At 41.2% G+C, this 72,089-nt stretch overlaps 1 protein-coding gene across 1 annotated transcript; it reads left to right on the top strand.

The window, feature by feature from the left end:
• Positions 1 to 12,475: 12,475 nt before the first annotated feature.
• Positions 12,476 to 60,321, top strand: LOC126458508 (mitochondrial fission 1 protein). Its single transcript, XM_050095602.1, has 4 exons — positions 12,476 to 12,630; positions 13,009 to 13,215; positions 44,488 to 44,593; positions 59,659 to 60,321. The coding sequence occupies exons 1-4, from the start codon at positions 12,586 to 12,588 to the stop codon at positions 59,751 to 59,753; spliced, it is 453 nt and encodes a 150-aa protein (XP_049951559.1). The 5' UTR covers positions 12,476 to 12,585; the 3' UTR covers positions 59,754 to 60,321.
• Positions 60,322 to 72,089: the final 11,768 nt, after the last annotated feature.

Below are 72,089 nucleotides of genomic sequence, written 5' to 3' on the forward strand. Positions count from 1 at the left end.
CTTATCTTTTTGCAAACAATTACAGCTTTAGAGAGACAAGAACAATAACTAGGAGCAATACAATATTAGAATTACAAGACTACAACACTGAACAAACAAACTATACAAAATTTCTGGTGGTATCAACAGGTAAATGAGCATCTCATTTCAAAACAAACTACTGAACTGTTTAAAATAGAGTGAGTAAAAGTTGTAATATTTCATGAATGTTTTGTGGCTACTGTAATATGGTACTAAAATAGTGTAATGTGCTTTTTGCTAAATCATGCATAGTCTAATTAGGTCTGCTACGTCATGCTAATGCAATGCAACTTTAGGAACGCCATAAGAAGTACCTATAATCTGCTAGATATGTACGTGAAGGAAGTACTATAGCTGTGGAAGTGTGTTTATTATACAACAAACAAAATTATTCTTAAATAATCTAATATGGATTAAAAATATGTTTATTCAACAAAGAATTGAAAAAAGGCAAGTCTCTAATAGTTTCTGCAGAATTGAGGAGCGATTTCATTATTTACATGAGACAGTCACCCCATTTCGTTGAACATATATACTCACATACAGGATCACAGCTGGTGTCATCAGGCCATCAAATACTAACGGCTGCCAGTAGGTGTCAACCTCAGTGAATCATTCTTATCAAGACTTGGTCCCAAGGCCTAGTATACTCACACTAGGTTGAGCAAGTTATTTATCTAGACAGTGTTTGTAAGCAATAGAGGACTTTTATATATGGACAACTGATAGACATTTCTCGTCTATAGGTGTGCTTTTGAAACAAAATTGCAGAACTTTCGACTCCTATTTGAAATAGGAGATATGAGAGAATTTTTAGACAACATTATTCGACATTTTGTAGTGTGGACCATAATGATAGACATAGCCTTCAGTTATTTTCTTTGTTCTGTGCGAAATGTTTCTTCAGTTTTTTATTTGTTTTATTTTCCTCATATTTAAATGCAGCTTATGAAGATGTGGCCAATGAAGAAGATTTTGCAGATGATTGAGTGTTTTCATGCTGAATCACGTTTGTGGGAAGTCAATAGTTCTGAACACAAAAATCGCAACAGGAAGAAGCTAGTTATTGAAAAGCTGGCCAAAAAATATAAAGTATCAAGGAGTGATATTGAAGACAAATGCACAATTTGAAAACAGATTTTCATCAGGAGCATAAAAACATTAGCCGAGTGAAGAAGAGTAGGATACCTCCTGTAAACAATGTTTGGTTTGCATCTGACCGCTTTTTATTTCTAATGCAAGTTTCACAAGAAGCAGCTGAAACACTGACTGCAATGAGGGGGAAAAAAACCAGTGAATCAGGGCAATATATGTACTTTATGTATATGTTTTTTTTAAATTTTTATACATGAATATATAGCACAAAACAATACTAATAAAAGGCAGAAATTAAAATTATTAACAATAGCTATTACTTGCAGCTGCACTCTCATATCAGTAGTTTTATCACGACTATGAGTAAATATTTTTCCCTAATTTGCATAATATCCTTCAATCCAATAATTATATTTTACTGGACACCTTCTAAAGCCGCCTATGTTCTTCCTTAGTGTTCAACCTATCTCCATACCAAATTTCATGGAAATTGGGTAGATGAGTAAAACCTTTAATTACAATTTTTTATGAAATGGAGCCTATACAGTTCCCCAAGCTACGCTCAAGTTACCTGTGAAAACTCCACAAAAAATTGTATAGCAATTTCAGAGATTAGCAAGTTCAAACAAAGAAACAGGCAGATATTGCGATTTTAGATAAAACTTTGCATCATGATATCTTTTTTCCGTGATCCAGTTTTGATGAAGTAAAGCCAATACAGTGCCTGAAGACATATTCAAGTTACTTGCAAAAACTTAATATAAAGGCATTTAGTAGTTTTGGAGAAATGTTTTCAGACAGACAGAGACGCCAGTTATGTATAATATCTTATAATTAGAAAATATTTATTGAGGGATTTTTAAAGACATTTTCAAAATGATTGTTTTAAATATTGGAAGCTATATGAACTCTTAATTTAGTAAACATCTTATTGCCCTAGAACCTCTTCCCCCATCATATTATATTCGTTGGTGGAGAGTTTAATCATCCAACAATCAATAGAGAAAATTACAGTTTTGTTAGTGGTGGGTGTGATAAGACATTCTGTGAAACATTACCAAATGCTTTCTCTGAATACTACCTAGAACAGACGGTTAGGAGCCATACCCATGATGGAAATATGTTGGATCTAATCCTCAACCAACAGAGCTGACCTCTTTGAGGGTGTCCACACAGAAACTGGTATCAGTGACCATGACACAGCTGTGGCAACAATGATTACCAAAGTACAAAGCACAACTAAAACAAGCAGAAAGACATATGTTCAGTAAACCATATAAAAAATCAGTAGTGTCATATCTCACTGAGAATCTTGAAACTTTCAGCACAGGACAGGAGCATAAAGAGGAACTACGGCTCACTTTTAAAAGAATAACTAACAATGGAAAAACTGGTAGAAGCTGACCTCAGGGAAGATCAGTTTGGATTCCATAGAAATATTCGAACACGTGAGGCAATACTGACCTTACGACTTATCTTAGAAGAAAGATAAAGGAAAGGCAAACCAACGTTTCTAGCATTTGTAAACTTAGAGAAAGCTTTTGTCAATGTTTACTGGAATACTCTCTTTCAAATTATAAAGGTGGCAGGGGTAAAATACAGGGAGCCAAAGGCTATTTACAATTTTTACAGAAACCAGATGGCACTTATAAGAGTCGAGGGGTATGAAAGGAAAAAAATTGGTTCGGAAGGGAGTGAGACAGTGTTGTAGCCTCTTCCTGACGTTATTCAATCTGTATATTGAGCAAGCAGTAAAGGAAACAAAACAAAAATTCGGAGTAGTTATTAAAATCCATGGAGAAGAAATAAAAAATTGTAATTCTTTCAGAGACAGCAAAGGACTTGGAAGAGCAGTTGAACGAAATGGACAGTGTCTTGAAAGGAAGATACAAGATGAACATCAACAAAAGCAAAACGAGGATAACGGAATGCAGTCGAATTAAGTTGGGCGATGATGAGGGAATTAGATTAGGAAATGGGACAATTGAAGTAGTAAAGGAGTTTTGCTATTTGGGGAGCAAAATAACTGATGATGGTCGAAGTAGAGAGGATATAAAATGTACACTGGCAATTGCAAGGAAAGCGTTTCTGAAGAAGAGAAATTTGTTAACATTGAATATAGACTTAAGTGTCAGGAAGTCGTTTCTGAGAGTATTTGTATGGAGGGTAGCCATGTATGGAAGTGAAACATTTACGATAAATAGTTTGGACAAGAAGAGAATAGAAGCTTTCGAAATGTGGTGCTACAGAAGAATGCTGAAGATTAGATGGGTAGATCACATAACTAATGAGGAGGTATTGAATAGAATTGGGGAGAAGAGGAGTTTGTGGCACAACTTGACAAGAAGAAGGGGTCGGTTGGTAGGACATGTTCTGAGGCATCAAGGGATCACCAATTTAGTACTGGAGGGCAGTGTGGAGGGTAAAAATCGTAGAGGGAGACCCAGAGATGAATACACAAAGCAGATTCAGAAGGATGTAGGTTGCAGTAGGTACAGGGTGATGAAGAAGCTTCCACAGGATAGAGTAGCATGGAGAGCTGCCTCAAACCAGTCTCAGGACTGAAGACCACAACAAGTACAACAACAACAACAACAACTGGCGATACACCATATAGGTATTTACTCAGGAGAACAGTTCATAATGGATGGTAACCACCATGGTTCACAGTTACTGTAAAGAAACTTCTAAGAAAACAGAGATTGCTGCTTAATAGGTGCAAAACAAAGTGTAGGACTATAGGCAGAGAAATGTCGATTGAAATGTGTTTTACTGTCAAGGGAGCAATGCATGATACCTTCAATGACTATCACAGCAAAATATTGTCAAATGATATTTCACAAAGCACAAAGAAATTGCGGTCATGTGTAAAGGCTGTTGGTGGCACCAAATGTAGTATGCAGTTACTAACGAACGATATGGGAAATGAAATTGAGGGTAGTAAAGCAAAAACTGAAATGCTGAACTCAGTTTTAAAAAATTCCTTCACAAAGGAAAACCCAGGAAATTGTCTCAATCCTTGTACCACTGAAAAGATGAATGAAATATGTATTAGTTTTAGTGGTGCTGATAAACAGTGGAAATCGTTAAAACTGAACAAAGCTCCAGGGCTTCATGAAATCTCTATCAGATTCTACATTGAATTTGTGGCTGAGTTAGCCCCTCTTCCAATTACAATCTATTGTAGATTCCTGGAACAAAAAACAGTGCCCATTTCTTGGAAAAAAGCAGAGGTCACACCTGTCTACAAGAGTGGTAGTAGAAGTGATTCAAAAAACACCCATCCAATAACCTTCACATCAATTTCTTGTAGAATTTTTTTTGGAACATCTTCTGTACTCAGTCATAATGAGCTATCTTGAAAAGTATGACCTCCTCAGTGCCAACCAGCATGGATTCCGGAAACATTGCTCATGTGAAACCCAACTCACACTTTTCTCTCATGACATACTGAAAACTTTAAGCCAAGGCAGTCGGGTAATGCAGTATTGCAGTATTTCTTGATTTTCGAAAAGCATTTGTCTGAGTACCACACCTACGCTTTTGGCCAAAAGTATGACCGTATGGGGGTATCAAATGAAGTGCTTATTTCAATACTGGTACAAGTCCATTACCTCCACTTTTCTGTCTATAATTCTTCTGGAATTAATGATCCAAACAACACAAAGAAAGGTTCATCTCTAGCAAAAAGCCATCTGCTTGAACATTTCTGGTATCTCAACTGCAGATTTTTCAGCCCTCAACTTTAGGACTCTGTATCTCAAAATGAACAAAAATGGACGTGTACCACTATTGAAATAAGCCCTTCAAATGAAATTTGCAACTTTATTGAGTACTTTCTGGTCAGGAGGATGCAGCATGTTATCTTGGATGGAGAGTCATTGTGAGATGTAGGAGCAACTTCAGGTGGCCCTAGTATAGTACATTGGGACCCTTGCTGTGCATGTTGTGTATTAATGATCTTGCAGATAATATTAATAGTAGTCCATTAAATATCGGCCATGCAGTTGTGCAAATAAAATTTCTTCTACTGATATTTCAGCTGTGTATTCAGTCTTGTGATTCAGTCTGTGGATGGCTGGACGATACCCGGCCGAAATATCAGTGGACGAAATTTTATTTGCTCGTCTGCATGCCCAAAGTGTAATGGACTACTCATTATGCAGCGAAAAGCTGAAATTGCACAATATTAATAGTAATTTCAGACTTTACGAATGATGCAGTTATCTGTGATTAAGTATTCTGAAAGAAGCTGCTTAAATATTCTGTCAGATCCTGATGACATTTCAAAGTGTGGAAATATTGGCAAGTTGCTTTAAATGTTCAGAAATGTAAAATTATACACATCAGAAAACAAAAAAAGACATAGTGTCCTATGACTAAAATATCAGTGAGTCACTGTTGGAATTGGCCAACTCATAAAAATACCTTTGCAGAGATGTGACTGGGATTATCACATACGTTCAGTTGTAGGTGAAGGAGGGGGTAGACTCTGGTTTATTAGTAGAATATTGGGGAAGTGCAATCAGTCTACAAAGGAGATTGTTACAAATTACTCTTATGACCTGTTCTAGAATATTGCTCAAGTGTGTGGGACCATACCACATAGGACTAACAGGAGATATTGAATGTATACAGAGAAGGGCAGTAGGAATAGTCACAGGTGTGTTTGATTCATAGGAGGGTGTTACAAAGATACTGAAGGAAGTTAACTGAAAGATTCTTGAAGATAGGTGTAAAGTACCCTGAGAAAGCCTATTAACAAAGTTTCAAGAACTGGCTTTAAATGACGACTCTGGGAATATACTACAGCCCCCTACGTGTCTCTTACATAGGAATAGTGATATAAGATTAGCATAATTACTGCATGCACACAGGCAGTCAAACAATTATTCTTCCTGCACTCCATACGTGAATGGAATGAGAAGACACCCTACTAACTGCTGCAATGGGATGCAGCCTCTGCTACGCACCTCACAGCGATTTGTAGAGAACAGATAGAGATGTAGAAATGATCTCTCAGTTCATTTCGAATTTGATGCCAGTTTGTTGCTGACTTTCGAAGCAGATTTTGGAGATTGATCACAGTGTTATTCTTGTCCAGTTCTGTCCTCCAGGGCCCCTCAATCAAGCTTCCATCAGTATCATACGAATCAAAAATACGAGCTGGAGTATTGAATACACTGTTTATGTACAAAAATTTGAGCAGATAAATGCAGGATAAAACAATGGCATCTGCTTTTTGTCGATCTAGAGCTATCCATAAAACATAAGATGAAATTGTGGAAACTGCTAGCAAACACGTTTTGAGCTATTGTGTGCTTACAGAGACAATAATATGTCTCTCTAGAGCTATTTACACTATCATTACATGGAGTTTAACACAGAGAATGTAAAAAATATTTATGCAGACATTGCAAAAGATAAGTCAGTCTCTTAATTTAGCTAGCAAACCTGCATATGTGCTGTATCTTAAGATTACAGACCTTATAGTGTAAAGTATTGTCAAGGCGATTTGCTAAGCAGAATATCTTCAGGTGGATGCATACAGCAACCACCCAGAAACACACACAAAAAAGTGCCCAAAATTTACCCATACCAGCAGTCAGCGGCAATACTGAAACAAACCCTGGTGTTCTGGACCTTGATAGAGTGAAACTGAAACTTTACATTTCCAGCAAGGATTAGGAGATAAAACCTTCATAAAGTCTGGTGTTCATATGCACGCAATTTTTGTGGAAATGCAGTCCATCAAATGGTCAGTACTTTCATACATGAATCGATCATTTTAGAAACAGCACAATTCCATAAATTCATGTTTTTCAGGAAACACAAAAAACTACATTTAAAAGAAAGTTCACCATGTATCAAAAGTTGCTTTGTCTTTTTAAAGAGTGTAGTCAGGTGAGTAATTTAACATACGATATAATCTCCAGCTCCTTGTAGAACCAGCCAAAATAGTGATGAAAGTGATTGGAGTTCTATTTTTTCTAAAAATGCTTGTGAAAATTTATCACTGAAATGTGCTATTGTAATCAACCTAATAATAATTTTAATTTCAAAAGTTATGAAATGTATAAAAATTGATTTGTACAGCAAATTTACACAGATGTATGAAGCTAGTAATATAATGCCTTTAACACTAACATTAATTTGAGGCATCTAACATGTTTTTAAATTATACAACAAAAATAATCTTATAACACTATGACTTGGCGCTGCAAATGCAAGATTGAAAATAAGTACTTCAAATTATCAATGACTGTCCAGAATTTCAAGGGAAAATTGCTGATATTCTTCACAAACATACTGCAAGATGCTCTTCAGGTCAGCAAGTTTAGTTTCAGTGATTGACAACTGTCAGTTGTATGCCCTCGTTCACATTAAACACACATTTCGCAAGCCAGTACCCTGCAGGATGAATGTTCCACTGCTATGTTGATGAATGGTGTGACCTTGGATGCTGAGATGAGTGCTTGAAATGCCTTAATGCTGATATCTGGAATGCAGTACGCTTGTGTCTCGAAAGATGTTAGCTTTCCAATGAATTTAGTATCTTCTTATGTAGAGGTGGCCACCAGTCAGTGAAGTCAATTACATCTTCAATGCTTGTGGTAGTAACCATGAAGTTTGTAGGGAATCTTGACTGTTCTATTACCTCAAATACTTCTTTAGGAAGATAAATACGATCGTTATTTGACAAAAGCCTCTTCACAACACCAAAATCATGGACAATGGGAAGAAGAGAGCATCCTCTCAGGGGAAAGAAGTGCTGGATTTTATCAAAATGCTCTGCTTCTGCAAGAGCCATTTAAAATCTTACTATGGTGTGATCCCTGTTTTGACCACCACAGCTATCACCAAGGACATGTAGTTCCTTCACATCCATCACAGTGCAATTATCTATATAATGCAGAAGAAAAGAAGCTACTTCATTTGATCTTTCTTACCTTGGGTTTCATCATAGATGTGAAAATGACCTTCTCCTGATGTTTCATTGTGAATTTCAGAAACGTTAAAGGTTAACTGTCAAAGATTAAATAACTCTTACTCCAGTATTTTAGGCAGCAAAATATCCTACATGTAGTTAAATGTTTTAACAGCCAGATCCTCTCCGGCTGGGATGGCCGAGCGGTTCTAGGCGCTACTGTCTGGAACCGCGCGACCACTATGGTCGCAGGTTCGAATCCTGCATCGGGCATGGATGTGTGTGTTGTCCTTAGGTTGGTTAGGTTTAAGTAGTTCTAAGTTCTAGGGGACTGATGACCACAGAAGTTATGTCCATAGTGCTCAGGGCTATTTGAACCATTTGAACCAGATCCTCCCTTTCTTTGCACAGATTTGTTGAAGCTGGAAGAGTATTGTAAAATTTATTAGTTCTTCTTTTGTGGATCATTCATTCTGCTTCACCAACCTTCTTTGCATTCTCGTTAAGAAATTGGTACTTCAATTTCTGTTTCATAACTTCTCATGTACAGGAGATATATACCTGAGACCTCCAAAAATCGAGGTAAAAATGGTATTTGCACAATTTTACATAGCACTAAATTTAATGTCTATGTCAGGTTGTTTTTCCTTAAACATCTGATTTTCACATTTAACTTTGCATCAAGGTAATTTTCCACCTTGGAGGAACAGTGTGTCTGTTATCTTGGCAAATACTCAATATGTTGATGAATGGGCATTTTAATTTTGGCAGATTTTGAATTTGCTGTGGGTTTTTTTCTTGTTAAATTAACTCTAGATTTACTGGCTAACAACAATTCACATAGACAGTGGAGCCTACTGTCACCCTTAAGATCATGGAAAGCTATAAATGCCTTCTGGCAGACCTTCTTCCTTTTGTCATTGAGCATGCGCTTAAATTTGTGACTATTGGATGACACATTATTCGGTGGATGAGGTCTTTGTACATTGACTTTGCTCTTCAAATTATTAAGTATATCTTACAAAGATGTGTGATGAAATATATCAATATTAGCATAACACACTTTCTTACATTTGCATTTCTCACTTGTTTTCATTTATGAAATTGTTTTTCCTGGATAATTAATGAATCCACTTCCTTGAACATGTGCTCTTTTAATTACCTCACTCTTGTATTCAGCTTCATTTCTCACACCTCTATTTCGTTTTGCAGAATTTAGCAATAAATCTTCTGTCAACCTGCACCATGTAATCTCAGAAGATATCCAGGGCCAAGAATGCTCTGTTCTGTCTAAAAGACAATCAACTCTGCAACAATGACAAATCTTATTATTAGAATAAGCAGAACGCACAGCACTGCCAATAGAATCAACAGTACTACAACGTTAAGATTCGAAACACCAGAACTCCAGAACTTGATACAAATCTTCTAGGCACAAAAGACATACACAGTTAGATGGAAATTACCTCTTTTCTATATGGATTGCAGTGGCTACCCTTAAAGAAGGCCTGCACATAAGTAATGTATTTTGCATAAAATGTGGAATTACATTGTTTCTAAAATGACTGATTCACAATTGAAACAAACTAACATAGTTATATAAAACTTTGAGAATCACTGTGAGTAAGTATCATGACAAACATCCCTCACTGTACTCATCTAATAAATTCCAGTACATAAAAGTAATTCATAAGGGTGAACATTGTCTACAGAAAAATCTACTTGTCAACTGCAAATACATTTTCCTAGGTATTTTATATCTCCTCTGTTTACTGATAATGACCATAAGCTTATGCTTTCTTTGTTCTGTGGAGAAACATGTATACGAAATGCACCAATATTACTGATAAATTTTCCTGGGAGTTTAATCTGGTTTTAATCTATCAGGAAGCTTCACTTCGATGCACACTATGTTGCAGAGCATAAATTCATTCTGGGGTCTTACTGATATATATAATTCATTTCAGATGTTTGTGTTATATTTTAATTTGTTTCATATGACCCATAATTGAAAATAAAATGACGTTATTTTCATTAGAAAATTATGATTCACTATTTGGTTATTATAATTTCAGCTCAACAGAAAATGTAAAAATTAAGGAAAAGTAAACTCAATTACAATAGATGAGACTTGAAACAGAGACTCTTCTATCACCAGAATTCGACACTATGCATTCACTCCAGGAACATACATTTTGCTCTTATCAGTGCTTAGGAATCTTCTTATTTTGAGAGGCAATTTTTCCGAATTTTTCTTTTTAAAAATTATTTTTTATATTTTCTTTATTTTTAAAAAAAATTATTACTGCTTTAGGAAATTGATGTCTGAAGATAGAATCAAAAAACCGATAAATATAAAGAAAATCGATTTCGGAAGTCTATAAGGTCTCCTTGTCAGATTTACACTCATGGGTGTGAAATCTATGCAATCACCAGCCTGAGTAAAGTGCAAACATACGGAGTTCATAACAAATCTGACAATAACCTAGATATGTTGAAGTCATTTCCTCAAGTCTTGAAGAGGACAGCTCGTTGAGTGTGCCATCTACTGGCAACATTAGGTACCTGCTTGGGCTCACCATGTCTTTTTTTGTTTGTTTTGTTTCCAACCCAGGATACATTATCATATTTAATTGGGTCCAAACCAGGAATTATTTCTGAAAGTACTTAAAAGTCTTAAGAGTTTATTGCCACACTAGACTTTATTTATTCAATTGCGTTTCTCACTACCCATTACTTTCTTCAGAAATAGTCTGTGTACAGTGTCTGGTGAACTACCACTTCCTAAAATAGACCAATCTAAATCACTCAGAACATTTCTGTACTTAGTTTCATTCCGTTTTCTCTTCACACCACCAGAATTACTGTTAGTGTCATCAGCAGTGTAACAAACTAACATTTCTTCACATTTGTAGTTTTTCACAAACTGCAGAAGTACTGAGTAAAAATCGGAGCAGTTGCACCTGACACTTCATCGAAATTTATAACTTGAATTCCCTCCTGCAGGTCAAAATATCTTACAAGGATAGGAACAAATTTCACTTTATATTTGTTTCGGCTATCCATTGTAACTGTCAAATAATTAATTTTGCCAAAGAAACTAACACATCATCAAATATAAAGAGCGAAATAACGTTCATAACTACCTCTGTTTCGGTTTTGGTTGTAATAAATGAAAATTTTGTATCATACAAGTTTTTCACCGGTTCGGATCTGCATCTGATGTTTTGCAACTGAATTCATGTCTAGCACTGTGTTGTGAATATGTGACACATTCCAGATCACGATTTCCTAAAGAAATCTCTTGTACTTCACACATTACAATAAAATAAACACATTGCCCTTGTCGAGTTGTCAAATGAATAATAGTAAGAGAAAAGCTGTGACGGGAATAGTAGGCACGTTTCCTCACTGATGTCAAGTCCATGGTTGACTGTGGGAGACATGACCATAAGGGAATGTCTAAAAACGTTATGTCGAACTTATGTATCTGAATAAATCCTCACCAGTCGTAAAATCCTCAAACGCTCGACATTTTCGTAGCCTCAGACATTACCCTGGACAGCACTAAAAAACCAGGATTGTCTGAGCTAATCCCTGACCCATGGTAACCCTATACTTGCTGGCCTAATATTACGAGGCGCGGTCCCAGAAAGCTCGGGATTTAACGTCGAGTGTATGATTATTTTCGATACACACCAATCCCCTTAGGTGATCCCTGCAGAATGAACAACACTGAGGAAATGTCAATGCAATTGCGCGAAATTGATATGTGACTAGATAATTAATGAGATTAAGATACCAGCTTTTATTAATACTTATCGTCGATAATTGCTGTTTGCTTTTAGATGCAGACAGTCATATTTTGTGCAATATCCCATCCTTATGTATTCTCAGTACTTGCATCCCTGTGTATGTTGCTCACAAGAGATAGCAAATTTTTAATTGATGATCTCACAAACAATTTGTTGTGAATTAAGTGAAAAATTTCATTCTTGGCGTTACAATATCCACAGAAATCAAAATTCCATCTGTTGACAAAGAGCACGTTTTTGGTTCACTTAAGATGACACCTCGTATTAAAAGCAGAAACATTACTCCAATCCTAGGTCGCGGGTAGCTCAGAAAAGATGATTTTGTGGGGCTTTCTGTTTATTTTGATTATGAAAAAGTTGTTCCAAGCTTTTTGTATGAAAATCTACGAGCAGTGATTATATCTTGAACAAATAAATGAAATATTAATTTAACACGCTATTCATTTATGGATTTGTGAAAAGGAATTATTTTAACTACAGCGTAAACATACAATAAGTTCTTATTATATATTATTCTTCCATGATTATTATGCCGTTTTACTGTGATGCAAACATTAATTTTTCTACGCAGAAGGTCGCTCTACTCTGCCATTGACAGACAACTCGTGACATATCCTGCATAATATCTCTGAATTAGTCAGAAGTGAATGACGTAAACTTAAACTCTGTGGAGTAATGTACATCACCGAAATATATAGTAGATGAAGTTCTGCTATAGGAATAGCCATGGAAGACATTTTCGAAGAAGTTGTTTCTTCGGATGATATAAAGGTTGGGATAATGACTCTCAGTTTATTCTGAAATCTGTTGACAATAGTAAAGTTTTGTTACTATGAGCCGGTTATGTGATGAATGTTATTTGTTCATGATTGTTTTTGTTTTGCAGTTTTCACACAAGATAGTAATGTTTATATCGTAATGTTGACGTGGTATTTGATTAACAGTCGTTGCAAGTCACAAAGCCCAAAAACGTACAACTGAAACTTAACACAGGCCCTTTCACTCTTCATGGCCTCATTTTTGCTGTGTTTGCCTGATGTGCTTAATCGCGTACCAATATACTAAACGTTCTCGTGTGTTAGAATTTTTGCTGAGAGTTTTTGTGCGACGACGGAAGTACATTGTTTCTAATTGTTGATATGGTTTCAGAAATTTGAGACGGTTTACAATCAGCAATTGGCCAATGGAAAGGTAACGGATAAAGCGCAGTTTGAGTATGCCTGGTGTCTGGTGCGAAGTAAATATTCTGCAGATATTCGCAAAGGAATAATTCTCCTAGAAGACCTGTTCGAACGAGAGAAGGAACAAAGGAGGGATTGTTTATACTATTTAGCATTTGGTTCTGCAAGGATAAAGGTGAGTGTAATTGTGTATCTTAGGTTCAAATTGTTGTTTGAAGTGGCTTTTCAAGATTCTGTCTTGCACGAATATTTCCATCTGTGCATAACAATAATCCACATGAACCGGCTTACTGTGATAATTGGTAACCATTTGCAGTTGCTTTCCCTCCCTCCTTTACTCAAACTGCCAGCTGTTGCAAATTGTCAATTCCCTTAATGCTTATGGCCATCCCCTCTCAACTTGTCCCTTCTTTTAGTCAACTTCTCATAAATTACTTCCCAGTTTAATTAAGCACCTCATTTTTAGTTACCCTTGCTACACACGTTATGTTCAGCATTATTACGTAATATCGCGTTTCAAAAGCTGGCTAATGCTGTACATTGGACACTGCCTCCCCTCCTTGAGAGCTTGGTTGTGGTGACACTGACTTGTAGTGCGGCCCTAGGTGTTGGTTAGGTTGGAAGGTAACTTGGTTGACAGTTCATGAAGACAATATGTGTGACTGTGAAACATTGTGGTAACAGATTGATCTGGACCTTAGCATAATGATTATGATCACACTATATTTAACGAAATTGTTGACATAGGCAAACACTAAGGCAAAGTAAAAAAGCTTCATATTATTTGCATGCATATTAAATACTTCCATCATACATAAATTTAAAAAAATTGGATAACATGTACCCTAAAGCATCTTCTTTCTTCTTGTCTGAACTGTTGATTGTCTGCGTTCCACTTCAGTCGAAGGCTGCTCTCAAGACTGTTAGAACTAGCACAGTGAATAAGTAACTATAAATATTGAACTTACAGAAATAACTATATTTTTATAGTGACGAAATTTATGGTGGAATGTGTTGTAAATTCGTTGGGAGTAAAGACCACTCCCTGCATAGCAGAAGCGTTGAGTTTTTCACAGGTCACCACAAAAGAGAATGAAAACTTCGCTAGTTCATAGATACACATATAGGTCTAAGTTACTATTTGTGTCTCATTTCTTAATCTAATTCCCTCGGTGTTGCTAGATATGGTGTACATTTTATTGTCATCATTTTAGTTTTCGTTGTTACTCCACTTATAACCTCTTCAAGACAATTTCTCTTCAACTAGTCTCTTTGATGCCTCTGATAGAATTGTCCTTGGCAAAGCGTGAAGTACTTTTCTTCTCTTTGAACTTTAATCCACTTCATAAATTTTTTTGGGGTTTTCTTTACTGCTTGATAAGTGTTCAGATTGACTGACATGGGGGATAACTAAAAGTCTGTATGTCCTTCCATGCTGGTTTGTTTGTGTGTCTGTAGGCTCTAACTATTGCTGTTCGGTATCTGTATAAGTTTTGGAAAACTTTCACACTCTGTGTTTTATCAGAGTGTCAAAATTGTTAAGTGTTTACCAGTCAACATTCTGACAAGCTTCGTCTAAATGTACAAATCCATTCAGTTGAAGCTTGTTGTTTTTTTTAGCCTCCACCACCTGTGAGATTTAGTGGTTCCATTAACTTTTGATTGACACATGAATACGTCCATAAACTTATGAAGTTTGTATTTAGCACTTTACAAATGCTCTGAGGATGCTTCTCTGGTCACACAACATACTTCCAAGCAGTAGTCTAGTTCATTTCGTCTAATGCATTGTGCAGCAATGTCCTGTCATTGGTTGTTGCAGTAGCATTGATGCAATTTTCTGAACTGTCAGTGTTTCGGCAGGTTCTTAATTTACCCACAAAGGAGGGAGTCAGAAAGTGTTAGATCAGGTGATGAGGGCGAAGGAATAGAACCATATAATTTTTACTACTAGTGATATATAAGTCTGTCATATAAACCACTATGAACATTAATGCTCCAAAGAGACAGGTGCTCAGTCTTGTTGGAAGATTTAATTCTCATAATCTGCAGTTTGTTTTGGAAACAATCACAACTGCAACATACCAAGGTGACAGGTGCCACCCAGTCGTCCCACAGAGGAAAAACTTTCCATACATCTTGGTCTGCGGCATTATATAGACAATAATCAATCTCATTTATGCGCCACAGTATCATGGGAATTAGGGGACTGATGACCATAGATGTTAAGTCCCATAGTGCTCAGAGCCATTTTATCATGGGAATTAAGAATGACCCACACTCTCACATTTTGGTGGTTCACCTAAATGGAAGCGTGTAACCTGCATACCTAATTAGGAATTGTAACGTTTTATATGCAGCTCCATAGAAAGCCAGATTTGTTTTCTCTGATCACACTGTCCTGAGTAGCCTCTATCCAGAGGTCCAAAAATTCTGCTAATTTACATCCAGTACATATTTCTCAATAAAATTCTGTAATTGTACCATACAGAAGAGATGATTTACCTTGCGCAGTATAATGGCTGTAATTTAGTCTAGTTTTCATTTGCTGTAGTACCCACGTCGCAGGGCCTATTAGAATAATGTTGTCAATCAGACTCTGTTCCTGCTTCAACTTCTGGAAGGACTGCTTGCCACTTCTCAGGAATCAGAAGTTATATGCAGTACTGAAGACTATTTGTTTGCAAGAGAGCTACCACAGCAGCAGCTAACCAGAGAATGAACTTGGATGTGCAGTCTGTTTGATATTATTACATTGTTTGTGGATGTCAGTTACTGCTGATAACATAACTGTTGCAATTCATTTTGTCACATAATTTGTTTGAATATACTATTTTTTTATTACAATAGTGAACATATTATGAGGTGGCAAGTCACGGGATATATCCTAATGTAGTGTCGGACTTCCTTTTGCCCAGTGCAGTGCAGACACTTGACATGGCAGGTACTAAAGTGTCTGAACTCTCCTGTAGACATATTGAGCCATTCTGCGTCCCTAGCTATCCATTATTGTGGAAGTGTTACCAGGGCAGGATTTTTTACACAAACTGACCTTTTCATTATGTTCCATAACTGTTTTGTGGGATTAATATCAGGCGATCTGGGTGACAAAATTATTTGCTCAAATTGTCCAAAATGTTCAGAGCAACTGCGAACAACTGTGGCCTGGTAACATAGGGTGCATTGTCATCCATAAAAATTCTATCATTCTTTGGTCACATGAAGTTCATGACTGGGGCAAATAGCCTCAAAGTAGCTGAACATAACCATTTCCACTTAGTTCACTTGGCCGAAACAACCCAGTCAATTCCATGTTATACAGATCACACCATTATGGAGCCACCACCAGCTTGCACAATATGTTGTTAACACCATGTCCATGAATCGTGGTGTCTGTGGCACACTCGAACTCTGCCATCATCTCTTACTTACATAAATCGGGACTCATCTGACCAGACCATATTTTTCCAGCTGTCTAGGGTCCAATCGACAAGGTTACAAGTCCAGGACGATCACTGCAGGTGATATGTTGTTAGCAAAGGCACTCTCAGTTGAAGCCGCCATAGTCGATTAACATCAAATTTTGCTGCACTGTCCTAATAGATTTATTTGTCATACATATCACATTGATTTCTGCAGTTATTTCATGCAGTGTGTGAAGGCTGTTGGCCAATGAGTTGCCCGTGGTGAGAGGTAATGCCTCAAATTTGGTATTCTCGTCACTCTTGGCACTGTGGATCTCGGAATGTTGAATTCCCTAGCGATTTCCAAAATGAAATGTCCCATGTGTCTAGTTCAAACTATCATTCCTTATTCAAAGTCTGTTAATCCCTGTTGTGCAGCCATACTCAAGTCAGAAACCCCATTCACAAAGTGCACTGCCCATTTTACATCCTGTATGTGTGCTACTACCATCACCTGTTTAGGTACATATTGCTGTCCCATGACTTCTGCCCTCTGTGGGTCCAGGGGTTAGAATAGGCCCAAGGTATTCCTGCCTGTCGTAAGAGGCGACTAAAAGGAATCTCGCACATTTCGGCCTTCATCTGATGGTCCCGTCAGTTTTGACCTTCATCTTTCTATATTTTCCTGAAGGGCGAGCCAATTGGGTAAGGGCGCCTTACGTGATGCATCGTGCCTTGAGATCTTGAGTTCACTACCTCATCATCGCATTGCAGTCCCACTCATTTTTCATCTCTTGGGCAAGGACACCTTCCTTGGTGCGTTTTCCGCCATGCAATATGCAGTGTCACTTTGTGTGCTGATGATGTCCATGGACTTCTTGCACCTCATATCCAGCATGGCAGCCAGTCCGTTCTGGTGGGGCCGCCATGTACCCTGTTGATTGTAGACCCCTGACAACACCTGGATTGCTCTGCTGATGCCTGCGCCATTAACTCCCAACGTATGCCATGGAGTAGATGCCCATCTCCCTGGGGTATTGGGACTCCCAGCAATGGTCATCCTGCCAGGTGGCCCTTGCTGAGGCTGGGTGGTGCCCATGGGACACCAGCAGTCTCTAAGCGGGCAAAGTCTAACTTCAATGCTAAGAAATATGACCCCAAATCATTCCCCTCCATGGCCACACAATGGGAGGAACGCCAGGCTGAGGCTGGCAGTGAAGCTTATTCGCCCCGGTACCTCGTATGTACAACAGTTGATGGGGAATCTTTCACGACCATGAAGCCTCAGTTTTTTGTGTAGCATCTGGCGAGGTGGAGGGCTTGTCCAAAATGCGCTCTATGTCAGTCTTCATAAAAACAGCATCCTCTGCCCAGTCACGGGCATCCTCTGCCCAGTCACGGGCATTACTTGCTCGTGACAAGTTGGGGATGTTTCTGTTACCATCAAGCCCCATAAGAGCTCAAATATGGTCCAGGATATTATATTCCACAGGGACCTTGTTTTACAGTCAGATGACACGTTGTGCGCCAATTTAGAGTGGCAAAGTGTTTATTTTGTCTGGCACGTCCATTGGGATCCAAGATAATCAGGTTGCCACCGGTGCCTTCATCTTGGCCTTCGAGCGTGACACATTACCTGAGAAGTTCAAGGTGATGGTCTATCGCTGTGATGTGTCAAGCCATATATCCCTCCCCCTATGCGGTGCTTTAAGTGCTGGAAGATCGGCCATACGTCTTTCCACTGTACTTCCAGCATCACATGTCGAGATTGTGGGCGTCCATCACATCCCAGTACTCAATGTGCACTGCCTCCGTTCTGTGTCAGCTGTGGAGAGCATCATTCACCTTGCTTGCCAGACTGCAGGATTTTACAGGCAGAGAGGAAAATCATGGAATACAAGACCCTGAACCAACTGACCTACACTGAGGCTAAGAGGAAATTTGAGTACTTACATCGTGTGGCTATGACCTGCTCTTACACTGCTGCTACAAGAACAGTAGTCGCCCCATCAGTTCCTCACATTCCTGTCGCCTCTCAGAACCAGAATACTACACCTGCCGTCTTGATGGTCTGTGTGTGTGTGGGGGGGGGGGGGGGGGGGGGGTACTTCCCTCGCTGTTGCTCCCGCACCACCTTCTTCGGGGGCAAACCCCCCCCCCCCCCCCTCACCCCCTCACCCAACAGTCTTCTTTGACTCCTCTTGCTAGGAAGGGGTGAAGGGGCCCATTGGGTCACTCCCTTCCCAGGTTTCTTCTAGTGGGAAAGATGACACCTGCCGGTGACTGAAGAGCCCAAAAGCAGCTGGGCATAGGGCTTCACGCTCATCTTCAGTCGCAGAGACTGGATCAGGGAAGTCCTCCCAGCGAGGGAAGCTCAAGGAACAGCGAGAGAAATCCAAAAAAAGATCCTAAAGACCAAGGGAATTCCTGTGGCACCCACACCACCGCTACCTACAAGCTCTGTGTCTGAGTATAAGGTGGAGAATTAGGCATCTGCTGAGGATCTAGATCTCGCCGGACCCTCAGACACAATAGATACAGCCTGCTTAGGCAATAAGTCAGTGGCAGCAGGTGACCCTGAGGCATAGCCTGCCTCATTGAATGTTCATGCCTTCCCAGTCTCACAATGATGTCATCCTCCAGTGGAATTGCGGTGGTTTTTTCCACCGCCTGGCTGCGCTACGGCAACTGTTAAGCTTTACACGTGCTTTTTTGTACTCCAAGAAACCTGCTTCCCGGCAATACGGACCCCAGCCCTCCACGGCTATAGGGGATATTACAGGAACTGTACCAACTATAATAGTGTGTCAGGTGGAGTTTGCGTTTATGTCCTAAACTCGGTCTGTAGTGAAACTGTGCCCCTTCAAACCCCTGTAGAAGCTGTGGCTGTCAGCATGACGTCGACGCAGGAAGTAACTGTCTGCAGTGTATATCTTCCTCCAGATGGTGCAGTACCCCTGAATGTACTAGCTGCACCTTTCCATCACCTCCCTAAACCCTTCCTACTATTGGGAGATTTTAACGCCCATAACCCCTCGTGGCATGGCGCCATGCGTACTGGCAGAGGCAGAGATGTTGGAACTTTACTGTCTTCGATCTCTGCCTCTTACGTACTGGTGCTGCCCTGTCACACATGTCAGTGTGGCTCATGGCAGTTACTCGGCCATTGATTTATCAATTTGCAGCACAGGACTTCTTCCATCTATCCACTGGAGAGCACATGATGACCTGTGTAGTAGTGCCCACTTCGCTATCTTCCTGTCACTGGCCCGGTGTCAGGCCCAGGAAGCCTGCCCAGATAGGCTTTAAACAAGGTGGACTGGGAAACTTTCTCACCTCTGTTGTCTCCATTAAATCTCCCTCACACGGTTACATTGATATGATGGTTGAGCAGGTGACTACAACACTGGTCTCTGCGGCAGAAAATGCGATCCCTCACTCTTTAGTAGGCCCCCGGCTAAAGGCAGTTCCTTGGTGTTCACTGGAAGTCACTGAAGCAATTAAGGAGCATTGGCGAGCTCTACAGTGGCATAAGCACGCCCTTCCCTGTAGCACCTCATAGCCTTTAAACAGCTCCGTGCCCGCGTTCGCCAACTTGTCAGACGATGGAAGCAGGAGTGTTGGGAGAGATAAGTGTCGACCATTTGATGCCATACGTCACCTTCCCAAGTCTGGGCTAAGGTGAAATGTGTTTTTGGGTGCCAGACCCTAACAGGTGTTCCCGGTGTTAATGTAAATGGCGGGTTATCTACCGATGCAAATGCGATTGCCGAGCCCTTTGCTCAAGGCTCTCCGTCGGAGAATTATCCCCAGCCTTTCGCAATCTCAAACGGTGGCAGGAAGGGGAAGTCCTCTCATTCACTACATGCCACAGTGAATCCTATAACGCCACATTTACAGAGTGGGAGCTCCTCAGTAACCTTGCACATTGTCCCGACATAACTCCTGGGCCAGATCGGATCCACAGTCAGGTGACATCTCCTCATCCTCCTCAATCTGATCTGGTGTGATGGCGTCTTTCCATCGCAATGACTGGAGAGCACCATTATTCTAGTGCTCAAACCCAGTTAAACCCCCCTTGGTGTGGATAGCTATTGGCCCATCAGCCTCACCAATGTTCTTTGTAAGCTGCTGGAATGTATGGTGTGTTGGCGGTTGGGTTTGATCTTGAAGTCACATGGCCTACTGGCTCCATGTCAGAGCGGCTTCTGCCAGGGTCGCTCTCCCACTGTTAATCTTGTGTCCCTTGAGTCTGCCATCCGAACAGCCTTTTCCAGACGCCAACACCCGGTTGCCGTCTTTTTTTATGTACGAAAAGCGTATGACACCACCTGGCGACATCATATCCTTGCCACATTATACGAGTGGGGTCTTCGAGGCCCACTCCCGATTTTTATCCAAAATTTCCTGTTGCTTTGTACCTTCTGTGTCAAAGTTGGTGCCTCCCATAGTTCCACCCATATCCAAGAGAATGGGGTCTGGCAGGGCTCTGTATTGAGTGTGTGTGTGTGTGTGTTTTTAGTGGTCATTAATGGTCTTAGCAGCAGCAGTAGGGCTGTGCATCTCGCCTTCTGTGTATGCAGACGACTTCTGCATTTCATACTTCTCCACCAGTACTGGTGTTGCTGAGCAGCGCGTATGGGGAGCCATCCAGAAGGCGCAGTCATGGGCTGTAGCCCGCTGTTTCCGGTTTTCAGTCGTAAAGTTGTGTGTTTGCACTTCTGTCGGCATCTCACCGTTCATCCAAAACCAGAACTTTACCTTAATGATGATTCACTCACTTCAGTGGTGACACATTGGTTCTTAGGACTGGTTTTCGACGCCTGATTGACTTGGCTTCCTCACTTTCGTCACCTTTATGCCCTCCACTGCCTGAGCAACACCAACTGGGGGTGCAGATCGCTCCACACTGCTGCAGCTCTACAGAGCCCTTGTTCAATCCCGCCTTGACTGTGGGAGTCTGGTTTACGGTTCAGCAGTGCCCTCAGTGTTGCGTTTACTCGACCCAGTGCACCACTGTGGCATTCGCCTAGTGACAGGAGCTTTTAGGACGAGTCCTTTGACCAGCGTACTGGTGGAGGCTAAAGTCCCTCCATTGCAGGGTGATGTGCACAACTGATGGCCAGTTACGTCGCCCACGTTCATATTTCTCCTGTGCTTCCAAATTACCATCTCCTTTTCCCATCCATGGTGGTTCATCTCCTGCATTGGCAACCCAGGTACCACCTATACTTGAGGGCCATTCACATACAACTCCATGGTGCACACCTAGACAGCAGCTTCGTCTGGACCTTTTTTTTTCACATGACCCTAAGGACTCAGTTAACCCTGCGGCTCTCCGCTGCAGTTCCTCTAGATTCTTCACATGTAATGAGGCCATGATGTGGTTTACACCAACATCTCTATGGCTGATGATCATGTCGGCTTCGCATATGTCCATGGAGGACATTCCTTGCCCGATAGCTGCAGTGTTTTCACTTCCGAGCTGGTGGCTATATTCTGTGCTCTTGAGCACACCTATTCATGCCCTGGGGAGTCATTTCTTCTGTGTACTGACTGCTTGAGCAGTCCTCAAGCTATCGACCAGTGCTACCCTTGTCATCCTTTGGTATCAATCATCCAGGAGTCCATTTATGCCCTGGAACGGTCCAGTTGTTCAGTGGTGTTTGTCTGGACCCCAGGTCACATCGGCATCCCAGGCAACAAACTTGCTGACAGGCTGGCCAAACAGGCTACGCGGAAACTGCTTATGGAGATAGGCTTCTGTGCAACCGCAAGCTTTAGTAGCGTTGGGAGACAGAATGACATAACCTCAGTATGCATAACAAACTGCATGCCATTAAGGAGACTACGAACGTGTGCAAGACCTCCATGCGGTCCTCTCCTGGGGTACCTGTGGTTCTCTGTTGGCTCTGCATTGGTCATGCTTGGGTGACACATGGCTACCTTCTTCGCCGTGATGACCTGCGTCTGTGTCGGTGTGGCGCCAGGCTGACAGTGGCCCATATCTTAGTGAGATGTCCTCTTTTGGCTGCCCTGTGGCGGGCTTTCCAGTTACAGGACTCGCTGCCATTAATTTTAGCTGACAGCACCTCATTGGCTAATTTAGTTTTACGTTTCATGTGTGACAGTGGGTTTTATCATTCTATAAAAGTTTTAACGCATGTCCTTTGTCCCTTTGTGTTCTCACTCTAATACTTTTAGGTTGTATGTGTCACAGAGTGGCTGGCTTTTCCTTTTATTCTTGTGGTCGACCACAAGAATATCCCTCTTACCTTTCTCTTGCTTCTCTGTGGTTTTCTTTTCCTGTTTTGTCCATAGTAGTGTTGGTTGGCCTTCTGTCATTCTTCACGTTCTTCCTTTCTCCTGTTATTGTTCTGTACGTCTCCTTTCTTTTTTCTTTCCCTTGTGTACTTATTTTACTGGGAACAAGGGACCCATGACCTTGCAGTTTGGTCCCTTGCCCCTTTTTTTAAACCAACCAACCAAGACTTCTGCCATCTCGTGGTATTCTCTTCAGCTGATAACGTGAGCAGAAAAGTAATAAGGCTATTACTGTTCTGCATGACAAATTCAGCACAGCTGGTAAATGGAGAAAGTACAAAGGAATGTCATTGCACAGATTCTGTGGCTATGTTGGGTATGACAAAGTGATATCGCGTGTACAAGTGTCAATCACTTTGTGTAATAGTTGTAGTATGCATTCAGACAAACAGCATAATATATTCCTGAAGTAATTGAAAGCCTTTTCTGCTGTTTTTAGTCATGTAACATGGGGGGGGGGGGGGGTTTGATAAGTTTTCTTAGTGTATTGCCGAGTTAAATCCCATTGTAAGAAACGTCGTACTATTATATAACTGAGTTAGATTGAAATTATTGATCTTCAAGTCAGAAACTTTTTTGTAATATTTTGTTATGTTTAAGACTATATAATAATTGCCTGTGTATAAAATACACAACTGATTCATTAATTCAGCCCTTATCCAGGATTCTCAGAAATTTGAAGTTATGTAGTTATCAATATTTGTTTGCAGAAACCACACTCTGAACTTCTTTATATTGTGAAGTTTTGTTGCATTTTCTCTTGCTTTATCAGCCGTGCTTGAGAGTAGATTTTAAACTGTGGGGTGGTGTGTAATTATAATTGTGCTACAAAGCTGTACAACATCATTGGTTCCTGGACAGTAGAGGTAGTCCATTTCTACATTGGTAGTTGTGTGTAGTGTTGTTACTTTATTTAATTTATTGATATACTTATTCCTTAGATCCTTTCCTATGTGGAAGACACTAGGATGTGGAACAACTTAGTATATACAAATGTGTTTCCATAGAATGTAGTTACCTTACAAAAACAGACTTGCAACATAAGTTATTTCACAAAAGCAGTTGCAGGGAAAGTACATAATAAAATTCTACAACAGAAAAAATAAGCAAAGTGATAAAGACAAGTTGAGTTGCTGATAGGCACAATGAAAAGACTGTTCTTTTTGTTGTGCCTATCTACAACTCAGCATCTCCACTATATAGTGAGTGGCAACTTACCTTTTCATAATATTGTTACATTCCATTGTGGCCTTTCCATTGTTTGAAATAGTAGATTTTGTGACAATGATGTTTTCAATTTGAGATTGTCCTAATGGTAAAAGTAGCGGGAGACTAATATTTTATGGTTTGGAGGATATGAGGTTCTCAGCTGACCATACTATGAGGAGACCTAAGAATTTGCTACAGTGTAATCTTAGTATTTGCTGAGACTCGCGTAAAATAGGAATCTCTGGGACTTCAAAGCTGAAGTGGATGTAATTGATTTTGCTGTGAGCAATGTAATTTGTTTCTCTAACTATTGACACTTGCTTTCATTGTGCTTTCAAATATAAGAATATCAGCTGCCTTCAGTGGCAAAAGGTGTACCTCTTCTATTAACACTTCTCTTCTTTGCTGTGGTGGCTCAGATTTGAGGATGCATAGTAAAGAATTGAATAGTGTTAAACTACTAAATGGAAATAACAGATATGAAATCAATAATCATTACAGAGGAACAAGGGCTCTTGTACAATAGTTTGGGGGGGGGGGGGGGAGCTGGAGGGTAGGGGAAGGCCTGGGGTATGGAGTATTTTTAATATCTTGGAAGACTAGTAATGACTTGTAAGTAGCCATTAAAAAAAATCCAATTCTGACCCTGGTAAAAACCTGTGTAACACAGACTTCTAAATCATTTATGTGAAAGAAAAGAAACGGTCTTCCTTTCTCTGAGAACCGGGAGGGGAGAGGAGGGAGGGGGCGAGCTGTGCAGTGCCCCAAATGCGGGGGAGCCGTTCTTGGAGAGGAATGATTTGTCACAAAAAAATATTGAAGGGAATAATCTTCGTTGCTGAAAGTTTTAAGTATCTAGTATAATATAGGCCTAATTGTATCATCTTATATGGATTACACACAGATGAAAATGCACTTAGTCCGAAACAACAAAATCTTAAGTGGAACCAAATAGTAGTTTATCCTAACGAAATTTGTTTCTTGCCTAACGAGTATAACCAAAAACTTTTAATAAAACTTGCTTGGGATTCTTATATAACGCAATTGTGTATGCAGAATAGATATGTATTAAGGACCACTAAAGATGCTTCATAAATAAACAGAAGCAAAATGCATATGGCACAAAGCAAACAAATGTCTTTTATTTTCACAGGACCACATTTCCACAAGTGTCAAAGCAACTGAATAATGACAATAAGTGTAAAAAATGATGATGATGATGATACATAAGATTTAGTTCTAAATAATCATGTAGATGTGCTATGAAAATTTATTGCAGACGGGTCACTATTTTTGCATACTTTCAAAGGAGAAGGCCCAGAGAAAAGTTCGTATAGCATCTCAGGAATTATAATTTCTCAAAAGAACATATTTCTTACAGTTAGTCTAATACAGTGCTTTGTTATCCAATGAACTTTTGCTGTAGAGTGTATAGGTTGGCAACAATAGCTTCATATAGCCAAAAGTAAAATTGCCGTCAGTCTGAAGATTCATTTGAACATGACAGTGCTTCATTGTAATGGTTCTATTGGACGCTGTATGCTATTGCTCCCTTCAAACTGACTGGGTCGGTCAGTTGTAAGGGGATGCACAGTTGAAGCAGACTCTTTACAATTGTCCAGCTTAATATTTTCACATATGGAAGTCAGAGGTGAAAAGAGGTAAATGATACAAAAATTGATAGGACAGAGTGAATATTGATACACCAGTGTCTGAATTTGTTGTTTGACCTGTGGGAGGGTAATTTTAGGTAACTCTTGAGAGGCAAGAAAAATATTGTGTATGGTACCAGAATTAAAAATGTGGCAACAAGTATCATGAGGAGCACCATGTTACATATAGTGAGGGCTGAGAGGTACTCATTGGTTTAGCCAAGAGCACTGCATTTTGTGTCATTTTCTCTGAAATTGTGTGCTTGTTTTCTTTGTATCAGATGTCATTCTGGCAATATTTTTCTCTCATATGATGAACGTTTTAAGAAAATATGTAAATTTTAAAATTGTTTTATGAGGCATTGCCCGTAATAGAAGACACACTTACTCCACTGTCACAAGGACTAGGTCTAGTAAACTGTCTGGTTGCTCAGTTAAACTGTAAAGCTGCAGCAGAAGTCGTGTATGAGGTTTGCAACAATATTGATACTTAAAAAAATTGTAGCCAAGGTCACTGATAATTCAAGACATTTGTTGAACTTGTTTGTTGCATTACTGTTTCGCACATAGCCCATCGTCATATCTGCCAAAAAAGCTGTTACGCAGTCATTAGCATAAAGTTATTCCACACATACACACTTAATAAAACGATTATGTAATGTGTGATAGTGTAGGCTGCACAAATGATACATTGTAGATTGTATTTTGTTGGTCCTGTTGTCTACATAGCAGCTTATGCATGAGACATTGGACAAGTCAAGTTATAAATATACAGGCTGAAAGTTATTTCAAGGAATACATATTTAAGCTTACAATAATACACTTTACACGTAAGTATTTATGTAACACATTTCATAAATTTAAATATTCTTCAATGGAGTAAAAGCAGTAATGCTGTAAATATGACTTTAGAGATTTTCCAAATGTATTGATCTCAGTGATAGCTTTTATGTTTTCAGGAAGTTTGTTATAAAGCTTAACTCCCATGTGAAAAGCACCTTTTTGGCACAGTGCTGTGCTGATTTGAGTCATATGTAAGTTTGTTTTGTCTGGTAAAGTGCTCGTGTATATCACAGTTTTTTTGCAGTCTCTGGTCCTTGCCTATTACATTTAATTTAAAGAACAAAAGGGTTTCCATAATGTATACACACGGTAATGGAGGAATACCAGATTTCTTAAACAGGGGTTTACAAGAGTCTCTAGGCTTGCACCCAAACAAGATTCTAATGGCCCTATTTTGTAGTTTAAAAGTGCTATTAGCTGTTTTAGCGTTTCCCCAGAAGGTGACCCCATATCTAAGACGAGAATGAAAGTACGCATGATATGCATTCAATACTGTTGTCTCACTACAGCATGATTTTAATGAACAAAGAAGGTAACATGTTTTGCTCAGTTCTGCATTGAGATATTCAATATGCTTATTCCATCTGATGTTACTCTGCAGCCAAAGTCCTAAGAATTTGGTTTCAGTATTGTTACCAACTGGTTCGTCATTGATAGTGATGGGATAAACATGTCTGTGTTCGGAACATTGTGGAATTTTAGAGCAACGGTTTTCTTACTGTTTATTACAAGCTGATTACTCTGTGCTCAGCTGCTAAGTTGTTTCGTGACTGTGTTTACTGTCTGCTGTAACTGTTCATTGTCGTCTCCTTTTAGTAGAATCGTGGTGTCATCTGCAAATATGATTGTTTTGTGTGCATCAATATTTAAGCTTAGATCATTTATGTACAGAAGAAACAGAAGGGGTCCCAATACTGATCCCTGGGGTACACCACATTTTATTTGTTTATAGTCGGATAAGTGATTAGATACAGTTTTTAGTTCAATATTTGTGTGCTTGACGCACACTGCCTGCATACGATTAGTCAGGAAGGAACTGATCCACTTGTTGGACAGACCTCGAATACCATATCTTTCTAGCTTTTATAGCAGAATTTTATGGTCCACCATGTCAAAAGCTTTTGTCAAGTCAATAAAGACTCCTATTGTTTCCTGTTTTTTGCCCATCAGGTTTAGGATGGAATTGATGCACTCATAGACAGCAGTTGTCGTTGACTTCTTATTTCTGAATCCATGTTGTTCATTACATAGGATGCTGTTTTTATTTATAAATTTCATAAGTTTCTCATACATAACGTTTTCCAGTACTTTAGACATGCAGGAGGAAATTGTGATGGGGCTGTAGTTGTTTACATTGTCTTTATCCCCTTTTTTGTATACAAAGTGATGAAAAAATTGTACACGCAAATGTCACACACAAAGGAGCACAATGCTAGAATAGTAGTGCAAAATGGCCAAAATCATAAATACACAAGTGGAGGAAGTGATGCACACAAAATTAATACTTAACACTACACACCAGATAGTACACAAGCCAGTAGTGTGTGAAGCCAATAAAAGATTATTTTTTAATATGATTGCAAATGTGCAGTAACTATTATCAAAGGTACGATGGAAACTTACGAAAGGTCATGAATTTAAAACAAATAAACCATCAGAATAACAATCAATATATCAACAAAAACAATCAATTTTTGACATTGTAATGTAATTGGGTAGATAAAAAATTCACGCACCAAATGGTGAATTCTTCCCCTAGACACAAATTCCTCCAAACTTCGCTGGAGGGAACTAATGGTGCAACATGTCCTTGGTTCTCACCACCCACCTGGCCTTAATTTACATTAATTTCTTCCATCTCAGCATTTCTTCACAGTAATTACTCCTTTCTTCACTCCTTTTTAGTTTTCTGCATCTTTCATTTTCGTGCCTATTTTTCGTCTCCCCCCCCCCCCTGCCCCCCCCCCCCACTCCTACTATCTTGTATACAGTGCACTTGACTTTCCAATCTTATTAACTCGTGCATGATGTTTTAGCAGTTATCTGTGTCTTGCATATTAACCGGTCTCCCACCTTTAAGCTCTAAGGTTTTCAAATCTTGTCCAGTGCAGTCCCAAACAGTCTGTCTTTCCTTATCATCCCATGTGTTAGGTCTCACCTGCCCTTTGGTGCTGGGTGACTTTTCTAAAACCTACCTCTTTCCCTAGACCTCTCTGTCTTTTTCCGTCACCCCTCTTCCTTCCTCTTCAACCTTCCTGCCAGAAAGAGGAGACGAAAGCTTACGTAATAATAACCTTTTATGTGTATGTTCTGCCGCCACTTGGTGAGTAGATTTTTTTATCTGTCCAATTACAGAATAACTGTTAAAGTGCTGTTATATAGCCTACCTCCAGGTGGCAGATAAATCTACTGCCAAAGCCTAATATACGAGTTAGATATCTAAAGTAAAACAAAGTGGAGAACCATGAGGCATTCTCTACAGTATAGATGAACATAGCCATATATTGCTTTTGCATACACATGGGGATGTGCTTGAGCCTGCAGACTGATGTAGTGCACATATTCAAACTCAATTAAAGCAGAAAAAATGTAGCGAAAATACAGTTACAAACCAAATAAAATAATAATGACAATAAATACAAAAAAATTCCAAGTAAGAGAGACAGTAGGGTGAGCATTTTATTTATTAAAACTCATGTGATACTACAGAAGATATTACAGTAAAAAGAGAAAATAATGAATCTGAAATATTTGATGATAAATGTAATACAACTAAGGGAGAGATGGAAAAACAGACTAATGAATCAGCAAATGGTCACAAATATTTTAGTACCATTGCCTGCTATTTGAAATTGTTTATTTATGACAGTGTCTGGATCAGACTGGCAATACATGTAAGCTTCCAACTCCTCAAGATTGTAGAGGTCCATACCCTTCTATTCAACATGCAAGATAGCTAAACTGTCATTAATGAGGGAGCAACAGATGACACCTAATTGTGCTATTGTAAGAGTGCTCCCTAAATCTTTCTAAAAATGTCTCTGCCCATCAGGCCCACATAGATGCTACCCAGGAAATGCATGTGATTGTGTTAAACACAAGAATTTTTTAGTCTTAGTAGTTTTATCATTGAGACTATGCCACAAAGCAAGTTAGTTTCTTTCATATGCAGAAATCCACCTGAAGCTCTGCTTTTATGAAGGCTTGTGCAATCCTGTTGTGTCAAGGACCAAATTAGGACATGGCAATGTGTGTAATTTTATCCTTGGAAGAATATAACTAATGTTGCTTGTTTTTAAGAATTTTTCTGCTTATCTCACTTACGACCTTTTCCAAATAGCCATTGGCTTGTCCTAACTGTATCAATTTTGTTTCCTTATGAACTACATCATTATCCAAATTTACTTTCACTAACCTATGAAACAATAATGAAAATTGCGCTTTGAAAGTAGATTTTTCTGCCACGTGGTGGTGCCTATAAAATAGTGCTTTAAATGTTAATGATACTTTGTTATGTATTTATTTTGTACTACTGGTCCTTCATAAGTAAGTTTCCTTGGTTTCTTTGGTATTAGTTATGGCACAGTCATAATTATATTAAAAAAAGGTTCTTTTTTGTGTGTAGTAATGGAGTGCGACTGGTTTGTTCACCATCTGGTGAGTGTTATCTGTCTTAATTTTAGATGTATCGCTTCCTTCACTTACGTGTTGATGATGTTGATCACTTGACACTTAACATCCTGCTGTGCATCTTTATGTATGACATAGTTTGCATTTAAAAAATTTTTCATGAACTTTGTATTTTGATGTGTATAATTTGTAGATTCTACATTGTCATGTTACATATTTTTGTATTAAGACTTGGTGTGGATTACCTGTGTGCTCATGATTGTATAATAATTTTTTTGACACACTAACCGATGATGGGCTATCCGCGAAACATGTAATGCAATGAAGTTTGACTAACATCTTTGACTGTTATTGGCGACTTACCAGTGTTGGTTACATTCTTTATAAGAAATTTATATGCCATTGATGGTAATAACCAATCATATGAGGACAAGGAGAGCTCTGGGTCACAAACAGTCACAATTCCTCTCCAGATAGGTCAGCTCAGTGCCATCAGTGGAGAATCATGTTGTGCTACCAGTAATAATGACACAGCAGAGAAATTAACCATTGAGCTGTCAACAGCTCTCAGCTCAACAAAGGAAGAACATGAGCAAATAGTGGCCCTTCTCCATCTATTTTTGGGCACATAAAGTCGAGAGAGGAAATGAGGAAGACCAGGCAGTGCGATGTGTAGCACTATATCAACACTGTAGATCATGCCTCCTATCAGTCAGTACTCATAATGGATGTATCCAGCTGAATGATTGATAATTCAGGACCTGTATTAATGTTTCACGATTCTGCTGTTTGCTTTTCATTGACAGCTCTCATATCAAATGAAAATGCAACAGGTTTCTGTGGCTGGGAGCTACAAAGGGAATTAAAATACATTCACATGATTAAAAAGACTAAAATATGTTGTTAGTTTCAGTTTTTTATTTATTTCCACATTATTGGGCAGTCTAACATTAATCTTCTTGCAGAACAATGAAGTTATTTTTGTTGGCTTGGTAAAGAAATTTGGCTTATCTTCTCTGGAGAGGCAGCCAATTTCTTTGAAACAGTGTTTCAATTCACACTGTTGGCTTACTTCTACTGTTTACTGAATTTCAAGTGCATGTGTTCCTCTTTTGACACGTATGGCATGATGACATGATAAAGAACCAAATGTGAGATAACATATTACTAATATAATGGAAGGAAAAATTCCACGTGGGGAAAATTATATATAAAAAAACAAAGATGAGGTGACTTACCGAACAAAAGCGGTGGCAGGTCGATAGACACACAAACAAACACAAACATACACACAAAATTCAAGCTTTCGCAACAAACTGTTGCCTCATCAGGAAAGAGGGAAGGAGAGGGGAAGACGAAAGGAAGTGGGTTTTAAGGGAGAGGGTAAGGAGTCATTCCAATCCCGGGAGCGGAAAGACTTACCTTAGGGGGAAAAAAGGACAGGTATACACTCGCACACACGCACATATCCATCCACACATACAGACACAAGTCTGCTTGTGTCTGTATGTGTGGATGGATATGTGCGTGTGTGCGAGTGTATACCTGTCCTTTTTTCCCCCTAAGGTAAGTCTTTCCGCTCCCGGGATTGGAATGACTCCTTACCCTCTCCCTTAAAACCCACTTCCTTTCGTCTTCCCCTCTCCTTCCCTCTTTCCTGATGAGGCAACAGTTTGTTGCGAAAGCTTGAATTTTGTGTGTATGTTTGTGTTTGTTTGTGTGTCTATCGACCTGCCAGCGCTTTTGTTCGGTAAGTCACCTCATCTTTGTTTTTTTATATATAACATATTACTAGTACTCCAAGAAAATTGGCATCCCAGAAATCACACTGAAAAGCTTAGTAACAGATAGGGACCTAATTCAGTGTGAATCTGGAGCAGAATTAAGCATTTTAGTATGGTTTGCAAAATTCCGATGCTGTTAAGAGTATTCTGTGATGTCCCATGTCTTTTATAGATATCTGATAATAGTATATATATACATATGGACATTCTTAAATGTTCACTTGAAGTTAAGCAGGCAAATTTAGTCAATAGTATTGAGTAAAACGTTCTGTTTCAAATATATTGACAGCTTTAGCAGAATTTTATAATCTGCATTCTGTGAAACAGACTGCTTTTCAATCACAAGGCGTGTTTCAACACTTGTGTGTTACTTCCCCTAGGCTTGACCTCATTTCTTAATTTGTGTTGTTTACATCTTAAGTTTATAGACAGTCATTCTTCAGGGAATGATAGACTTGCAGCACACCATGTTTTATCATAGTAATCCAGCACAGGGCCTTGTATTTACTCCTGGAGTAGAATGTAGACTGCCAGTTATAAGGTTTCTTGGCTTCACAGATAATCTTGTTGATTTTTATACCATCTAAAAAATTGATGGAAAAACTTATCCTTAGTTGTGGTGTGTACAAATAAGTTTCTTTATTTTTTGCAAGAAAGTGGTATTCCTTGTTAAAAGCTTTTTGCAGTGCTGTGTGGATGTAAACTTGATTGGAAATGCTAGATAATACTATTACAAAATACTAATAAAAAATCTTTGTCACCACATACCAAAATATTAGAGTACTTTAAGTTGCACAGTCTAGTTCTGAAATGAATGTTATGCCAAGGACAGCTTTCTTATTTTGCATTTCTTATCTGAGTTCGGTATGATTGCACCAACTACAATAACTCCGTAAATGTCCTCTGAACAACATGATGTAGTGCTGCATATTGTCACATGATGCCTCACTCTGCTCGAAATTCTAAACAGAAGTACGACAAAAGGCATATGAGCAGAGCAAACACCAAGCATGGGCTTCCTACATCATTCTAAGTGCGCATAGGCTGTAACACCTGTTTTCTGGTGCTTTCTGGCAACTGTTCGGATGAACCTATTTCTAACAGGCCACAGGAAAATATTGTGAGTGGTGGTTTGAGAAGTGTTAATTTCAAAGTAAATTCCGTTTTACACAAGACGAGCTATTACTTGCGGGAGTGTGCGATGACGTCCTTAAATAACAGATCGTTTGACTCTAATTCAGAACTCAACACTTTGAGGACCAGCCACTTGTAAAAGTTTTGGGACCAGAAGACCAGCCATTTATGCCATTATTCAAAATTTTACTATCACATCTGTGTTGACATATCTTAAGGAGTAACACTGCTAAAAGGGACCAATATTATATGTGAAAGCTTGGCTTGCGTATGTATATTAATTTAAACCATCAACTTTTCCTATTTGTGTGTTTGTGTTATTTAACAGTGATATATGCTGTCATCATCTGGTGAAATTATGTGACATGATTGGCTGACAAAGTGCTTTGCAATCTCAACTTAAGTGCTTCGGAAGCTAATGAGCTGTATATGATGGAATTCATATTTATACTTTCACAATAAGAAAATACGCGGTGTACATGTTACTGTGTATAAAAGTTCTTTCCAAAACATGTTTGTTTTTGTTTTATTTAGTTTCCTAATGTGTTGGGGTGTTCTAATTGTTGTATAAAACCTTTATCATTCAAAGTCGATAAATTTTACAGCTCCAATGGAAAGTATACTGTCACAGAACCTGGAAATATATATTTTCACTCTGGAAAAGAGTGCTTTTTAACTGAGAAATAAGGACGTTTTTTCTTGTCCATGAACACACCCTGCCTCTGTATTTTAGTGTATTCAGGCAGTTAAACTCAGTTTGTAATACAGTGATTGCCCTTGCTTAAAATTGGTGATGCTCTCTTGTAGTTAAAACATTAGTTGGCCAGTCCCTTACTGCCTATGGCTGTTGCGTAATCGTAGTCATCAGCTAGTGGCCTGTAAAGGCAAACAACTGGCCCACATCTCTTTGGGATAGAAAAGTAATGTTGCCCTCTAAATGATTAATTAGGGGGCAGCTTAGAATTCAAGCCATCTCTTGAATGGAATTGGGAGTTAAAATTGGTGTATCCAGATTGGAGAAAAATGTGATAATTTGTTCTGTTGGGTCTGGGATGATGTTTAAGATCAACCATTGCAGAGATATATTTGAGATGGTAACTCTTATAAAGTTACTTTCAGACCCGTAAAATCCCCCCTGCGGGTTCGGGGGCAAGAATAGGCCCGCGGTATTCCTGCCTGTCGTAAGAGGCGACTAAAAGGAGTCTCAAATGTTTTGGCCTTAATGTGATGGTCCCCCTTGGGGTTTGACCTCCATTTTTCAAAATTCTACAGAAGTACGAGCCTTTTGGAGAAGGACACCTTACATGGTGTACCACTGGTCCTAAGTGCACTAAGACCTTGGCACTCAGCATTGCACCGGCGTTGTCACCATACCCATTTTTCCTCAATTTGGGCCTAAACGCCTGATGGGTTGTCCAAGTTACGCCCATAGTGCATCTCCATCTGCACCAGCGATCATGATGGACTTTCCATGGCACCAGAAATCCAGCACGGTAGCCAGCCCGTTGTGGTGGGGTCGTCATGTACCCTCTAGGTTGTAGCCCCCTGACAACACAGGGATCGTACTGCCGATACCTGAGCTGCACCCTCCCCACGTTGGCCAAGGAGTAGATGCCCGTCTCCTTGGGGCATCAGGACTCCCGGCAATGGTCATCCTGCCAGGTGGCCCTTGCTGCGGCTGGGTGGCGCCCGTGGGGAGAGCCCCTGGTCGGAGTGGGTGGTATCGGGGCGGACGTTTCGCACATGAAACGTCAACACGTATCAGGTCGCTCTGCGGCCGAGTCTTCCAAAAGAAAAGGTACCGTTTCTAGTTCTGGTTCTCCTGCCCTTTCCCCCTTGGCCACTCCATGGGAGGAGGGACAGGCCCGCCGGCTTGGGGCGAAGTACTTCCCCCGCTATTTGGTCTGTTCGCGAACAGATGGGGGGACGTTCGCCACCTCCAAGCCCATGTTCTTTGTTCAACACATTGAGGACGTCTTCGGGGAAATCGAGGCTCTCAGCAAGATGCGATCAGGGTCCGTTCTTATCAAGACCACCTCTGCCACACAATCGGCGGCACTCCAGGCGTGCGACCGCCTAGGGGACATCCCAGTCTCCATTGTCCCACATCTGGCACTAAATAGGACGCAGGGGGTTATTTTTCATCGTGACCTCCTGCTACAATCTGATGAGGAGCTCAGGGCCAACCTGGAGCGCCGCGGCGTGCATTTCGTCCGGCGAGTCCAGCGCGGCCCCAAAGACCGTCGCATCGACACCGGGGCCTTTATCCTCGCCTTCGAGGGGGACGTTCTCCCGGAGAAGGTAAAGGTGATGTGCTACCGGTGCGACGTGCGACCTTACGTCCCGCCTCCTATGCGCTGTTTTAGGTGTTTGCGCTTTGGGCACATGTCGTCCCGGTGTGAGGCTGAGCCCCTTTGTGGCGACTGTGGACGTCCTCTTCGTGAGGAACATACTTGCACCCCACCACCTCGGTGCCCTAATTGTCCTGGCGTCCACTCGCCTAGGTCCCCAGACTGCCTCGCCTATCAGAAGGAGAAAAAGATACAAGAAATCAAAACTTTGGATCGGCTCTCTTATTCTGAGGCCAGGAAGAAGTATGACCGCCTTCATCCCGTGTCACTGGCCACTTCGTTTGCCTCAGTTGTGTCCACTCCTTCCGCTGTATCCTCACCTCTATCCTGTCCCCCCTCCGCCTCCTCTGCCCGTCAGGGGGCTCTGCCTCCGCCTCCCAAATCCCTCCCTTCCAACTCCTCCTCCCCCGCGGCCCCCACCCCCCCTGCCCCAGGGGCCACCCTTCCTCCTCCTCCTCCCCCTCCCCCCACGCCACCTGAGAAGCGATCCTCTTCTCAGGCGTCCATCGGGGAAACGTTCCGGATCCCAGCTTCCGAGGTCCGGCGTTCGAAAACGGACCCCGCGCGTGAGGACCTTCTTCGGGTCCAGCCCACCATCCCTGTGCCTCCTCGGCCTTCCAAGAAGGCCTCCAAGAAGAAATCTCTATCCCCCTCTCCACCCCGGCGCGTTTCATCTGACGCTTCATCCGTGAGTCGCTGCTCCCGGCCGTCCTCAGTTTCGCCGGGACGCTCTGCTGCCAGGCGTTCCGCCGGCCTTTTGTCGGCAAATGATGCGGCCCCTCCTACACAATCAGGGACAGCGGCCGCAGCTGGCGACGAGTCGATGGAACCGGATCCGCCTGCCGTCAGTTGTAGCGTTGTTGCCTCGCAACCTGGCCCTCCGCGGCCATCGAGGTGACCAGCTCTTCCCCGTCTCGTTCCCCCAACTTTTTGACTAGCAATGGCGTTGTTTCATTGGAACATAAGAGGTATTCGATCTAATCGGGAGGAATTACAACTGCTTCTCCGCCTGCACTGTCCGCTCGTCCTTGGTCTCCAGGAAACCAAGTTGCGCCCGACTGACCGTATTGCCTTTTCCCACTATACCTCGGAGCGGTATGACCTCGCCCCTGTGGACGGTATCCCAGCTCATGGTGGGGTCATGTTGCTCGTTCGGGACGATGTCTATTACCATCCCATCCCATTGACTACCCCACTCCAAGCAATAGCTATCCGCATTACTCTTTCTGCTTTTACTTTTTCAGTTTGTACCGTCTACACTCCACCGTCATCTGCTGTTAGTCGGGCTGACATGATGCACCTGATCGATCAGCTTCCCCCGCCGTTCTTATTGTTTGGCGACTTCAATGCCCATCATCCCCTTTGGGGCTCTCCTGCATCCTGTCAAAGAGGCTCACTCTTGGCGGATGTCTTCAACCATCTCAATCTTGTCTGCCTCAATACCGGCGCCCCGACTTTCCTCTCGGACTCTACTCATACCTACTCCCACTTGGACCTCTCGATCTGTTCTACCACTCTTGCCCGTCGGTTCGAGTGGTATGTCCTTTCTGACACCTATTCGAGCGACCACTTCCCCTGTGTCGTTCGTCTCCTGCACCACACCCCATCCCCACGTCCTTCGCGCTGGAACATACTGAAAGCTGACTGGGGACTTCACTCCTCCCTGGCGACCTTTCCGGACCGCGATTTTTCCAGTTGTGACAGTCAGGTCGAATACCTCACGGCTGTTATTATCAATGCTGCCGAACGTTCCATACCTCGTACTACTTCTTCTTCACGTCGCGTTTCCGTCCCCTGGTGGAACGAGGCTTGTAGGGACGCTATCCGTGCTCGACGACGTGCTTTACGCACCTTTCGCCGCCATCCTACGTTGGCGAATTGTATTGAATACAAACGACTCCGAGCGCAATGCCGTAGAGTCATCAAAGACAGCAAAAAAGCTTGCTGGGCCTCTTTCCCGAGCTCCTTTACCAGTTTTACTCCCTCTTCCGTTGTTTGGGGTAGCCTGCGCCGGCTGTCGGGCATTAAGGCCCACTCCTCAGTACCTGGCCTGACCTCAGGTACTGAGGTCCTTGTTGATCCTGTGGCTGTCTCCAACGCCTTTGGCCGCTTTTTCGCGGAGGTTTCAAGCTCCGCCCATTACCATCCTGCCTTCCTTCCCAGGAAAGAGGCAGACGAGGCTCGGCGACCTTCCTTCCACTCGATGAATCTGGAGACTTACAATGCCCCCTTTACTATGCGGGAACTCGAACGTGCGCTTGCACTGTCCCGGTCCTCTGCTCCGGGGCCAGATACCATTCACGTTCAGATGCTGGCACACCTTTCTCCGGCGGGCAAAAGCTTCCTTCTTCGTACCTACAATCGCGTCTGGACCGAAGGTCAGGTCCCCATGCGTTGGCGTGACGCCGTTGTTGTTCCTATACCCAAACCCGGGAAGGATAGACACCTTCCTTCTAGTTACCGCCCCATTTCTCTTACAAGCTGTGTCTGTAAGGTGATGGAGCGCATGGTTAATGCTCGGTTAGTTTGGATTCTTGAATCTCGACGACTACTTACTAATGTCCAATGCGGCTTTCGTCGCCGCCGCTCCGCTGTTGACCACCTTGTGACCTTGTCGACATTCATCATGAACAACTTTTTGCGAAGGCGCCAAACGGTAGCCGTGTTCTTCGACTTGGAGAAGGCTTATGATACCTGTTGGAGAGGAGGTATCCTCCGCACTATGCACAAGTGGGGCCTACGCGGTCGTCTGCCCCTTTTTATTGATTCCTTTTTAACGGATCGAAAGTTTAGGGTACGTGTGGGTTCCGTATTGTCCGACGTCTTCCTCCAGGAGAACGGAGTGCCTCAGGGCTCCGTCTTGAGCGTAGCCCTTTTTGCCATCGCGATCAATCCAATTATGGATTGCATTCCACCTAATGTCTCAGGCTCTCTCTTTGTCGATGACTTCGCGATCTACTGCAGTGCCCAGAGAACATGCCTCCTGGAGCGCTGCCTCCAGCGTTGTCTAGACAGCCTCTACTCATGGAGCGTGGCAAATGGCTTCCGGTTCTCTGAAGAGAAGACGGTTTGTATCAACTTTTGGCGATATAAAGCGTTCCTTCCGCCATCCTTACATCTCGGTCCCGTTGTTCTCCCATTCGTGGACACAACTAAGTTTCTAGGGCTCACGTTGGACCGGAAACTGTGTTGGTCTCCACATGTCTCTTATTTGGCGGCCCGTTGTACACGTTCCCTTAATGTCCTCAGAGTTCTTAGCGGTTCATCTTGAGGAGCGGATCGCACTGTCCTGCTTCGCTTGTATCGGTCCATAGTCCGATCGAAGCTGGATTATGGGAGCTTCGTCTACTCGTCCGCTCGGCCATCCCTCTTACGCCGGCTCAACTCCATCCACCATCGGGGGATACGTCTTGCGACCGGAGCCTTCTACACTAGTCCTGTCGAGAGTCTTTACGCTGAAGCTGCCGAGTTACCGTTGACCTACCGGCGCGACATACTGCTGTGTCGGTATGCCTGCCGGCTGTTGTCTATGCCCGAACACCCCTCTTACAAGTCCTTCTTCGCCGATTCTCTCGACCGTCAGTACGGGTTATATGTGTCTGCCCTGCTGCCCCCCGGAGTCCGCTTCCGTCGCCTGCTTCGACAATTGGATTTTGCCCTCCCTACCACCTTCAGAGAGGGTGAGAGCCCGACACCACCTTGGCTCCAGGCTCCGGTTCGTATTTATCTCGACCTCAGCTCACTCCCGAAGGAGGGTACTCCGGCTGCAGTGTATTGCTCACGGTTTGTCGAACTTCGTGCTCGACTTGCTGGTCACACCTTTATTTACACCGATGGCTCCAAAACTGACGATGGTGTCGGCTGTGCCTTTGTCGTCGGGACCGCCACCTTTAAATCCCGGCTCCTTGACCAATGTTCCAGCTTTACGGCCGAGCTTTTTGCTCTCCATCAGGCCATTCAGTATGCCCGCCGCCACCGCCATTCATCGTATGTCCTCTGCACTGACTCACTCAGTGCTCTTCAGAGCCTTGGGGCTCCCTATCCGGTCCATCCCTTGATTCAACGAATACAGCAGTCCCTCCATTGTTTCGCCGATAATGGCGGTTCTGTCAGCTTTCTGTGGGTCCCCGGACATGTAGGAGTGCCTGGGAATGAGGCTGCGGATGCTGCAGCCAAGGCTGCAGTCCTCCAGCCTCGGCCAGCCTCCCATTGTGTCCCGTCATCTGACGTTTGTGGGGATGTATGTAAGAGGCTTGTGTCCTTGTGGTGGGATGCTTGGTCATCCCTCCAAGGAAACAAGCTCCAGGCAGTAAAACCGCTCCCAACTGCTTGGACAACTTCCTCCCGACCATCTCGGCGCGAGGAGGTCCTTCTGACCAGGTTGCGGATTGGGCATTGCCGGTTTAGCCACCGCTACCTGCTCTCTGGTGACCCAGCCCCGCAGTGCCCTTGTGGTCAGGCATTAACGGTGCGCCATGTTTTATTGTCGTGTCCCCGTTTTAGTCAATTTCGTGTTGTCCTGTCCCTGCCATCTACCTTACCGGATGTTTTAGCTGATGACGCTCGAGCAGCTGCTCGTCTTCTGCGTTTTATAACTTTAACTGGCTTGACCAAAGACATTTAACCTTTTTACTTATTTCATCTGCATCTTTGTCAGGTCCTTTTGATGTCCCCCCCATCCCCTTGAGTTTTAGCAGGTTCCTTGTGCTCTAACACCAGTGACTGGGCGCTAATGACCTCAGCAGTTGAGCGCCCTTAAACCCTAACAAAAAAAAAAAAAAAGACCCGTAAAATGAAGCAGATAAAAATATTGTGACTAGGTGGTTGTCTACATCTTTACTACCTGGATGACAGTTTTTGGGAAGACATTTGAGAAAGCAACAAAGTTGCTTGACGCATGTGCCCAACTATGCCCATGATGCTTTTCTGAGCATTAATTTGAGAAAGTGCACCTTCATTATCCAGGAAACAAAAATCTTACACACCTATTATTTGGTAGTGTAGTCTGGCATGATATACAAGAAATAAGAACCACGACACACTTGCCAGCTCCTCAATGCATTCATTATGTGGCAGGATTTGGAATGTGCACCTTCTACAGGTGTTTCAGAAAAGATTTCATTTTGCAAGGAATGCGCACTATAAAAGCTACTGAAGGTACGAGGGTAGACAAAAATATGGAAACACCAACACATTACCATGCCTAATATGGTGCAGGAAAACAGTTGGCATTTGAAACAACTTGTAGCTGTCTCAGAATGGGTAAATATAAGTGCTGTGTGGTTTTAAAGGGAATCTTACACCATTCTTTCTTCAAAATAGGTCCAAGTTCAGGTAACAAAGATGGAAGTGGTTAGTAATCATGCACCCATATCCAAAGTAGACCACAAAGGCTCAATAATATTGAGATCTGGTGGTTGTGGTCTCCCCCACCCCCCTTCACCCACATCACATTGACTTAGCTGAAGATGTTTAACCTTCTTCCCTGTATTGGTACAGACCTTAGATATAGTGTTGCTTAAAACACCAAACACTTCGATTATCTTCATTACGGAAGCACCCACTATACAAGCACCAACCATTTGCCCATGATTGAACGCAGTGATCTCTGACACAATGCGCTTGCAACAATACGGAACACTGTTTTGACGACGACTGATACTTGCTGCAACATATTGAGAACAATGAGCACGCGCTGTTAATGGCTAAGTGTTATGTTCAAGCACATATTTCTCATGGTGTTTCTGCACTGTTGTCCAACTATCTGGATGTCTAAATTTTCTTAGTGAAGTACATGAATTACCATCATCTGTACTAAACCCTGTGACTACTGTGGATGAATTAACTCACTGCGCTGTGCTGCTTCCGAAGTGCTGAGGGCGTGTTCAAAGGTAGCATCTGGGTCTTCCTTATGTGCTATTGAAATATTTGTTCTGCCAACCCTCTAATTGCTGCAGATGAGTCACTTCCAACAGTGAATAAAACTGTTTCCTGTATTCATCATAAAATATACATGCATCTTTGTGTGCTGTCATTTGCAAAAAGAAACGTTGTTTCGATATCTTGAACCATTTATGAAATATGGCAATCATTGTGACTGTATCTTGATGCGCAGATACGTGATTGGGCAGCCAGGTTTCCACAGCAGGTTGGTGATTCTCTGGAGAACCTGTAATTCTCAGGGAATTAAACTTTACGTACAAAATTCAGGGAAATCAGAGAATTTCATGAAATCTCAGGAAAGCATTGAAATTTAATTTTATGTTGTTTTATAAGTCACAAATTTTAAAATGTGTGTTTATTATTGAATATTATTTTTTATAAATTATTGATGTTCAAAAAACTGTGGTTAAACAACTACTTATGACTGGTACATAGCTCGACTGGGAAGAAAGTAAGTCATTTTGGTAGTGGTATGCTGCCCCCCCCCCCCTCCCCCCACCCTCGAGCTCACCATTCATTTTCTTTAATGTATCAGGAATTTATTGACGTATAAGTTGGCATGACAGAAGCACTTTCTGTCATGCCAACTTAAACGTAAATTATGAAAGATAAGAGGTGTGTTACTTGCTTGCACAGTGTTGCTTCACCCCCACAATCGCCTGTGAGTTTCAGCAGAGGCTAATAGGTGGGTTTGCTCTGTGTGCTCAGATTCATTAGACAGCATGGATCTAGAATTATTTGTTTATGTGAAAAGTTAGTACCATACAAAAAACGGGCTTAGTCTTCAAATAAGTAAATAAATATTTTCTCAAGTAGCAAAATGTTCATAAACTATGTGATAGGAAAGGCATTCAGCATCTACTTATAATTACTTATTTGTAATAAAGTAATACACCATTGTTCGAAGCGGTGAAATGGATTAAAAAGTATTGTAACTGGGAGTGTGAACTTGCTGAGGTTCATATTACTTCAGAACAGTAATTACTGTAAACATATTTTTTTTATTTCAGTTTAATCACATTTTTTTGCTTTATTCATTGAGTGTAAATATTACTGTGAAATGAAAATTTATTTGTAGTTTGACATTTAGAACTACTCTTGACCTTCATTAAAATCCTGTGTAAATAGAACTGTTTGAATTAGTGCTATTTTTGTGTAATGCCTGTTCTCCACATTAGTTCAAAGGATAGTTGAAAAATTAAGTATTGTACTGGTAAAATGCATAGTTCCAGCACCTGTAATCAGAACTTTGAAGAAGTTAAAAAATGAAAACAAAGCTGAACTGTTGAGAGAAAAACCTTACTAGTCGATCTACCTTCAGTATAATGTAGAAAACATAAAAATTTAGAAACAGTGCTGTTAGGAATGCAGTACTTCTATTACAGTGAGTCCAGTTGCCAGATATTCAATGATGTATGTAATTTAATGCAAGCTGGTCCACAATCTCTCATGTATGTATTAGACTTACGTACAGAGTCAAAAATATCCACCTGAAAAATTTTGAAATTGATTGTGCTCATTCAAAATTGATTTCCAAACAAAACATTGTCCTTGGCAGATAAATCTTATTAGCATATTGGATGTTACCAAACGATTCCTGGAAGATGCCTGTTTCTATACACGTTATTTGTGGGTACTTTTTTTTTTTTTTTCCCCCTCATCACTACAAGTGCTTCAGCTAAAAGCTGTGTAACTCCTGTACACTTAATTTCGTTTACTGCCATCTTGAAAGTCTTGTAAGTAGCATTTCCAACTTGAAAGTGGGTGGAAACGCTAACTTGCATGTTGGGCTAGTGGCTTAACATATGCAAACATCAAAATTTTTCCCCAATTTGTTTCCTTAAAATTGAATGAGAAGTACTTCACAGCAGCTGGGACACTGTCGCTGAGCACAAGTAGCAGCATTAGGCAAGCAGTACGGCAAAACAAAGGATTGCAGAGAGCGCATCTGTAGCAATTATAGGGTCTAGGATTTGCTGACATCTTTGCCAGTCATGACAATTTTTGATGAGAGATACCTTTGTCAGAACTTCAGTGGAAGGACCTTCATTGCGGTTTTCGTTTAATTGAGACTTTGAATGAAGTCCTTCTGTAGTCAACTGAAGCAATGATAGTAAGGCTCTGCTTTGAAATGTGCACGACCTAATGAAATAAACTTTTGTAGGAGCAGATGGATTTTATCACTACTTTTCCTCCCCATAGATGACACATTCAGGACATAGGGTAAAGGGAAAAACAGCATATCGGTACGCAAAATGGGTTGAGCTCTTCCCACAAATGATTTAAATTGTACTTTATTTTATCCATCAGAAATGGTTGGTGAAAGCATGTGACTAAGACAGTGGGTTTGTTTATGAAATAACTTTTTCCAGTACCACTCAAGATTTTCTTTTTATCTATCTTTTGCTTGATGCATTTCAGGAAATTGTAACCATTTTAAAGTGCATTTTTTGTGTATTATGCCACACACCAAAAACATCACAAACACATGGCATTATTCATAGAAAATTAATTTGAAAAGTCATTCCATGAAATGCATCGTGCAGAAGATAAATAAAAAGAAATGTGTGTGTCTGGCAACAGTTATTTTATAAACAAACCCAAACATTTAGCTCCTGCTCTTTGTACCAGAACGCTTTCTCTCTCATCTAGAAGTTTTTTAGTTAGTTGGAGATGGTTTCCCCTACTAAAGTTTCAGTGGAGGAGAAGGGAGACACACACTTCAAGCCCCTGTGGAATCATCTGATCTAGCATAGTATTTGTGTGTGCTGACGTAACCTATGAAAGATTAAACTCGCTACATAATTTTTCTGTGTGATGTTTTGATTTTAATTTTTTTCTCTTCAGCATTGATTATTCTTAAAAACAAAATTCATTTGTGGGAAGGGGGTCTATGGCAGGTGACTTCTATCTTCTTATGACAGACTGAGAAATTTCCAGAAGATAAACTTAATGTGTCACACAGTTCCAACTTGGGCACATAACTTGGAAAAAAGTATACATGAAGTTGTCTGTGTAAATTTCCTTCATAATAAGGCAATGTCCAAGGAATTTGGTGCTCTTATTGAAGTATTACTGATTTTTTTCTATAAATTGAGTCAGGCTAGTTTCATAAATCAAAGCAGAAGGTTTTGAGTTCATGAAAGTTCATGTATGATGCATGTTGTTTACAGGAATACACCAAAGCTTTACAATACTGTAGAGTGTTCCTACAAGTTGAACCTGGAAACCAACAAGTTCAGGGCTTAGAGAGACTGATAAAGAAACGGATGGAGAAAGGTATGTCCTTGGCTTTTTATCTTCTAGATTTATTTACTTGTATTTTAAATTAGCCACAGGTAATTGGATTGTTGGAAGTAGAAAATGTAGCTGACAGGTAGCTTCATTTCGGTGCTCTGCAAGATAACTTTCATTGATTGCACTCTGTGTGTGTGTGTGTGTGTGTGTGTGTGTGTGTGTGTGTGTGTGTGTGTGTGTGTTTTCGTTTTTACAAACACAACCATTTTTCCGTGGTAAGATGAACTGTCAGAACTAACAGTCAAAGTACTTTGCTGAAGGACGCTCCATCCTTGGAGAGATAAACCTTGGTAACAGTGTGATAAGGGAAAAAGAGTATTGTTCTAATTTGAAGTGACTTTCACTGGTAGTAAATTTGTACCTCCACTGTAGACCAAAGAAGCTTCAGAAACTTAAGAAACTGAGGACAAGGCAAGAAGCCCAGCAACAGAATACTGTGGAAATATGAAGGTACAATGAAGTGTGTGTGTCAGTCAGTCTGGTACTACTAGATAAGTTGTTGTCAGTTTGCAAGATCCTGCAGATTTTCACAGTGCAATAAAAGTAGAATTTAAGATTGTGTAGACTGGAACATTTAATGTACTTCATGCGGAATTGCAACCTTACAAAAGGATATCACCTAGAACGGTATCCAGATATATTAACATGCCTGAGAATTTAAATTGCCTTTCATGTAGGTGTCCGTCTACTAAGGCAACATGAAAGATCAATGACTTTTCATATACTTTGAGGCAGAAGATGCTGAGCATCACCAGAATTAAAAATGATTTCATTAAGGTGAATGGTTGAACATAATGTTTCATTTATGCTATTCAGCCCAAATCATAATTAACTAATGAGAGTTAATGTCATGAGGAATAGGCTGATGATTAAAATCTTTAAAGACTGATAGAAAAGCTGAAAGTGGATGTGTTACGCGTGAGAAAGACTCTGGTGAGGGATGGTGTAATACTTAAATTTCCAATAACAGATACAGTGACCCAGGGACAAGTTGATCATAACAATGGTGATCATACTGATCAGTGGAGAACATTCTATCAATGATAGAAATCTGCTCCTTGGTCATGGAGAACTGCGTAAATGTTGTCATTGGAAAATCTTCCTCCGCAGGTGGTCTAGCACGATGCAAAATCTGGATATCCTGACAAGCATAACCCATGTCTCTTTCGATCTTTGTCAACTTGTTGGCATCATTTCACTGTGGCTGGACATGATATTCCATTTGGTCCATATACTACCAGAATTTCACAGTGAATTTGTGTGCAGTTTAGACATTCAGCCTAGGAATTATACTGTTTCACATACTTGAACTTCGGAGTAGGTTTCCAGTGATGCATCTGTTACCAGAAATGCAGCACAAATGTCACTGCAGGAAATATGGAACATGTACTTCTGACTGTGTGGCAGTCTTATTGTGTAAGGATTTTGGAGTGGGGCAACATGTGTAACTTACTTTCTGAACTTCCTACATACTATGAGAGGCATTCAATAAGTATTGCAACACTTTCTTTTTTCTCGGCCAATTTTGGTAGAAAAAAATATGTTGCGTGACATCATGGAATATTCCCACTTCAGCCTCTATAGTTCTATCAATTTCAGATAGGAGATGGCGCTATATGTAGCCTCCAAAGTGGCTTCTATAACAGAGGCGTGTTCCAAGCAGAGAGCTCTCATTGAGTTTCTTTTGGCAGAAAAACAAGAGAATCACAGATATTTATAGGCATTTGCAGAATGTTTATGGAGACCTGACAGTGGACAGAAGCATGGCGAGTCATTTGTCTAGGCATGTTTTATCGTAGCAGCAAGGTTACGCAAACTTGTCAGATCTCCACACCGACCAGTCACACACAGCTGTTACTCCTGCAGTGTTGGAATGTGTGGACACTCTTATTCAAGGTGATGGATGGATTGCAAAGAAAGACTGCACTGTAATTCCTTCTGTAGATTGTCGCACAGATGACAAAATGGTAGATATCGAAATAAATGCCAGGGGTAGAAAAACAATTAAAATTGCTCAAAAGAGGAAAGCCTGCTGGACCTGATGGGAAACCAGTTCGATTTTACACAGAGTACGCAAAGGAACTTACCCCCTTCTTGCAGCGGTGTACCGTAGGTCTCTAGAAGAGCGTAGCATTCCAAAAGATTGGAAAAGGGCACAGGTGATCCCCATTTTCAAGAAGGGACGTCGAACAGCTGTGCAGAACTATAGACCTATATCTCAAATGTCGATCAGTTGTATAATTTTGGAACACGTATTACGTTAGAGTATAATGACTTTCCTGGAGACTAGAAATCTACTTTATAGGAATCAGCATGGGTTTCGAAAAAGACGAACGTGTGAAACCCAGCTTGCGCTATTCGTCCACGAGACTCAGAGGGCCATAGACATGGGTTCCCAGGTAGATGCCGTATTTCTTGACTTCTGCAAGGAGTTTGATGCAGTTCCCCACAGTCGTTTAATGAACAATGTAAGAGCATATGGACTATTAGACCAATTGTGTGATTGGATTGAAGAGTTCATAGATAACAGAATGCAGAATGTCATTCTGAGCGGAGAGAATTCTTCCGAAGTAAGAGTGATTTCAGTTGTGCCGCAGGGGTGTGTCATAGGACCGTTACATAACCTTGTGGATAACAGCGGAAGTTCACTGAGGCTTTTTGCAAATGATGCTGTAGTATATAGAGAGGATGTAACAATGGAAAATTGTACTGAAATGCAGAAGGATATGCTACGAATTGACGCATGGTGCAGGGAATGGCAATTGAGTCTCAATGTAGACAAGTGTAATGTGCTACGAATACATAGAAAGGAAGATCCTTTATCATTTAACTACAATATAGCAGGTCAGCAACTGGAAGCAGTTAATTCCATAAATTATCTGGGAGTAGGCATTAGGAGTGATTTAAAATGGAATGACCATATAAAATTAATTGCCGGTAAAGCAGATGCCAGACTGAGATTCGATAGAAGAATCCTAAGGAAATGCAGTCCAAAAACAAAGGCAATAGGTTACAGTATACTTGTTCGCCCAGTGCTTGAATACTGCTCACTGGTGTGGGATCCGTACCAGATACAGTTGATAGAAGAGATGGAGAAGATCGAAAAGAGAGCAGTGCGCTTCGTTACAGAATCATTTAGTAATCACAAAAGCGTTACAGAGATGATAGATAAACTCCAGTGGAAAACTCTGCAAGAGATACGCTTGGTAGCTCAGTACGGGATTTTGTTGAAGTTTCGAGAACATAAATTCACTGAGGAGTTAAGCAGTATATTGCTCCCTCTTACATATATCTTGCGAAGAGACCATGAGGATAAAATAAGAGAGATTAGACCCCACACACAGGCATACCGACAGTCTTTCTTTCCACGAATAATAAGAGACTGGAATAGAAGGGAGAACTGATAGAGGTACTCAAGGTACCCTCCGCCACGCACCGTCAGGTGGCTTGCAGAGTATAGATGTAGATGTAGATCTTGCTGCACAACTGGATGTCTGTGTTGGTAGTGCTGACACACTCAACACCATCCCCGAGGTGCTCGCCATTCTTGGGTGAGTTCGTGCTTGGCTGTCACGAGGCCCCAGGCTTTGCAGCACCTCTTCTCATCCTGTGTTTCATATCTGATGCACTTCTCCCCTCCCTTGGGGTACGTCTCTTGGGTATTTTTGAGAAAGCGTCCTGAAGTTTTTGTAGCCCAGGATTGGAACAATCCCTCATCTGCTTTTTCCTCCTTTCTTTGTTCTCCATCTCCGCGTCCTCCGCTTTGGTGTTTGAGGTATTTTTGTTTATTCTTCCTCCTCTCTGCGCACTCATGAAGGCCGGCCCACATATTTGATCCATAACTGGTGACTGGGTAATGCTTTTGCTAGCCCCCGGTGTACAGGTAGGTTTCACATGTAATGCCAGTTACAGGCCAGGCCCAGGAAGGGGTGACTCCCTGAGCTGTTACCTTCCCAAGTGCCAATTAGTCCCTCTGTCTGGAGTTCGGGGTGTGTGACCTGTGTGTTGTCAACAATCACTGAAGGTGGGCAAACACCCCCCCTCCCCCCCTCCCCCCTCCCCCAGAGAGGCTCCCCTGTCTGAAGGAGAACACCACTGCAGTTGCCGGCAGTCATGGAGGATTTTTTCCTAAAGGGCCGGTCATCTTCATATCAGTCTACATCTATTAAACACGAAGTAAATCAGGCTAAAGATTCAATGACTCTCCCAGCTGTACCTCAGTTCTTCGTGGTGACATGTACCGGAGGTCAGTCTTTTGCTACAGTTTATCCGTTTATTATTCAGAGAGGCGTTGAAGCAGTTGCAGGCCGTGTGAAATCCTGCTCTTGCTTATGCAGTGGAACTTCACTTATGGAGATCAATTGTAATTTTTCAAGCCCAACAACTGCTTACAGCTTTGCTCCTCCACGGCTATTCTGTTCGTGTTGAGGCCAATCGTACACTGAATGCTTTGTGGCTATTCTGTTCGTGTTCAGGCCAATCGTACACTGAATGCTTTGTGGGGTGTTTTTTACACTTGGCTACTTGATGGTCATACTGAGGGAGAAATCCAACATTCTCTCTTTGATTAGGGCATCGCTGTGGTCCTTTGGGTAATGAAAAAGGTTGATGCAAACTTCATGCCTGCATGCACTCTGTTTCTCACATTTGTTCAAGTAGTGTTTCTATTGAAGATTAAGGCAGGCTATGAAGTCATTGTGGTCAAACTATACATTGGAAACCAGATGTGTTGCTGTCAGTGTTGTAACCATAATCACATGTCCTGTCGAAACGTGGCCAAATGTGTTGCTTGTTGTACAGATGCTCATAAGGGCAACTGCCCACCTCCTCCTCCCCACTGTATCAATTGTAGTGGCGGCCATGCTGCCTCATCCCGTGAATGTCGTGTGTATCTCCAGGAAATCCGGGTGAAGCAAAAAGCACCCTACCCTGTCACTCTAATGTTGTTGGCTAGCCAAAAGCCCTGCATTTTACCATCTAGCACATACAGTAATGTCCTCAATATGCATCACTCCACAAAGGACAGGGCCATGCAGACATGAGACCTCCAGTTCAGTACTGCACCTGTGGAATCACCCAGTATCGTGATATCATTCCCGTCTCCTCCTACTACAGTAGCACAACAAGCTAACAGATCTTCGCCCCTGATGGAAAAATCACAACTCGCACGGTGGAAAGGAGACAGGAACATTCCTTCAAGGACTCCTTACTTCCTTCCACCCAGTTGGATTCATTCAGTTAATACTAGGCAGAAATCTGTTCTGCATTTGGATCACACTTCCTTGACTGTTGTGCAGAAAGGTGTGCAGTATACTGCTGCATCCATTTTATGTAAGCTACCACAAGAATTAAAAAATTTTAACAGTAATCCACGTGCTTTCAAATCAAAACTGAAATTTCCTCGTGGGCCACTCGTTCTATTCTGTTTAGGAGTTCCTTGAAAAATTAAGCTGATTGCTGTGTTACGTTGTTGATTGCATTTACATAAACTTACTGCTTGTCTTTTTTTTGCGTTCGTAGACATCTTATTTTATCTGTTATTACTTTTATGTTGTAATTTCATTTACTTACTCTTTCCATGACCTTGGATATTTGCTCCACAGTTTGGTCATATGAAACTAGATGTATAAAATAAAAAAAAGTAAAATAAAGTCTTTGTCTGCCAACCATAGTGGCACTAAGAAATTGAACAAAGCAAATGGTCCTCTCCTTACCTGACTCAGAGATCCTCTTCAAAGGTGTCATTGCATGATACCCTCACCCCGCCGACCTCCATTTCGCTGGTACGCACTGCCTACCTTTCTGCCTTTGCAAATTCTGATGCTCTGTTAGATTTGATGGAACAGTATCCCCCAGACTGTGCATAATGTAGCGTTGTAAACCCAATCGGCAGTTTTCTAAGGTTCTGAGGCAAACTGGAGGCTTTACTCATAGCTGGTGACCTCCGATGAACATAGTTTCCCCACTTGTGACAGCCAGGTAGAGTACCTTACAAATCCTGAAGGCTTCAGAATGTTCCATACCTCGCACTTCTTTACTGTGCCGTGTCCCAGTCCTCTGGTGGACTGACGCGTGCCACAATGTGATTTGCACGCGGGGATATGGTCTCCGTGTTTTTAACCATCATCCTACAATGGCAAACTGTATTTGTTATAAATAGTTGCATGCACAGTGTCGTCACATTCATCAGGTTAGCAAGAAGGTAGATGGGATTTCCTGTATTAGTCCTTTTAACAGTTCCACCCTCTCTTCATTCGTGTGGGGCAACGTCTGTTGGCTCTCTGAGACCAAGGTTGCAATATCCCATGGTTTGTGAGACTGTGAAACCTATCTGAGTAATGAATTACCAAGACTCTCTCACAGTCCCCTTGTGACTCCATGTTAACTGTAAATTAAGCAAGATAATCACTATCTTTGATTGCCTTAACATAGAATCATAAGGTGGTAAATTTCAATAATCCTACTATATAACTGCCTGTTCAGTCAGTAGAATAAATTGGCAAACTGAAGGGAACTATGTGCTCATCAAAATAGAAATGCAAATGAAACATAAACAGATTATTTATTATTTTAAGTAATTATGAAGTATTGGCTTCAACATTCTATGAAAAACAAAGTTAATTGCTGATGACAGCTTACAATATAGGTATGTGGAGGGATGGCCACTGTATCCTAGCTGCACATTTAATCATTAATCCATTTCAACCCAACGATTAATTTAGAAACTTAAGTGGTTGATTGAATACCATATCAAATGACACTAAGGCACAAGTCATGTTTAGTGGAGCTGTGGCAATGGTATGCTTTCTGTCTAAATGTTAACTCCTACCTAGTGAGCCATGCTGCGGTATTCTCTCACCAGTCTGCTGTGGTGGTAAGTCGGAGGACTGTGGTCATGGTAGAGAATTGGACTCCCTTGCTCATCAGGACTTGTACACCTCCAAGTGCCATGACATCTCCAACTATCTATCCCCATCCACCAAAAAACCAAAGGTCTCTCTCTTCTTCCACCAATTCAAATGGAGCAGTTTGCGCCCATCTTTCCACAAACACCACTAAGGAAAAATGCAACTCTTTTCCACCAGTAGCATGTCAGTCCCATGTTACCAAATCCCCACCCGGGAATGTTGTCAGTCACAGGCCAGTCGGAGCACATCTTCCTCACTTGTTTGTTCTAGAAATTCCTCCTGGTGTCAGCCGGCGATGAGCGAATTGGAGCATAGTTTGACCCTTCTGTATTTCCCCAGGCCAAACCACATTCCAAGACTTATACTTTTCTGCCATAAATTGCTCTCGAGCAAGCTCATGAAACTGTTGCCCTCAGCCATCTCAAGAGGCAAGTCATGCCACAGGCTGATAACTCTGATGTACTGAATAGGACCAGTAGGTTCCATAAGCTTCCATTGGTGGCCAGTTGACGTACACAACCTAGCACAAAGCTCTGAGTGCGCATGACAAAACTGTTTGTATGAATTTCTGGTAGTGCAATGGGCTTTTTCCACCATCTGTACATCTTTGGGCTGTGCCCTCTGTTCGCCGAAACTACAAAATCCATGGGGCTCATGCTTGGTAGGAAACTTTCTTGGTCCTCCCAGTGTCTCACCTGGCCACATGCTACACCCAGTCCCTCAGTGTCCTACATATGCTAAGGGTACTTAGAACATCGGACAGTCCTCCTCTGTTTATACCGATCCCTTGTCCGTTCAAAACGTGACTATGGATATTTAGTTTATTCAGCTGGACATTCGTTCATCATGCACTGTGTTAACACATTACCATTGTGGCATACTTTTGACCACTGGTGCCTATTACACTAGCGCAGTTGAGAATCCCTTTGCAGAAGCTGCCGAACTACCACTGTCATACTGGTGTGATGCCCTCCTCAAGAGATAAGCATTCTGTTTGTGAGGGGGAAGGGGGGGGGGAGATGTGTTGCGTTACTTATTTAATGTCCCTGGTAATCTGCTACTTGCAAATCCACTCTGCAGCTGGGTGGTGTTTGTGCTGCTTCTGATACAGGTCTAGCATATCTGCACCGATAATTCAGCAGGTTTTTTTACTGGTTCTTGCTTAGATGTGTCTTACTCCCATAATGTTTATATTGCGAAGACTTTTTATCCTGTGCTTGTTAGTAGTATTGTAAGTGTCTAATGTGGTTGTGAATTGCACACTTTGAATTGAAGTCTCGTAATGTGAAATTGCTTTTATTGTTAGACATACATTTCAGTGAGGAATGCGATGCAGTTGCTACAATGTCTCACAATTCCACATTCGTTCAAATTATGTGTTTTCGTTTGGATGGTGATATGTTTACCTAACATTCGGTTTGTATTTCGTCACCACCTGACTGGCACTTACATTTATTGTTGACTTCAGTGGCAACAAATTTTGTAATGTTCCATCTTCCAAAAATCATAATTCTGCAAACAGTAGTGAATCATGCACAGTTCTTGGAATAATTCACCAGTTACATTTAAAAGTAAAAACACAGTATATTAAGTGCAGATTGGTAGATGCATTTCATGTGCATTTGTTAATAATCAGACAATTCCTGAAGATATTCAGTAAGTTCAACTTTCAGGAACGCTGTGATGAAGAAATGTTACAAGCAACCGACCATTGCAATGTGTGGATTCCATTTAGTTTATGTTGATCTTGTAACTTTTGATCATCGACATTTTATAATATGATGTGAATAGAACTTTCATGAAGTTGTTACTCATGTGCTGTGGGGTTGCAGTGGTATTAAGACTGGCGTAATGATATTTTGTGATTTCAGATATTGTATTATAGTTTATAAAACTACAGGGTGAAAATTCAATAATGTAGATGATCTCTAGGTTCCAATGATGTGATTTAACTAAATGTTGTTCAAAAATTATGAAAGGTCCCAGTACTATTTGTTTGGCACACTGTATGCCTACGTGGTGAACTATGTATTTAAAAGTAAACAAAAATTACGAAAAGGGTAGATTGTACTCGCTGTAAAGATAACACCTTGAGCTGCAGACAGGCACAATGAAAACACACTTAACTTTCTGCCAAAACCTTTTTCAGAAAAGAAGGGAAAACACACAAGCACATTGCCTTTAGAAATTTTGTTAATTAATGCAATTTCTCAATTATGAGATAAATCGAATAATGAACAGTGTTACCTGGTTCATAAAAATTAGAGCAACAGAAATATAAAGTCAAATCCTGGAACATAGCAAGCATAATAATTCAATTGGCGAAAGTAAATTTGGGTGTAACTGCTCTGTAATTATGAATATCTTTGAAGTTAATTAGTTTTTGGAAAATTGAGAAAGATTATTAGAAAGAACGCTCTCAGAACTTTCTAATTATTGGTGTCAATACTGTTAAAACTACTGACTCTCTCATTTGGATTTCACCGTTACACATTATTCTAAGAGCCATTTCATGTAACCAGTTCAGTTTTCAACAAAACTAAATACACTACTGTAATCACCAGTTGGTAAATTCTGGCACAAGCTATGAAATTACAGGAAATATTATGTAAATAAGAAATGAATCATTTTGAGTATGTACGAGACTTAAGTTATTCTTGCAGAAGAACAGTTAGCTGAAAAACAAGGAAAAAAGTGTTACTGAAAGGAGTGGAACAATATCAAGAGTAGTAGTTTCAATGTATGTTTTTGTGTATTTACCAACTTTATACTATTACATAGTCAACTGAAGCCTTCAGTTCCAACACTGAGTGTAGACATGGCTTGTTAGTGATGAATTACTATGTAATGTATGTGTAGTTATGCGTAGGAGTGTGATATAAAATATAGTTTTCTAATATTTTATTACGCACTTTTTCCTTCCTTTTTAAATAAATTACCTGAAAATGCCTTCACAGTAAGTCAAAAACAATAATGACAAAATTTGTGACATGAGGGTGAAGTATATAATAAAATATGAGATGGTCACTGATATTCCCTGAAGACTAGTCTGTGTAAATGGGGGTAAGGTTATGTAAACTGACATGTAAACTGATAGCTTCAGTATGTGCTTTAAGATGAGATCAAATAATAAAAACTGTAGCTCACAGATACATAACAGGGTATTGCCTAATCAATCCGGACAGCCTAACATTACTAGTACGGAACTGCTGACTCCACTGAACTGAGGAACTGGGAGTCTTTAGTAAAACTGTACGCTCTGTGTCTTTTGTCTTGTTGTTGGATCATATGAAGCTCAGCTTCCCAAGAAAAATACAACGTGCAAAATGTGTAACAGCATTCTACTGCAGATCTTTATTTGACTTAATGCTGAGTGAAGAAACTGCCTCGTTGAATGGGGAAACAGAAAATGTGGCAGGATCTATCTTGAATTCTCACCCCCCTACTTCCTCTCAACAGCAGGAATTTCTACCTGGTCTGATATATCTAAGTAGACAGTGGCTCACAAAGAGCTCTCGGGGAACTTACCTGAAATCTTAATTTTATCATTTCAGTTATGTGATGAATGTCTTAATTCATCCGCTAGTCCATGAAACTAACAGAGATTTTAGGAATTGTTAAAAATAAAATTAAATTTAATGCTTTTGCATGGTGTATTATCCTTACCTGTATCTCATCTACCATATATTTTTTCAGTGTCACCTCTTTGGATGTGACACTATTAAGCTAATGTATAGTAATTTATTCCATGTGGGTAAGCTGTTAGATATTATCTCATTGAAAAGAAGTATATACAAGCATACAACAGAAGAGGACTTGACTCAAATCACAGTTTTCATGAAACAGTCCAAAATATAATCTGAAGCCTATTGGATATTCCATTGGGCATCTGTTGTTTAATGTAATAGAGATAGATACATTTGGTATCTCTGTGCCCATCTTAGTTCAAATTTTTCATTATTTTGCTGAACCAGTTTAGGAAAAAACTACCTGAACCATCACCAACTAGCTGATTGGTAAACATAGTAGTAATGCATTAAAGTGCGCGTCATTTATCTTGGCGGCCGAGTTTAGGTTCGTTCTGCGCATCTGACGTCACAAAACACAGTCAGCCAATGAACAGAGAACGACGTTGCCACATCTCGACTGCAGTGCAGAGCATGGACGAGTGTCTTCAGTTTTAGAAACGTTCAGTCATAAATAAAGTAATAGAACAAAAGCAATGTCTTGATAGCAGACATTCTTTTATAGAAAGTTTGGAAAAAGCATTCTTTATACCAATTGCTTCATATTCTTTTAATTAATTAAACCAAACAAGCAATAAGACTCCTAATTCAGGCGATAGCAAGGAAAGGTGTTTGTATCACTCTCACGAATCGCTTTTTCGCAATAAAGAACAGCGATAATTGTTTATTTCCTATTGTACTTCGATGAAGCGTGAGTAATTCGTAGTCACACCAACAGTGTTTGTCAGTATTTTGCGTGACGCGTTATAATCCTCATGGCGCTATGTAGTCACACGAGGTGCGTTAGCGTAACGGTTAAGGTGTTGGGCTGCTGTGCGAAAGGTTATGAGTTCAAACCTTGTGTGGAACTTAATGTTTTAATTATTTAAAAACAATATCGAAGTGCCTAACTTCACGAATTTTATTCGTTTGAATGAAATTTCTAGTGCTTTGCCTCTTCATTAACTTTTTCGCTGCTGCAGACACGTGCTCCCCGCATTCCGCGCTGTGCGCGATTTTGTCATCACTGCACTGCTCGCCTGTGCAGACACATGGTGTTCCCACTGCTTTGACACACTTATCATTCGATTTCACAAAAACTGTTTGGCCCAAAAATTAGATTTTTACACATCTTCTTGACTGATACCTTCCCCCCATAAATGACTTAATTTTGTTTTGATGTGCAGCATTAAATGTGGTAAACCATTGCACGAAATTTTGAAGAGTTTGCAGAGGTAAAAGTCCATAGCGTATACTTTCCGTATGGTCGATTTTAGTTGCCACAATGTTGAGAATGAAATGTGGACAAGATACCTAAATTTCATATAAAATTTACTGTATAACAATATCTCATTTAATTTCAGTACAACATAGGTGTCGTATGTAATATTGAGAAATATTCCGTCTTTCGCGACTGTAATAAAAGTATTATTTACACCGGACGCGTTTGGCTTTATTTTAAAGCACTTCAATCAAGGAAAGGTATGGCACATACACAATGGTACTCATGTTCTCTTTCTTGTTTTTGTTCCACAGTTGCAGTTTTACCAATGGTACTGAAATATATTCCTCTTCTGCAACTGTAATAAGGGGCTTATTTAGACCAGACGCGTTTCTCTCTTTTGAAGCATCTTCAGTGGACAGTATTTTGTCTCCTCCATTGTCAAGTCACCTTTCGTAGTTTTGTGCTGCGGTAACACAATATTCAACGTTTGTGTTGGCAGATCAGTGTTTTAGCAAATAAATGATGTTTGTGTGTGCCACACACAAAAATTATATTTGACATAGCTCAGAGCACTTCACTGATAGACGGTATATTCAAGTCCTAATGTTTTTGTAAGACCACAGTTTTGTTTAATGTATTTTGTCTACTTCCTTTTGATTGATTGAAGTGCTTTAAAATAAAGCCAAACGCTTCCGGTGTAAATAATACTTTTATTACAGTCGCGAAAGACGGAATATTTCTCAATATTACATACGACACCTGTGTCGTACTTAAATTAAATGAGATATTGTTATATAGTAAGTTTTATATGAAATTTAGGTATCTTGTCCACATTTCATTCTCAACATTGAGGCAACTAAAATCGACCATACGGAAAGTATACTCTATGGACTTTTACCTCTGCAAACTCTTCAAAATTTCGTGCAATGGTTTTCTATATTTAATGCTGCATAAAAACTGCGTTGAACATCGAAACAAAATTAAGTCATTTATGGGCGGAAGGTATCAGTCAAGAAGATGTGTAAAAATCTAATTTTTGGGCCAAATAGTTTTTGTGGAATCGATTGATAAGAGTGTCAAAGCAGTCGGAACACGATGTGTCTGCACAGGCGAGCAGTGCAGTGACAAAATCGCGCACGGCGCAGAAGGCAGGGAGCACGTCTTTGTAGCAGCGAAAGGGTTAATGCGGCCGTGGTGGCTTTACTTCATGAACTACGCGCTTCCCCCTAAACGTAACTTTGCAAACTATGCTATACTATGGCGCTGCTTCTATTGGCACGTGCGTCATGTGCAACTGGCAACGCAGCAATCTCCCGCATCTGGGCGGGCATGCGCGAGCCGCCAAGATAAAAGAATTGAACTATAGTGTTGTGTGCCTGACCGGGACTCTCAATTAGGAACCTTGCATTTTGCAGGCAGTGTGCTGTCTTTTCGTGCCTTACCGGCCAACTCACTGTCAATTTGTCACTTGTTTCTCTTCAGTGTTCACTGCTTTGTATAATCCATTAAAGAATATAAAATTTCTTCAAGCAGACAGTATTTTGTCCCTTATCCTGTTCACCTGAGCTAATGCTTCACCATTAATTACAAAAATCAGTGTGATTTCCATTCCTGTTCCTCTTGTCTTCTTTCCATATGTAGAAGTGACATTGTTTACTCAGATTTTGTAATACTACTTTCAGTATCTGCATTAGGGTTTGAGATTCTCTCCCAAACCCCCAGATGAACTTAAGTGTGCACTGGTTGGTGCTCTGCAAGTATAATGATTTGCTTTTTCTGTGGCTATTTTCTGTGAGGAGCATAAGAAATCAAGAAAAGTTGTAAGTGGAACTATAAAAGTTGCCAAATTAAGTAAGTGTTTCATGAAACACTTATATTATTGCATAGATATGCAGGTAAAATTTTGAGGCTTGTAATACTTCACTACAGTTTGTAACTAACAACGCAAATGCTGGCAAATGTTTTGGCATTCATCAAGTGGACTGTTCCATTCAGTATTGTTTATATGATTGTCATGGCAATGTTCTTGCACGTACATCACAGGGTTGTAAACTGGTGGTGTGGGGTGTGATAATGAAAATTCTAAAATTCAGACTTACAGGCACATGTTGAAAGACAGAATTGGAGACCTAAGGGGAATACTAGTGTCCATCAAGCATCAGTTTTTCATACAGAGTGCATAAATTCTGACCAGTATCTTAACAGCATATAAGTGTTACACAATGTGAGCATGTGATCCACTAAGTAAGGGTCTAGTGAGGTGAAATTTACTGCCTCAGGTGGTCTGTGAAGGCAGCCTCTTTAAATGCCTCAAAGAAAGTATTACGGGTTGCATAACTTCCATGCTGCGTCTGGCCACCTGATCCTTGTGAACAGCAAGTGCGATGGTCGATTGTGTACCCTATGCTTAGGAGGCTTTAGTGCTGAATTTGATGCTGTCTGCGCCTTATGCTGTATGATGCAACACTCTGACTTGTCGGTCAGAAGTGCTATCTTGTATTGCCATTCAGCCCTCAGTAGGGTTAGTAATACTAATAGAAGGAAAAGGGGAAAAGATAAAACACTAGAATTATGATACATTGAAATGCAGTGTATGTCACTTGTACCCGGAGGAAGAAAATTATTTTCCACACTGGACCAAATGTCCTGTTACAGTCAAGACATTGATGCTAGAAGAAACACTGATTTACATGTGCTGTTGAAATGCTGTCTGCCCATAATGTAGAATAAATAAAAATTTCTCCTGTGTAAATTAAATGTAAGCTGCATTATTTGCCATCATCTGTTCTGCTGGGGTAGTAAGAGAAATTACATCGTGTAAAGTGTCAGAAATACAACAGGTTATGTATATTTTTACTGCAGTGACTGATGTACTGTAACAAATCATTGGCAAGTCATAAGTGGACAAAAAGTTCATTCAGCACTTTGTCAGTTGTGTAGCATTAGTGAACATAAATGTTTTTGAGAAGAAGTTGCTTTGCCAGACAGACACAGTGAACATCGATTTAAAAAATACAGTTTCATTGTACCAAGTATAAGGTAATTTAAAGTTTCTAGAATCAACAGTATTCAAATTGATGGGTCCATCATTTTCATTGGTATGAGCACTCAGTTGTTTTATTCATTTTACAAATTTTTGCATAGTAATTTATGGTGTCAGTTGGAATGCTAACATTTGTTTCTTTGCAGAAGGGCTGGCTGGAATGGCTCTGGCTGGTGGAGTTGTACTTGCTGTGGGTGCCATAGTTGGTATGGGTGTGGCTATGGCAGCCCGCAAGTCTTAAGAAGTGTACCAGTCACAACGGTGATTTTGCTGCACTGTAACCAGTTCCATATGAGTGTCAGTCAAGTCAAAGTGGCTATTTTTTTCCAAATGCACATTATATAAAGATGTATTTTTTCCACATTTAGTTTACTTTGTACAAAATTTTTGCCACTTCATTTTGTGCAGCAGGTTTGTGCCCATGAGTCTGCTGTTGACTACTTAGTAGATATTGCCATTATTACTATATTTGTTATTATGTTTTAATTATATATGTACAGCTTTGTTGATAATTTTATTTATGAAATAAATCTTTTCTCATAATATTGTTATAGTACAGTTGTACTTTTCTGTGAGAGTAGCCATAATTGAGACATCTGTGAACAGTGTGATTTTAAATGTCATAATTATTTCTTAAAAATATTTGCAGCTACATTTTGAAGATAAGTTATTTAGAGACTGATTAACTTGCTTTTATATGTATATGGCCCATAAGTCACCTATTCATATATTTAAAAAAATAAAATATTTTTTCAGTATAGACATTGAATACTATATGCAATAAATCACACAACATGTAAACATTATAATATGATGGTGTATGATTTTTTAACCTTTTTTTCCTTTTACAACACGTTTGTTACATTTTGGTAGTTGAGTTCATACTTATGTCGAACATTAAAGCCTAGCAGAGATAAAATGAGGGAAGGTTATTATGGTTTGATATTACTGAAAAGAGTGGACAGTTACCATTCTGAATCAGCAAACGAGGGGTTTCACGAGAATCATTTGAAATGTGCATAGTGGTCAACAGGAATTTCATGGGCAACTTCCAAAAATAGATAATGTTTTTCTCTCAAACTTGCTGAAATTGGTGTTTCACCAGATGCATGTTGGTTCTATTTACAAAACTTCAATGGATATTCTGAAAATATGGTATACAAATGATGTAATTTTTCTCTTTTTTTAGATTTAAAAATTTTTTTCTCTATAAACTTCATGTGCAATTTACTTACTTTTTATCCTCTTTTTCACATGTTCTCAAGTGAATTGCTCTTCCCCCCCCCCCCCTCCCCCCCCTTTCTAGCAGTGGTTGAACTTGAAAAACACTGTTTCTCTTTCATCTTTTATGAATTTTTGGCTGTTATGTCCCACCTTATCTGCATTTGTGTTTTTTGCACCTTTCCAAAACTTCACAAAACTGTCACAAAATAAATATGTAAAACTTAGATGCTTGGAACAGTGTTTTTGTGTGTTCCATAGTTTTTGTAGCATCTGGGTGCCGCCAAGCTTGTGAATACATCTATTAACTGTGATTCATGAATTATTACCCATTAAGACGAGATGAGAGGAGTGGGGGTTGAGTTTGAGTTTTGGAGGGGGGGGGGGGGGGGGAGGAATCGGTGATCATAGGTACAGCAGGAGGAAGGAGGTGGTATTAGGGAATGGAAAACAGGCTGAGGAGGGATGAAGAACAGCAGTGACGGGTGGCAATGGTAGATATGGGGTTATATATCCATATTTTAACCCTTTGAAGCACAGAACATAAAGCCACTGAATTTCGGGTGGGAATTAAGTTAAATCCAATACACAGCAAGGAAATGAAAATGACACTGTGTTCATTTTTTCCTACATTTCCATACAATTTAGGTGGCCGCTTCATTTGACCACTTGGTGACACACACACACACACACACACACACACACACACACACACACACACACACAGTACATAAACACACAACTTACCTGAATATACTCAAAATAACTTAATTATGGCAAAGAATGACACAATTCTTGTCAGATGACAAGCAACATGTTTTACAACTTCATCTGGATCTATGGGGGGGCCATTTTCTGGAGGCCCCAGCTGTGGCATAAAGGATCAGCATCATCACTGCTAAAACTATCATCATAATTTCTTTCACTCTCAGAATTAATTATGCCTCTTGGGATTTTTAGTGTTGGCATCCCAATGTTACTTCTTCAGCAGTAACACAGACCAGGATAAAAAATGGCGTCAAGTTGACTTTCTAAGTCGGGTTCAGATGTAACTTTGTACAAAATTTCTGAATTTTCTTCTTCAGACAGTGGTTTTCTAGATGATGTATGCTGGGGAGGAAAAACTACAGGTTAGGGTTGGACAAGTGTGGGTGAGCACAGTGGCTCCATGTGAAGCCACCACATTACTGTGCATATTATGCTACCTGAAGACCAAAAATATCACTCAAGGGGATGACCATAGAGGTAATACCTGTATGCAGTGCAGGTGGGTTGCACTTCTGAGGAGAAGCAAGAGTTTGAAGAGGAAATGCAGAAGCAGATGGGGGAAGGAAGAATATGATAGTAACGGGAAATTTAAACCCACATGTTGGAAGAGAGAGACAAAGGTGTGAAAGTGTGCTTGGACCAGAGGGTTGGGCTGCCGAAATGAGGAAGATGGAAGACTATTGGAGTTCTGTGAAAGGAATGGCTTGCTGGTTGGGAACTCTTGGTTCAGGAAAAGAGAGCCACAAGATTATATGGTACAGCCAAGACTTGGAGAAAGTCGATAGTTGATTACTTCCTGTATGATAGTGAGATGAAAAGGGACATCATTGACATTAAGGTAACACCATCAGAGGCTTTGGATAGCGACCACAGTTTGCTGGTAATGAACCTGAGAGGGACTAAGGATAATAAAGGGACACAAAACCAGGAAAGATGTATAAGGGTATGAAAATTGAAGAGGGGAAGAAAGCAGGCTACAGTACCTACAGGTAGTAAAGGGAAAGCATCCCAAAGGATGAACCAAAAATGGTAGAAGAGAAATGGGGTAGATTCAAGGGAACATTCGTAAGTGCGGTGGAAGCAATATGTTGGAGGACAAGCAACAAAAAGAGTGGAAAGCAACACCCTGGTGGAATGATAAAACAGAGGATATAGTGCAGAAGAATAATAGTGCCTTTAGGGTGTGGTTCCAGAAGAGAACAGTAGAGACAAGAGAAGAGTATCATGCAAGCAAGAAAGAAGCAAAAAGAGGGGTGATGGAGAAAAGAAGAAAGTGGATGGAACAGTGGACCAGAATGATGGAGGAGGATAGTGAAGGTTCAAAAAAGGTTTTATATGGGATGATTAAAAGTAAGAGGAAGAGCAGTAAAACAGATTATGCTTGAATGGTGAACAAAAGTGGACAAGATGTAGAGAATAAGGAGAAACTCAAGAATGTGGAAGGAGTATTTTGGAGAACTCCTGAATCCGAATGTAGACCTGAATGAGGAGGAACAAACTGAGGAGAGAAAAAAAGGAGGAGGAACAGCAAATAGAAAAAGACCTTACATGGGAGGAGTGGATGAGGCATTGGACAAGATCAAGGGACGGCAGTCACCAGGTCTGGATGAGCTAAGTGTAGAGATGGTGAGAGCAGCAGGAGAGGTGGGGATACAATGGCTATATCGTGTAATGAAAACTGTTTGGAGACAGATGCTGATCCTAGAAGACTGGAAAAAGGGAATAATTTTCCCTATCTTTAAGAAGGGAATTAGAAAAGAGTGCAAGAACTATCGGGGGATAACATTGATGAGTCATTGTGCAAAGATTTTTGAGAAAATTTTGGAAGCACGAATTTGGGCAAAATTAAAAGGAAGAATGAGAGAAGAGCAACATTGCTTCAGTATAGGAAGGTCCACGGTGGATCTAATTTTTGCTGTAAGATGACTGCAAGAAAAGCACTGTGAATATGGGATAGATTTACTAATGACCTTCCTGGACATTGAAAAAGCTTATGATAGTGTACGTAGAAGCAAAGTGTGGAAAGCCCTGGAGAACAGAGGAGTAGCAAAACAGATTATTTGGAGAATAAGGGAAATGTACCATGGAAGTGTGAGCTGTGTGAAAGTGGGAGGAGAGAGATCAGCTTGGATTGAACAGAGGAATGGCTTGAGGGAAGTTCACTTCCACCATTACACTTCATTGTAGTGATGGATGATCCAATGAGTACAGTAGCACAAGTAATTGGTGAAAGGAAGATGAAAGCTGTGGTGTTTGCAAATCTGGTGATTCGGGAGAGTAAGGAGGAGGAAGTACAAGAGCAGTTGGACATATGGGAATGAAAAGTACAATAATACGGGATGAAATGTAGTTTAAGTAAGCGTGAGATGATTATCACAATAAGAAAGGAGGAGAGAGGAACAATGGGAATAACAATTGGTGGTAAACGATTGAGGAGAGTGGAGAGTTTAAAATACATAGGAAGCCCAATACAGGAAGATGGGAAAAAGACAGGAAATAACTGAGCTGGGGAGAAAAGCAGAAGCATTCGGAAGAGTGTCAGAAGCCTGATATGGAGCAAGGATGTACCCCAAATTAGTAAAAAGGTTATACACCAGTCATGCTATGTCCCGATGCGGACATATGCATCAGAAACCTGGGTTATGAAAGGAAGAGAGAAAAGCAAAGTACAAGCTAGTGAGATAAAATTCTTAAGAAACGGTATTCAAGTGACAAAGATAGACAGGTTAAGAAATGAGAGGATCAGAGAGTTAATGAAGGTGGAACCATTACAGGAGGAGATGGAGAAATCAAGGCTGAGATGGTATGGACACATTAAGAGAATGGAGGAGAAGAGGATACACAAGATGAAACTGGAAGGAAAGAGACAAAGAGGACTGAGAGACAGATGGCTGAAAGGAGTAGAGGATTTTATCCAGAAGACTGGACCAAGGTGAAGATGGAGGCAAGACAGAAGACGATGGAGAGGCCTGTGTTCCATACATACCCAGCCAGAGGCTAGAAACTGTCAAAGATAATAATGATGATGACACATTATGTCTTAACATTTTCAAACATAAATATCTAGGAACATACCTTGTGTGCGAATGAAATTTTGGCTGAGTAAATTAAACAGCAACCATGATAACTGAAGTACACAAATGCTAGAAACTTTCGTACAACAACGAAAAAGATTGTGGTCCTAGTTACAAAAATTCCTGCAAATGACAGCACTGTAGGCCTGAGAGCAGTGGATTCACTTGAAGCCACTGTCAGTCAACTGAGAAGAAATAGGAGGCTAAGTGGACTGAAACAAAGCCATTATACTTCAATATACTAGGGTTAATATACTAGGTGATTTAGTAATTTACAGTTTTTGGTTTGCAAGGCTGGCCTGATTATTTATGAGCTCTAGGAGCGCTTTATTTTCTGTTTTGGTTTTAAGAAAGACGTTTTCTCATGGAATCAGGAAGTCTTTTCTTCTTATATATGGTTAAGATTTCCATTTCTGTGCATCTGATAATTTTGTTTTGGTGTAAGTATTGGGCAAAAGTTGAAAGGTTTCTTTGCAGTCCTGCTCTTAAATGCTCGCCAAATGTTCTCCTGGTGTCTTCCATTAAACATTACATTTTAGTTGATCGATTCCTGGTTTCTAATGTTGACCATTTTTTTGTTATTGTTGTGGGAAGTATTTTTTGAATGAATTGTTGATTGGTGAGCTTTTTTCACGCTCATTTTTCTGAAAATATTAAGCATTGTGTGTATTTGTTCATTTTATACCAATTTTTCTCTTTCTCACACTGTTGTTCCTATTGTTGTCTCGTATGTTTGTGTGAGGCTGTATGCTTGTGATAGGTATTTGTGTGTGTGCTGCTGTTTGTTTCCTAATTTTTGTTGTTCAGCTTTGTTTCCAGATTGTATTTGTATCCATTGTTTTTTCATGCTATGATATTCATTTTGTGTTGGTAGTTACCTGTGTTTAATTGTAGTGTGTTTTGTCTGTTGAAGGTGTATTTAAGAGCTTCTTTCTTGTATGAATTGGGGTTACAAGATATCTGTTGTGCATTATTGTATTTGTTGTGGGTTTCCGGTATATCTCAGATGTGTGTTGGTTGTTATGAATATTTGTTCCGCTGTCCAAGAAAATTCAACTGCCTACTTGATTCTTTTTCCAGTTTAAAATTTATCTTATCGTGAATAGTATTATTTATGTTCACATGTAATTGCTCAATTTTGCTGCGTGATTCATCCATCAGGCACAGAATGATGATGATCCAGTACATTATGTAGTACCTGTTTGGCACTCTTTTGTTAAATGACTTTTTGTTAATAGACTAGAGTATTGAACAGGAAATAGTCATGCTGTGTTCTTAGCTCAAACTATGGTTCTGTGTTTTATTCAAATGGAATTGTACTGTGTATGAAGATTCGTTCTGCTATTACATTAGAACCCAAAAAAATGGCTCTAAGCACTATGGGACTTAACATCTGAGGGCATCAGTCTCCTAGACTTAGAACTACTTAAACCTAACTAAGCTAAGGACATCACACACATCCATGCCTGAGGCAGGATTCGAAACTGCAACTGTAGCAGCAGTGCAGTTCCGGACTGAAGTGCCTAGAACTGCTCGGCCACAGCGGCCAGCTATTAGAACCCATATTGTGTACAAAAAGTGAGAGAATGGTTGTCTCTCTAATCTGTATGTCTTAAGTGTATTGAATCAGTTGGCTAGTCATTTTGTAGTTCTACCCTCTTGTGATTTGTAGTTTTGTGAACACATCTTTAACATTTCTTGCAAGTGTGTATATTGAACTTTACTATATTTAACAAAAGGCCTGATTAAGGTGATTGTTCTTGCGTGACTTTGCTATCAGAGCAGAAGTGTGCTGGGATTGATTTCTAATATCTTTCATTTGTTTTCTAGTGTACTCCTTTCAGAATGTTTCTAAAATTCGTTTGGGGGTTAGAATAGGACCGAGGTATTCCTGCCTGTCGTATGAGGCGACTAAAAGGAGTTTCGCACGTTTCAGCCTTTGTGATGGTCTCCTGTAGGGTTTGACCTCCATTCTTCCAAATTTTCCTGAAGAGCAAGCCAATTGGGGAAGGGCACCTTACAAGGTGCATTGTGTCCATTGTACATTGAGATATTTAGCGCACTTTCTCGTCGCATTGCAGTCCTGCCCATTCTTTATCTCTTGAGTGAGGACACCTTCCTGGATGCGTTTTCCACCATGAACTGTGCAATGTCAATTTCTGCGTCAATGATGACCATGGACTTCTTTGCACCTGATATCCAGTACGGTAGCCAGTCCGTTGTGGTAGGGCCACTCTGCACCCTGTTGGTTGTAGCCCCCTGACCACACAGTGATCTCTGCTGATGCCTGCGCCGTTATCTCCCTACGTATGCCAAGGGGTAGGTGCCCATTCCCCTGGGGCATCGAGACTCCCAGCAATGGCCATCCTGCCAGGTGGCCTTTGCTGCGGCTGGCTTGCGCCCGTGGGGAGGTCTCCTGGTCAGAGTGGGTGGCACCAGGGCGGATGACACGTGATGAAATGTAGTCCATCATCTCTTGCTGGTGGTCTGTAAACGATCACGAGCTCAATTAAATGCACAGAAGTACGACCCCAAATCGTTCTTCTCCCTGGTCACACAATGGGAGGTACATCAGGCTAAGGATGGCAGCAGATCTTATTCGCCCCAATACCTTGTATGTTCGAGAGCTCATGGGGAATCTTTCATGAGGATGAAGCCTCAGTTTTTTGTTGAACATTTAGAGGACAAGTTCAGGGACATGGAGGGCTTGTCCAAAATGAGATCTGGGTCAGTCTTGATCAAAACAGCATCCTCTGCCCAGTCATGAGAGTTACTCGCTTGTGACAAGCTGGGGGATGTTTCTGTAACCATCACGCCCCATAAGAGCTTAAATCTGGTCTAGGGTATCATATTTCACAGAGATTTTCTTTTGCAGTCTGCGCACCAATTTAGAGTGGCCAGGTGTACATTTCGTCCAGTGTGTCCACCGAGGTCCAAAGGATAATCAGGTTGCCGCTGGTACCTTTATCTTGGCCTTTGAGGGTGATACATTGCCCGAGAAGGTCAAGGTGATGGCCTGCCAGTGTGATGTAAAGCCCTATGTCCCTTCCCCGATGTGGTGCTTTAAGTGCTGGAAGTTCGGCCATACGTCTTCCCGCTGTACTTCCAGGGTCATATGCCGAGATTGTGGGTGCCCATCACATCCCAATACCCCATGTGCCCCACCTCCCATCTGTGTCAACTGCAGAGAGCACCATTCGCCTTGCTTGCCTGACTGCAGGATTCTCCAGAAAGAAAGGAAAATCATATCGCCTTGCTTGCCTGATTGCAGGATTCTCCTGAAAGAAAGGAAATTCTTGGAGTACAAGACCCTGGTCTGACTGACCTACACTGAGGCTAAGAGAAAATTTGAACGCCTGCATTGTGTGTGTATGACATCGTGTTATGCCGCCGCTAAAATTTTGGCACCATCAGCTCTGCCAACCAAGGTCACCTCTCACAGCTGGAAGACTACACCTGACCCCTTGATGGTGGGGGGCATTTCCCTTCCTGTTGCTCCTGCACCACCTACTTCGGGAGCAAGGACCCCCCCCCAACCATTGGGGACATCCATCCCCACTTCTAAGCCGGAGAAGCATAAGTCTTCTTCAGCTTCTCTCACTAGGAAGGAGATCCCTTGGGTCACTCCCTTCCCAAGTTTCTTCGTGGGAAAGACGACACCCGCCATTGGCTGAAGAGTCCAAAAGCAGCTCGTCGTAGGGTTTCACACTCATTCTCAGTCCTGGAGACTAGCCAGTGAAGTCCTCCCAGCCAGGGAAACCCAAGGATCAGCGAGAGAAATCCAAAAAGAAAACCCTTAAGACCAAGGAAATCACGGTGGCACCCACACAACCGCTACCTAAAAGCTCTGCGGCTGAGGGTGGGGTGGAGATTTTGGCATCTGCTGAGGACCTGGATCTTGCCAGACCCCCAGACACAAAGGATATAGATTGCTCAGCCAATAAATCGGTGGCAGCAGGTGACTGAGGCATAAACTGCCTCATTGAATGTTCCATGCCTTCCCAGTCTCACGATGTCATCCTCCAGTGGAATTGTGGTGGTTATTTCCACCGCTTGGCTGAGCTACGGCAACTGTCAAGCTTTACATCTGCTATCTGCATTGCCCTCCAGGAAACCTGGTTCCCAGCATTGTGGACCCCTGCCCTCCGCGGCTATAGGGGATATTACAGGAACTGTAGCGACTATAAAGTATTGTCAGGTGGAGTTCGCATTTATTTCTGAAACTTGTTCTTTAGTGAACATGTGCCTCTTCAAACCCCTCTTGAAGCTGTGGCTGTCGGAATAAGGACAACGCAGGAAATAACTGTCCGCAATGCATATCCAGATGGTGCAGTACCCCTGAATGTATTAGCTGCACTGATTGATCAACTCCCTAAACCTTTCCTACTTTTGAGAGATTTTAATACCCATAACCCTTTGTGGGGTGGTACCATGCTTACTGGCTTAGGCAGAGATGTCGAAGCTTTACTGTTGCAATTCAACCTCTGCCTCTTAAATACTGGGGCTGCCCAGTGTGGCTGACAGTAGTTAATCGGCCATTGATTTATCAATTTGCAGCCCAGGACTTCTCCCATCCATCCACTGGAGGGCACATGACGACCTGTGTGGTAGTGACCACTTCCTCATCTTCCTGTCACTGCCCTAGCATCAGGCACACGGACGCCTGCCCAGATGGGCTTTGAACAAGGCAGACTGGGGAACTTTCACCTCTGCTGTCACTGCTGAATCTCCCCCACTTGGTAACATTGCGATCCCTCGCTCTTTAGGGTGCCCAAGGCGTAAGGCAGTCCCTTGGTGGCCGCTCGCCAGAAGTTGCTGAAGCAATTAAGGAGTGTCGGCGTGCTCTACAGCGGCATAAGAGGCACCCTTCCTTGGACCACCTCATGGCCTTTAAACGGCTCTGTGCTCATGTTTGCTACCTTATCAGTTAACGGAAGGAGGAGTGTTGGAAGAGATACGTCTCCACCATTGGGTGCCACACATCACCTTACTATGTCTGGGCAAAGGTCAAATGTCTTTTTGGGTACCAGGCTCCAACAGCTGTCCCTGGTGTTACCATAAATGGCGAGTTAAGTACCGACGCAAATGTGATTGCCGAGCACTTTGCTCGAGCCTCTGCATATTGTACTGCTGCTCCAGTACTGTTGTTGCTGAGCGGCGCCTCCAGGGAGCCATCCACAAGGTGCAGTCATGTACTGTAGCCCACGGCTTTCAGTTTTCAGCTGCAAAATCGTGTGTCTTGCATTTCTGTCGGCATCGTACCGTTCATCCGGAACCCGCACTTTACCTTAATGATGATCCACTCACTGTAGTGGAGACATATCAATTCCTAGGACTGGTTTTCGACGCTTGATTGACTTGGCTCCCTCATATTTGTCAGCTTATGCAGAAGTGCTGGCAGCATCCCAGCGACTTCCGTTGCCTGAGCAACACCATTTTGGGTGCAGATCACTGTATCTGCTGCAATTCTGCAGAGCCCTTGTCCAATCCCGAATTGACTATGGGAGTGTGGCTTATGGTTCGGCAGCACTTTCAGCATTGCGTTTACTTGACCCTGTGCACCACTGTGGGGTTCGATTAGCGACAGGAGCTTTTAGGATGAGTCCGGTGACTAGTGTAATGGTGGAGGCTGGTGTCCCTCCCCTGCAGATCAGACGTGCTCAACTGCTCACCAGTTATGTAGCACACATTCATAGTTCCCCTGAGCATCCGAATTACCGTGTCCTTTTTCTGTCCGCGGCAGTCCATCTCCCACATTGGCAGCCCAGATTGGGGCTAATGCGTGCAGTTCATGTGCGGTCCCTTTTCTCCGAACTGGAGTCCTTCCCTTTTCCACCGCTACTTGCAGTCTGTTCACGTACGCCTCCATGGTGTACGCCTCGTCTTCAGCTTCGTGTGGAACTTTTGCATGGCCCTAAGGACTCCGTTAACCCCGCCGCTCTCCGCTGGCACTTCCTCTCAATTCTTAGTGTGTTCCGGGGCTCTGAAGTGGTTTACACTGACAGCTCAATGGGTGATGGTCATGTAGGTTTCGCATATGTTCATGGAGGACATATTGAGCAGCACTCCTTGCCAGTTGGCTGCAGTGTTTTCACTACAGAGCTGGCGGCCATATCTCGTGCTCTTGAGTACATCCGCTCATGCCCTGGCTAGTTATTTCTTCTGTGTACTGACTCATAGAGCAGCCTACAAGCTATCGACCAGTGCTATCCTTGCCACCTTCTGGTAGCGTCCATTCAGGAGTCCATCTATGCCATGGAACAGTCCCGCCATTGCGTGGTGTTTGTGTGGACCCCAGGACACGTTGGAATCCCGGCAATGAACTTGTCAACAGGCTGGCCAAATAGGCGACCTACGTTCTGTCTTACACTGCAGGGTTTTCTGGCTTTGGGAGATGGAATGGCATACCTGCACGCACAACAAACTGTGTGTCATTAAGGAGACTATGAATGTGTGGAGGTCTTCCATGCAGGCTTTTCGCAGGGAATCAGTTGCCGTTTGCCGGCTCCGCATTGGCTATACATGGCCAACGCATTGTTACCTACTCCGTCACGAGGTCCCACCTCAGTGTCACAGTGGCTCCCAAATGGCTGTTGTCCACCTCTTGCTGGACTGCCCAATTTTAGCTGCTCTGCGGCAGACTTTTTAACTTTCCCAGCACCCTGCCTTCAGTGTTGGGCGACAATGCCTCCACAGCAGCTTTACTTTTACCTTTTATCTGTGAAAGTGGGTTTTATACTTCTATGTAGGTTTTAGCACATGTTCTTTGTTCCTCTGTCCCCTCCACCCTAGTGCTTTTAGGGTGGAGGTTTTAATGTGTTGCAGAGGGGCTGGCTTCCCTTTTTATTCTCGTGGTTGGCCAGCCACTGTAATCTGCTTTCATGTTTTACTCTCTTCTGTTTGTTTGTCTCTCTGTTGTTTTCTTGTCCTCTTTTGTTCCTTTTAGTGTTCATTCCCTTCCCTTTGTTCCTGTGGCTTTCCCTTTCTTTCTGTTTTGTGTTATATATTTTGTCCGTTTTATTCTCACACTTGTGGGATTGTTTTATTAGGAACAAGGGACTGCTGACCTTTTGGTCCCTTCTACCGCCTTTAAACCAACCAACCAACCAATCTGATATTAGTGTCATAATTTTATTTTTTGTGACAAATACATATCTTTACTAATGTATTGCTACTAATTCACAAGTTGTGAACACTTCTAACAATCACATTCTAAAGGCAGCACAAAAAAAAGATTAAATAGCTCAGTTGATGAAGCAGAGAAGATCTTAAAAATGTCATTCTACAAAACTTTCAGCAACTTGTAGCAGCACTAATGTCCTTCACTGCAATTAATAAAGTATAAAAATTCTAAAAAACAAAAGTTGATGTGGTGATGATGGAATTTTAGACAGAATTCTGAAAAGTAGTTCCAATTTAATCACTAACGCCCGTAGTGATACACACAATGCCTCACAGGCACAGGGATTTTTACAGACAGGTTAAAATATACAGCTGTGAAAGCTCTTCATAAG

Source organism: Schistocerca serialis, chromosome 2 (assembly GCF_023864345.2).
Source record: "Schistocerca serialis cubense isolate TAMUIC-IGC-003099 chromosome 2, iqSchSeri2.2, whole genome shotgun sequence".
NCBI lineage: Eukaryota > Metazoa > Arthropoda > Insecta > Orthoptera > Acrididae > Schistocerca > Schistocerca serialis.

Excerpts from the sequence above, each read along its gene's own strand:
- LOC126458508 (XM_050095602.1), top strand. The coding sequence starts at position 12,586 with ATGGAAGACATTTTCGAAGAAGTTGTTTCTTCGGATGATATAAAG. Across the intron at positions 12,631-13,008 it reads TTTCTTCGGATGATATAAAG|AAATTTGAGACGGTTTACAA; the intron begins GTTGGGATAATG and ends ATATGGTTTCAG. Across the intron at positions 44,594-59,658 it reads AAAGAAACGGATGGAGAAAG|AAGGGCTGGCTGGAATGGCT; the intron begins GTATGTCCTTGG and ends GTTTCTTTGCAG.